Source organism: Xyrauchen texanus, chromosome 15 (genome assembly GCF_025860055.1).
Source record: "Xyrauchen texanus isolate HMW12.3.18 chromosome 15, RBS_HiC_50CHRs, whole genome shotgun sequence".
NCBI classification, from domain to species: domain Eukaryota; kingdom Metazoa; phylum Chordata; class Actinopteri; order Cypriniformes; family Catostomidae; genus Xyrauchen; species Xyrauchen texanus.
The window spans coordinates 17,108,671-17,180,759 of record NC_068290.1 but is presented as its reverse complement, the minus strand read 5'-3'; the positions used below and the strand labels follow the sequence as shown (position 1 = coordinate 17,180,759).

The following is a 72,089-nucleotide window of genomic DNA, read 5'->3' as shown; positions in this document are numbered from 1 at the left end:
TTGGGGAGCATTTATTATTTACAAACACCCTGTTTTTTTTTTAACACATTTTACACTCAAACAGATAACACCTATTTTTGCAGCAGAATTTTTTTCAATTTGTTTGTCTGAGTTTTGCAGCCTTCAGTACCTATAGTACCTCTTTGGAGCTCAGGACCAGGGCAGGCTGCATGTGTTTGTGTGTGTTAAGGGTGTTTGTGTTACAAAGGAGGGGAGATGTCTGCTGTCCTTGATACAGGCTACCTGCTGCTGCTGGCTGATTTTTACCATGCTTATCTCCCTCTCCATGGGTCACAGGCTTTAGGGAGCTTTCAAGGTATCAACAAATTGGAAATGGCCTAATGTCTAAATTAAAGTTTATTTATTATGATTTTTGGGGAAATAAAAATTCTAAAACTGACCAAGAATTTTAAAGAACATATGATGTCACAAATTATGTCTGACACCAGATTTTGCGCTGTACCCATTGTGCCTGCCCCCCGCCCCCAATATTATGCAGACGGGACTCATGAATATGCATGACTATTTTGGGATGAATAAATACATAACATTTGAGTTTTCTCCCCACAAATAATTCAGCACTTGCAACTCTTTGAAATTCAAAGCATTCACAGCATGCACACACAATTGATTTAAAAAAAAAAAAAAATCTTTCAGGAAAACAAAATGAAGTGATAAAAAAAAAGTAATGATTCAAGAACTGGTGGGTGCACGAGACACTGTAAAATTCAGTAATTTTATATTTATGCCGAAAACTACAGTAGGTGTGCTGACTTTGCCACTATTCACAATAATAATCTTGTCCCTTATCTCTTCATTTAGTCTTTTTTCTGCCACTGCACATTATTATTTCCCTCTCCCCTCTGCTAATACTTCCCTGAAAAGCTCCCAAATAACCCTGAAGTACCTATTCACAATCTTAATGCTGTGCTAGAGCAACAAAGGAGAGAGAGGAGCAAAGGAAGGTGGGAGTGAAGGGAGGGGGGTGCATATATGCTCAGTGACAAAAGAGCCTGGCTGGTTTGAAAGCAGTCTGGACCATCACACAAAAACAGGCAAAGTAAACTCATCGCTTCACTTCTAACGTGCCTTACGGCCAACACAAGCAAAACATACAGCAGAACATGGGTTGCCCTGGCTGATCATCCGCATGTTGGAGGAAGTATTACAGTTTGAGGTCGCTAACTGGGACAGTTCTTGGCAACATAACAGGAATATTTTGGTGGAGTTTCTAGATTTAATTTAGTTGCTATCAGTACAAAACAACCTGGCAGCCCCAGACTAGAGGTCTGACATTGTCTGATAAGAACCCTGCCACCAGCTAGGCCTGATCAGAGTGCACACTTAAACACACACACACATACAACCTCACCCAGACACTAGTTCCTATAAATGGTGAATTCATCCATCATTAGAAACAGAAAGTCTAAATAATTATTAAAAAAATTTTATCACAGCATACCTTTTCATTGTATTTGTGGCCATTCAAAACTGGCTGACTAGCTGACTACACAGACAAAAGAGTGAGAATTGTGTGTGCATAAGAACAAGGCAGCACATGACAGGCCGCAAATGCAAGCAATCTTACAATGCAACTGTATAATAAACAAGCATGCAAACAAACAAAGGAGGTGTCTATTGTCCAGAAAAGTGTCTTATCGGTCCACTCAATACTGATTAGGCGGAACACTGATAGGAGAGATTGAGAAATGAGATCATCAAGAATTCAGTGCTCATTATCAGAGGACTAAGTGTGTGGGACTAAGTGTGTGTGTGCATATGTGTGAAGCCTAATGTATTCCAGCAACCATATGTAGGCTGTGTGTGTACCCTAATGTATTCCTACAGCCATGTGGAGGGCTGGGCCACTTAGCATGCGCTACAGGTTTCCTTTGTCCCCTGAGACAGTGATGAACGAGTACTTCTCTCACATAAAACCTGGGAGTTACAACCAGCAAACACAAACACTCACACACACTCTCCACAAGTGAAGTGACACATTCCAGTGAGCTATAATTAAAATAGCCCTGAAATAAACATATTAAACTGACAAATGGGTTAGAATTCTTCCTGTAGAGGCGTGTAGGATTGTGTGCAGAGACACTAATACATGGCACATTCCTTCAGGTACATGCGGTTTCTCACCATGTTAGCCGCCATACATATGTATGAAGTTGTGTTACATATGTGCTTGTGCCTACAAGATTAGCTACACCTGACTAATGTACAGTAAAACAGCACTCCGATGTAATTGCTCAATAATACATCATACAAAACATGTAAGAGTAATGTAAATACTAAGCGGCTGAATGCATGAGGGGAATGTACAGGAATACTGTAGCTTCGATATATTCATAAATAGGTCATTAATATTGTGTCAGTAATCAATTTCTCCAATACCACATTCCTACATTTGCAGAACAAAAAGGAATCTGGATATACAGTTCTTGATGTTTTTCTTGGAGAGAAGTGGCTTCTTTGCTGCCCATCTTGACACCAGGCCATTGTCCAAAAGTATTCACCTCACTGTGTGTGCAGATTCACTCACACCAACCTGCTGCCTATGTTGAGAAAGCTCTGCACTGGTGCTGACACGACTCCAGAGCTGACTCCTCAGGAGGAGACAGTCCTGGCGCTTGCTGGACATTCTGGGACATCATGAAGCCTTCTTCACTGCAGTTGAACCTCTCTCCTTAAAGTTCTTGATGATCCGGTAAATGGTTCTTTCAGGTGCAATATTCTTTGTAGCAATTTCCTTGCATGCGAGGCCATTTTGATGCAAAGCAATGATGGCTGCACGTCTTTCTTTACAGGTAAACATTGTTAACAAGAACACAATGATTGGAAGCACTTCTTCCGTCCTTTTATAGCAAACAGTCTGCTCTTAATCCAATCAGAATGATAGAGTGATTTCCCCTGACTAGTACTCATTCACATTTTCCCAGGTGCTGCTGATATGATTAGTAAAATTATGTTGGCTGGTCATTTTGTGCCAGGACCAAAAAACTATGAAATTTGTTTTTTTGTGATAAAGTACATTTTTTTGGCCAATTAAGCTTTTTGCAATTATTTAAAGTACGTGCAAATTTGTGAAACACAAAATTTGTCACTGCCAATACTTTTGGCCACGGCTGTATAGTTAATGTGATGAACTGCACCAGTGGTTCCTCTGTTAGGTCACCTGTGAGAACTTTAGGGCAACTTACTGACAATTGACATACATTCCCTAAAGATTATCTTAGAGCCAGTTGATTTAAAGTATGCAAAAAATCGCTATGAAAAGTAAAGGAGGTTTCTAGCATTATTTGTAAGTGTGACTTACAGAGTTTTTAAACCACAAGCCTTTGAATGTGCAGAATACGCATGCGCCTGGAATTATTTTCACTAATTAGTGGGTCCACAAGGTGGCAACACTCACATTGAGCTGTTGCAGTCACGAAGAAGCGCTAGAAGATGATGTAATCATCGGTAAACTAGACGAATGTGGAAACAACAACATTTGCACGTCAAGAGCGAATGAGTGAGGAGGTATGGAGATACTTGCACTTGTATAACTTGAGTTAGGAGAATATGAAGACATTTTAATGTGTCTAAACACCTGAGGAGAAATAGTTAAAAATATCGTAGTAGTCATGGCGCACAGTAAAATGGAGTGTTCTTTGACAGGTTCGCGTACGACTGTACACAGACGTTAAGTGTTTGTATCAAAACTAAGTTGTGCCTCAAGCCAGGTCTCCTGAGCAAACAAATTGGCCCAGATGCTAGGGAGGGTAGAGTCACATGGGATAACCTCCTCGTGGTCACGATTAGTGGTTGTCGCTCTCAGTGGGATTTGTGGTAATTTGTGTGTGGATTGCGAAGTGTAGCATGAGCCTCCAAATGCTGGGAGTCTCTGTGGTGTCATGCACAATGAGCCACGTGATAAGATGCGTGGATTGGCTGTCTCAAAATCTGAGGCAACTGAGACTTGTCCTTCACAACCCGGATTGAGGTGAGTAACAGCGCCACCACCACGAGGACCTTCTAAGTAGTGGGAATTGGGCATGCCAAATTGGGAGAAATGGGGATAAAAAATGTAAATTAAAAATAAAAACTTTCACAGGCTCGCGCTCGACTGCATGCAGACAATAAGTGTTTGTATCAAAATCAAAGTATGCTTTTGAGCTACTTCTTGATTGTCTTGAGTCACAATCAGACAAAAAAGCAAGCAAAGGCAGCAAATGTAAGACTTGGATTTCCAATCCAAATATCAGTCAGTTTAAATTCAAACTTAATCAAATTTAAACTTATCGATTCAGCTACCTTCACATACTTCTCTCTCTGTCTTTCTCCCTGTGTGATAAGAAGTGTGAAAATGTGTGTTTTTATAATTAGTCTCTGTTGTGGACATTATTGCAGATCTCTGGGACGTTTTAGCACCTGAGGTGCAGCATCACACACTTAGGTGTGTTAATAAGCTATCCACAAGCACAACATCTGGACCCGTTCTGTTATTTTTAACTGTCTGTCTCTCTGTTCTCAACAGAAAAACTTTGATGTCTCACTTTCTTCCCTGAAAGCACAGTTTACTGTAATCAAAATCCAGTTTGAGTTTTTATATATACTAGAGCTGCCTAAAATGTAACTCTGTGCACATTCTTCTGTATGGTTGCCACTGTAAAAATGAAAGATACTTGAGGCACCATTTGGGAACCTTTTAGAGAGCCTTTAGGTTATCCTTTCAAAAGGGAACCCATAGTTCCCTCAGTAAATTTAAAGACCCTCGATGGTTCCTCCAGTTACCCCATCATAAAGGAACAATTTCAAGGCACTTGAAATATATATATTAAAGCTCTCTAATATAAAACAGGATATTTGAGGCACCTTCAAAATGGTACCTTGAGGTTCTCTAAAGTGTTCTGCCATTGTGACAATCTTAATGTTAGGTGCCATTTCATTTTTACAGTTTATTCTGTATATCGTGTTCAGCATCATCTAGATTGATACATCTTCAACAATCCCTCTTGTTATTAGACAGTCATAATGTAAAGATTAGCATAGTATGCATTTTGTAAATAATGTGATATGTTTTCAAAGCTGTAATTTTCTTGGTGAATAACTGAACTGATGGGGCCTTTGCAAGATTCTCCATTAACCAAGCGATAATGCCCAGGCATAGAGTCCTTAGAATTTGCAGTTTAGAGCACTGGTAAAAGGTAGCACCCTCTGCTGCATAGGGGAGAATGAGCTTACCTCTCGCTGTAGGATCAGTGGTTTATCACTGATGACAGATCACAGCCACAGACCACAGAAAATATGCATGAACAATGGCTCGGTTATTAGTGTAAAGACACTCAGTGAGGGATGATCTGAAAACCAAACCCCATTATTAAACACAGTGAAGACATTGATGGTATTCACTGTATTTGAATTTTTTTTTATTTTTTATTATTTAGTCTAGTTCTTTTTAAGATGACTTAAATGTGAACCTCTTGAACAGCTTTTCTATTGTCAGTAGAGAATTTTAATAATCATATCATAGTTCAAATCGTATTCTTTTATATATATATATATATATATATATATATATATATATATATATATATATATATATATATATATATAATTTTTTGTCCATATCGTTCAGCATTAATATCTCAGTATAGCAAAATAATTAGGCTTATCAGCTTTTAAAAGACAGTAGAAAACATTTCCCATATCTTTTGTTGTTTGCATCAAAGGCCACGCATCCAGGAAATCTCTACAGTAATTTGACACAAATTCATCTGTCACTAGGTAGAAGTTATCCAAATTAAGCAGATGCCAATATGGACAGGCTGAAAATAATTCCTTCTTCCTTAAAACCATGAACAGAACCATGGAAGTTTAAAGAAAATATAGAGTGGTGGTGGTGTAGTGGTCTAAGCACATAACTGGTAATCTGGTAATCAGAAGGACACTGGTTCGAACCCCACAGCCACCACCATTGTGTCCTTGAGCAAGGCACTTAACTCCAGGTTGCTCCGGGGGGATTGTCCCTGTAATAAGTGCACTGTAAGTCGCTTTGGACGCTTTGGCGTCTGCCAAATGCATAAATGTAAATGTAAAAGTGATAAACATGGTTTGTGCAAAGACCACAGTTTGTTTTGTGTGATCAATTACTGTTCATCAAAATTCAAGAGACGTTTAGAAACCAAACATGTCATTTATTTTGTATGTTGTTGGGCCTATGCAATTGTCAATTTCAATGAGCATGATTACATTATGGATAGGCATTTAGAGTCGAGTTTCGAATTTCAGTTCAACCATCAACCTTTCAACATGTTTTTCTAATGAAAAAATATGCACAATGTATAAACAACATCTAGATTAAAACAATGCACTCACACATAGAGACATACTCCATTCCAAGTGTTCTGAAGCAATATAATCACTTTAAGCCATTTAGATGTTCTTTATAGGTGAATTAGTTCTTTAACAATGAGCCCCTTTACATGCACACCAATATGCTGATTTCTCAGTAAAATCAGCTTAGTTAAAAAATCTGACATTTGAAATAATCGCATTATTCTCTACATTAGACGTCAAACTGTGAAGAGGCAACATGTGCACACATTGGATGAGCCGGTAAGAACATCGGGCAAGGTGTGTACTTGACACGCAAGATCGGCGTAATGGGCAAAAATCTACCCATGTCGACCGGTTTATTCTTACGCCGTTTATGGCCTTTAAGATGAAAAAGGAACATGGTTTATTGCATTTTCATGACCACATACGTTGTCAGCATAATCGGTGTAAGAACATGCATGTAAACGCGTTCAGTCATGCATCCTCAGCACCAACCAATGCATTGAGTTGTAATGGCAAGATTTAGGTTAGTGAAGCCGTTTCTTTGTTGCCCATGGCAGGCAAAGGCACAAAGGAAATTCAAGTTGCAATATTCAAGTAGTGTTTTTACTAGTCAAATATTTAAAGCTGAATGAGTACTCGAATAAACAATTACTGTGTACATCCCTAGTTTAAATGCACATCAATATGTTGATAACTATACCAAAAATTCACAACAACGCAAGAAACCTGCAAGAATTGATATCATTGGGTCATTAGCTTTTATGTCAAAATGTAAACAGGCATTTTTCATCAGGGTAATTGCAAAAATATCTACATGTGTTAATCGGATATGCTTAAATGTGTATGGCCTTACTCTGATAGAGAAACACAGTTTAAGGCATTTACATGACCAGCTTATTAGGTGTAATCAGTGTGTTAGAAATGTATTATTTTAATGCGATAAACAATTATTTTACAGCTAAATCTGTTAAATCTGGATCCTAAAGCAAAACCAGTGATCTATATGTTCTGAGCACATGTTGACTGAAACAGGTAAAGTTTTTGCACATGCCACAGTCTTTGCCTCCTCTCTCCTTAGGGCATGCCACACTCATTTTATCCAAGAGCATTCTGTGCAATTCTTCCAATTAACTATAGAGCAATGTTATTAAGCATATGCACAGAACACTAAGGGAGAATTTCACCAGGTGTTCTCTCTCACATTAGCTACCTCTGGGCCTTTTCCACCATTTAGTGGGGGGAAAGAGAAACAGAGTGTGGAAATACTCCGTCCTGCTCGTGTCAGACTCTATCGTTCGTCTCTCCGGGACAGCAGATGCTCGCTCGGTAATTATTTTCAGTGTGGAAGCTGGCGGCTGACAGAGTAGATGTACATCACTCTAAATTGGCTAGATGTACATCACTCTAAATTGGCATCACTCTAATGGGAGTGACCCCTGGCCATGCAGGGCCAGCGGAGGGGGTGGGGGGTGGACAGAGGTCCTGGCGTACTAACAAGCAGCAAATTCAGGACACGGAAGGCAGCGAGCATCAGTCTGACCTGCACAAACTTTATTCTTTCTCTATTTCTGCCTTTACTTCTTTCACTCTTTTCAATGGTTCTGTCTTCCTCAGACTAACAAGCAACCAAATGTATATGTGGATAATCACTGGCAAGAAACAGCATCGCTCAGCAATCCTACCAACAACCTAACGAGGATGCATTAGACCAGTGGTTCCCAATCTGGGGTCCAGAGGTTATAAGGGGGGTGCAGAACCTCATATGCTTTGAGATAGTATAAGATACATAAAATGTGCTGTAAGACAGCATGTCAGCGTCCTTGTCTAACTCAACATGATATAAACAAAATCTTAACATAAACATTAAAAAAACTGTCTAAAAACCTTGTCACCGTGGCATTTGTAGCAACAGAGAATCTTTGCACAACCACATGAGGATGAAGTTCACCAAGTGCTTCTAAGTTTCTTTTTATTTGATCTTAAAAATGCATGGAATTTCTGTAAATTCATAACCACGCACTGCAAAAGACATATCTGAATATATGCGAACATTAATGAGATTTGTGAGCTACGGCGGCGGTGAAGATTATCAGTGAATAATGACTTGTATTGCATTCTTTTCCTTACACACGGCTATCATATGTCTTCAAATGACTTGGAATATAAAGCATAAGTCATACGGACAACTTTTATGATGCTTGTTGTCATTTTTGGAGCTTCACAACCCCTGTTAACGTCTAGCTAAACTCCTTTTGTATTCCACCGAAAAATGGCTTGGAATGACACAAGGGTGAGTAAATGATGACAGTCTCTTTCAGTTTTGGTTGAACTAACCCTATAATCTCTTTCTCTGTCTCTCCAAATGCCTTCTTTTTTAGATTGCCAACCCAAAGAGAGGCTAACTGCACTGTGTGACCCTGGGTCAGAGTTAGGGTTAGGAGTCAGAACATGCAGACATCACAGCAGCATACAATTATTACCTCTTAGTAAGAGAAGTTTCCAAACTGGCTGTCCTCTCCTTAAACACTAATTTCGGAACCATTATGAATCATTGTAACATGTTTAAAGTTTGCCCTCAGAAGATCTTGACATCATTAGCATTAATATTAGACAACACTGCAGAACTGTGATGAGTTTAACCATCTGAGAGTTGAATTCATTAATTGACAGTTATTAATACACAAAGGTAGCTTGTCCTCTAACAGAACGTCACTTTAAATTGATTCTGAGTGGCTCTACCAGACATTTAATTTGGAGAGGCAGAGTAATTCTGTGAATGTCCTTTTGACAAAATAATTCTCCATTCTCCCTGAAGGACGTTTGTCCTCCTCAACCACTGAAAACAATTTAAGAGTTCTTCTGATAAAATGGATCAAATGCTCTTTAATTAGTTTAAAGAAGTGAATGATTTCTGGTTAATTAAAACTCTATTAACAGCGGTGATTCATAATTTAAAATGGAACATTGTTAACCAAATAATGCCCAGTACAAATCAATTAGGTGTATTAGAATGCAGAATCGCTTACAACAGATCTAGCCAATAAAATCCAGTCAAAAAAATGACTAAATAAATGAAAGCACCATATTTACATTCTAAGGGTTATGTCGCACACCGTAACACAATTGATCTGATTCTATTTAAATCCAAAATCAAGACACAAATAAGAAATTACTGTATAATTTAAATATAGTAAATGTATAATATTTTTGGGCCATTAAGATTTTTTCATTGTGGCATTATTTTCATGAGTTACACACATTTTAAAAAACCTTAAAGGATAGTTCACACAAAAATCCTCTCATCATTTTCTCACCTTCCCAGATGTGTGACTTTCTTTCTTCTGCAATAAACAAAGATTTTTAGAAGAATATTTCAGCTCTGTAGGTCCTCACAAGTGAATGGGTACCAACATTTTGAAGCTCCAAAAAGTACATAAAGGCAGCAAAAGTGGTTAAATCTATACCTTCAGAAGCTATATGATAAGTGTGGGTGAGAAACAGATCAATATTTAAGCCAGTTTTTACCATAAATTCTCCTCACTGCCCAGTAGGTGATATATGCACAACGAATGCAAAAGAACAAAATAAGAGGAATGTGAAAGTGAATGTGATTTATAGTAAAATAAACGTAAATATCGCTTCTGAAGATCCGGATTTAACCACTGGAGTCTATATATTACTTTTATGGTTCTTTTATGTCCTTTTGGAGCTTAACAATTTTGGTCACCATTCACTTGCATTGTATGTAGCTACAGAGCTGATATATTCTTCTAAGACTCTTTGTGTTCTGCAGAGGATAGAAAGTCAATCACATCTGGGAGTCAATCCTGAGAGAATATTCATTTTTGGGTGAACTAATCCTTTAATGGTCATAAATGTAGGGTTAATTTTCTTTATGCAAAAGATAATTTCATTTTAAGTTAAATATGGCCAGGACATTTTCTTGATAGGTTTTATGAGAATCGCCCAAATGTTAACAAGCAACTAATGATCATTGCCGTCTTGGGGAGAAAAATTTCCATACAGGTTTCTATTTACGTCAGGCCAAAAATCCATGTAAAAGCAAATATAGCAATCCTAACAGAAATTTTTTAACATCCACAAGAGGCCACGGTCTATTTTTCCCTGGTCTGAAATATAATACCCTCTGAACTCTGGAAGGATTTTCTCCCATTGCATCGCAGGGTATGAATTGATGGGCACTATCACATGTGAGCCAAGCAATCGAGTCTTAGATTAGATCCATATGTTCTCAGAGAGCCAGGTCAACTGCAGAAACGTACTGACACAGGGGAATGAATGAGTGTAATTTCAGAGAGAGAGAGAGAAAGAGAGAAAGAGAGAGAGAGAGAGAGAGAGAGAGAGAGAGAGCGAGAGAGAGAAAGAGAGAAGGTTGGATAGAAAGTGGAAATGAGAAAGACATAGAAACTTTCCCTTTGAAGTGTGTAGAAATCTAAATATGTATATAGAATAACAAATCTGAGTTCTGTAAAATAATTCAAACAAAAAACAACTATTGGAAAATGGTTATGAAAACAGAGTTGATAAATTCAGTAGAATAAACAACAGTTTACTCCTCTTGCTTTGTGGGTACAAAGAAATGTTGTGAGTTATCACATGCTTACTCTTTATAAGACCAGAATAAGACACATTCAAGAGCATATATAAATGAGTATATTTTTAAATATTACACACATTGTGCTGTGTAAAGCACATATCCGTGGGTTAACAGCAGGGATACAGTACAGCATGTGCTGATTATATCACTTGAACATCAGAACTTGGCTGCTCTGGCAGATTTTAATGAAGCCTTGAGGAGCTTTCTGATGCTTCAGCTTGTTTTTAATGCAGAAGGCCCTGTCGTAAAAATTGCTATCATGATGAAAGAAGCTGAATTCATATCGGAAGAGAGCTTTTCCCCACCTTACTCTTTTCAACCTGAATATTTGTCATTTTGACAGGGAAGTTTGAGGACACTTATCACATAGAACATGTTCTCGCATTCTGTATGTGCATTTTTTAATTGTTAGTTTATGTACAGGTGTCAGATGGATGTCTTTCACCGTTGCGTTGCATCTAATTTTTCAGTATCTCGCAACATGAGTGCTGCGTTTGTTTTCCCAAACCTATAAGACATTCTGTCTTCCGTGGAGCACAAAAGGAGATTTTAGACAGATACAGATAAAGCCTCAGTCACCATTCACTTTCATTCAACGGCATAGCCAGATAATTACTTTAAGGTGGGCCACAATAAAAAATGGATAGGCCAAGTTTTTGTCTTTAACCAAATTTTCCTTAAATACAGAGAAGCCGCGGATCCAAACAGTCCTTGCACACTTACAGAAATCAGAATTGATGATTTTTTTAAAACTGTTTTATATATTTGAAGTCAAAGAATAATCTCTAATGTTCTGGGTGGGCCTGGGTCTATGCCACTGCTTACATTGCATGAAAAATAGAAGCAATGAAAGTGAATTGTGACTGAGACTAATACTGACGGAGAATCTTGTATCACTTTGTGTGTTTCATGTAAGAAAGAAAATCATGACAACAATCCACTTAAAAGTCATTTGGAAATGCATCTCCGGGCCATAGTTTCTCTTGCACTCCATCAAGCCCTCTGAACGAACGTGTTGTAAAACAACCCCCTGAAGTTCAAAAGTTCATATATCCTATGTGCCCAACCTCCATCTGTCTCTCACACACATACACACAAACCTTTGCCAATCTTGCATTTTTAAATGAGTGTACTTAAGTGATGTGCACAATCAAAACATTATCAAACTGCAAACAAATGAAGCCTAATCTTGCAGCTTTGTTGAGCAGAAGAGGTTGAGAGAGTCAACAGACGTGAGCTGAAAGGTAAGATGAGCTTGATTAGGGAGAAGGACGGCCAGTGCATCCAACAGAGAAAATTACCCTCAGGTACGGTGTGTCCACAGTTGCAATCTCATGTAGTCCTATACCGCTAATCTTTCAAACACCTTCATTTAGGATTAAAAGGCCTTTCTATTTGCTTGCAAATGTAATGTGATTTTGAAAATCAGAATTTAATCAAGGTAGATTTGACCTTTTGGTCCAGAAGTATTATTGTTGGATGAGCAATCTCATTCACTTAATCTGGTCATTTATGTTGTTAGTCAGCTTTTAATGCTGTTAGTGTCAAGAAGCTTCTTTAACATACATTGTGGCGCTCTCTTGTGTTTAAACCTGGAAGTGAAAGATGCATAGTAGGATGCGCAGATTCCTTAAAGACCCCACGAAATCAAAGTTAATGTTTTGCTGCTTTTAGTCAATATCTATTAACTTCAAGGCCATCTATATGCAAGAGCATCTAAACGTTGACAAAACGTGTTTTCATAAGATAGAAGCATTTTAAATCTGCAGTCTCTCTCTTCAAAAGACTCAACATCCATGTGAGTCTATTGACTCACATGGATGACTCACATATCGGTTCAGAAACATTGTCCAATCAAATGGTGCAGTTGGAGGTGTCTTGGGATGTACAGCTCGAGTAAGTGTTCTTTATGCTTAATGTATTGTAATACAAAACATGGATATATTATATTTTACTCGCTTGTTTCTCAATCATCTGCATTGGACTTGCACAACGGCTCCAGTCTCATCATAAGCAAAGACCTTGATGTGCTGTGTGCGCTTGTGGGATTGTTATGGATTAATTTCGTCAGTTAGATCATTGTTCGTTTTTCAAGTCTTTGGAAAAGCTGGTTGGTATTTAGATTGCTTTAAATGTTTGCCCGTAAGTGGCTCTGACATGAGCAGCATGGCGGAAAGAGGTACTCTGCGTGTGTGTAAAACTATATTGGCAATTTTTTAAAATGGAACGAATCGTTTGACATGTCCCTCCCCCACTTCCTGTTTAAGTAGTAAATACATCAAAACCCCAAATCGAACTGCGCTCGTCAAGGCACTTCATGGGGACTTTAAGTGAATTAATAATTCTCATTCACTTCTTTTGATGCAGTCATGAATGACTCTGTGTTTGTAATGAATCAGTTGATCATAGTGTCAAACACATAGACAGATCATTTGTCGCAGAAATGTGTAGAAATGGTGACTGAACAAATCTTTTTTGTAAACTGATTCAAAAGAATTGACTCATTGGGATGAATTTTTTATCAGTAAAAAACAGTGCTTTAACCCATATGAGGGTGCATTCACCCAGCTGAAAATTGACAGATGTCATATTTTATAATATTATTAATATGCAGTAACTAATCTCATTTCCATGACAACCAAACGCCAAGCTGATAAATTCTAAGTATAACCACAGGCTTCCACACAATTCTTGCCTATAAACTCTGCATATTTTCAGACACGCAAATTTCACATAAAATCTTCCAGCAGCATATTTTCAGTGATTCCATTATGCTCAATGCCATTATGTAAAGAGGGTCAACAGAGACTGAAAATGACTCAAATCACCATAGCCTCCTTGGCAATTCGCTGGTGCACCAACAGGGAAGAGTAGCGACAGCAGTTGACATGCAAAGGAGACCTAAGGAGTGACTACTGGCTTGGATTTAATAGGTTGAGAACTATGGCACTTATCATGCAGTCCTGACACCTACAGCAGCACTGATTTTCAGCTCTGTAGGTCCTCACAATGTAAGTGACTGGTACCAAAATTTTGAAGCTCCAAAATGCACAAATAGATGGCATAAAAGTAATTCATTAGACTCCAGTGGTTAAACCTATATTTTCCGAAGTGTTATGATAAGTGTGGGTGAGAAACAGATCAATATTTAAGCCTGTTTTTCCCCAAAATTCTTCTCCCTACCCAGTAGGTGGTGATATGTAGAAGATTGTGACTTGTCAAAAACAAAAGAAGTGAAAGTGAAGATTTATTGTTAGAAATGACTTAAATATCCTTTAAGTCTCGCTCGGTTTCTCACCAAAATCTTCAACATTTTGGTACCCATTCCCTTGCATTGTATGGACATGCAGAGCTGAAATATTCTTCTAAAAATAAAAAAGGAAAGGGGCAGGAAGCACTGGAGCAATGTTTCTGAAAATAACATTGATCGCACATTAAAGTTCATTTTCTTTCCAAACGTACTTCAAAAAGGATGGTGTCATCATCTTATTGTGGAAAGAGGTCCAGCAGGGTGTGAGACTGCACTGAAGCACAAAGGGTATGATTTTTATTTTATGATACCCATTATATATATTTTAGTAGTGTCTCAAGTCTGAATTTTGTTTAGAGGCTTCTCTGCAGAACCCTTAACAATCAACATGGCAGTTCCAATTTTTCATGTATAACAACTTTAATGATTCATATCGTACATATTCTCATCTCCATCATCCAGAGATGAGCTCTATTACATGTAACAAAACCATTATGTCTAAATAGAAACAAAATACATATTAAACAAATTTTCAATTTGGCAGACCTGTGAAACTTCCAGTGGAAGTTTGTCTTGCTCAATCACATCTCAGTCAATCAGTCCAACCCAGGAATTAATGCCAATTTTATTACAGCATAGGGTTCCTACCTTTAATTGCTAATCTCTGGATAAAGCATTTAGATTAATGTTATGTGTACATAGTAAGCACGTAAATTTGATTGACTTGTTCTAATATCTTTTCAACACCCTGTGCATAAAGGAATCTGAATTTTTGTCTAAATCTTTAAATCTAGAACTTTAGTGGCTAGAATCTTCCTCAAACTGAAACTGGTTGCACATAACAAATAATTTATACATGTATAATAAGACCATATAATTACACAGAGTGAGGGAAAAAAGTATTTGATCCCCTGCTGATATTGTACGTTTGCCCACTGACAAACAAATGATCAGTCTATAATTTTAATGGTAGGTTAATTTGAACAGTGAGAGACAGAATAACAACAATAAAATCCAGAAAAACACATGTCAATTTCTTTTTAAATTGAATTGCATTTTAATGAGGGAAATAAGTATTCGACCCCTCTGCAAAACATGATTTAGTACTTGGTGGCAAAACCCTTGTTGACAATCACAGAGTTCAGATGTTTGTTGTAGTTGACCACCAGGTTTGCACACATCTCAGGAGGGATTTTGTCCAACTTCTCTTTACAGATCTTCTCCAAGTCATTAAGGTTTCAATGCTGACTTTGGCAACTCGAACCTTCAGCTCCCTCCACAGATTTTCTATGGGATTAATGCTGTGTGTTTTAGGTCATTGTCTTGCTGTAATACCCATCTACGACCCATTTTCAATGGCCTGGCTGAGGGAAGGAGGTTCTCACCCAAGATTTAAATGGTACATGGCCCCGTCCATCGTCCCTTTGATGCGGATGTCCTGTCCCCTTAGCAGAAAAACACCTGCAAAGCATAATGTTTCCACCTCCACGTTTGACGGTGGGGATGGTGTTCTTGGGGGTCATAGGCAGCATTCCTCCTCCTCCAAACACGGCAAGTTGAGTTGATGCCAAAGAGCTCGATTTTGGTCTCATCTGACCACAACACTTTCAACCAGTTCTCCTCGGAATCATTCAGATGTTCATTGACAAACTTCAGACGGGCCTGTACATGTGCTTTCTTGAGCAGGGGGACTTGCGGGTGCTGCAGGATTTCAGTCCTTCACGCCATAGTGTGTTACCAATTGTTTTCTTGGTGACTATGGTCCCAGCTGCCTTGAGATCATTGACAAGATCCTCCTGTGTAGTTCTGAGCTGATTCCTCACCGTTCTCATGATCATTGCACTCCACGTGGTGAGATCTTGCATGGAGCCCTAGGCCGAGGGAGATTGACAGTTCTTTTGTGTTTCTTCCATTTGCGAATAATCGTACCAACTGTTGTCACCTTCTCACCAAGCTGCTTGGCGATGGTCTTGTAGCCCATTCCAGCCTTGTGTAGATCTACAATCTTGTCCCTGACATCCTTGGACAGCTCTTTGGTCTTGGCCATGGTGGAGAGTTTGGAATCTGATTGATTGATTGCTTCTGTGAATAGGTGTCTTTTATACAGGTAACAAACTGTGATTAGGAGCACTCTCTTTAGGAGTGTGCTCCTAATCTCAGCTAGTCATCTGTATAAAAGACACCTGGGAGCCAGAACTCTTTGATTGAGAGGGGGTCGAATACTTATTTCCCTCATTAAAATGCAATTCAATTTATAACATTTTTGACATGCGTTTTTCTGGATTTTTTTGTTGTTATTCTGTCTCTCACTTTTCAAATTAACCTACCATTACAATTATAGACTGATCATTTCTTCGTCAGTGGGCAAACTTACAAAATCAGCAGGGGATCAAATACTTTTTTCACTCACTGTATTTAACTTATGATATATTTCATTCTCTAAAATCTTATCCTAAACAGACTGGAATAAAGCATGTGTTGTTCTTGTGAGGTTGAGAATCACACCAATGCAGTTTAAGAGTTTGTTACCCAATTAATTTATGCCAAGTTCACTAAAATATGAATTAGCTAAAGAATAAAGACATTATTAGCCCACTTACATTGTAAAGCTGACCCAGACAATCCACTATAGCTACTGTGATGAATATGTGGTATCATCTTATAGGACAGGTCAGGTATTCCATGTACCAAACTTCTTAGCATACCTAAATTCTCAAACATCTTTGTCCAATTCATCAAGACAAAAACATCCAATATTCTGAGAAGTTTAATATATTCAGTCTTATTCATGCTAAAACTCTAAAACATTGCACTTATCCTGAAAAACATTGAACTTTACTAATTAACTTACTAACAATCTATAATTTACAAAACGGAACAGGACTGGTGATTCAGCTACACATAAGGATCACAAAAGGAGTATGAAACATAGTCACAAATCTTTTAATAACTAATCTACAAAGATTTATCAGATACAAATCCATGTTTTTGGCACTGTAGTGAATGATATAATCAAAAGACACTCAAGCAAGTTTTTACAAGGGTGTCAATACAAGATTTCAATTTTAGTTAGTGGCTCAACATTTTACGCTAAAGCACGGATTATAATCTATAGGATTTGATAGGATTAAAATCTAAAGCCTCAAAATCAACTCTAAGGCAATGTTCACACCGGCAGAAAAAAAATCAGATTTTTTGGACACTGTCACTCAAATCCATTCAGGTTTATGTAGTCTAAACAGGACAAAAACACATTAAACAGGGTTGCAGGGCACGCAACGCACTGCAAATATCTTATAATAATACAGATACTGGCTTAACTTACCCAAAGAGATGCGCTAAGGTGCAGTTACCCATACTGGTTGTGAGAAACCACAACACGACAAAGTATTGAATGTCACGTGAATACAGGACTCTTGAGAATTTTGAGCATTTCATCACGGGACGCGGGTCCTCGTCTCACCATACAAATTTTTTATGATTTTATACAGGACATAAAGCCTTCAATAAAGGATGTTTCACTCTCTGTTAAAATACAGGACCCAAAAGATAAAAGGCGTCCTGTATGAGACATTGTATTTTTGGCCAAAATGCAGGATGTCCCCACTAAATGGGCAGCAGCAAAATTAGCAGCAACAAACATTGTATATGCCACCTCTCCCATTTTTAAGCCGTTTGTGAACAATGTTCATATTTGGATACTGCCCTCATTAAAAGCATAATAAATGGTAAAATATCATCGCTAAAATCTCATGCATGGTGAATATGCAAGTTTGCTGCATTACATGACAACTAATGTGGAAGTGATTACAAAAGTGACTGTAGTCTGAACAGAAAAAATCTGATCTGGCCACATATTACTTGTATTTTGAACAGTCACTCAAAAAACTGGATTTGAGGAAAAATCTGATTTTTCCTGCAGTGTAAACAAACTGAGCAGCACATAAGCTGTACATGTAATTTTATTTTCAGGAAAACCTTGTTGAAAAACAGTGTTGATTTTGGTTTAAAGTATACTAATTCATACTAAATAAATTTGTAATGCCTTCATGTGTTGATATTCATTTAGCATGCTTCACTAGTGGTCAAGGAAATTTGTGTATTTCTTTTGTAAGTATAAGGTTTAAAGGGTGGCCAGGTACCTACTGTACCTCTATAACACATTACAAACCCATCGATAGTGACAAGAGCCAAGGATGGAATCACACACTACACATCTGAGAGAGCTTACAGTAAAATTGCTGTAACATGACACACATCTTCACCATTTTATTTTGTATCTTTTCTTACAGAACTAGTGTACAGTCTTTGGTCAATAATAAAAACATTTAAAGGATTATTAAAGAGCAACAATTCAAGGCTTTCTCCTTATTTAACATATTTAAAATAGTAGATTGATGGCTGTAGAGTAGAGACAACTTCAGTGAAAATTACCCATGGCTTCAGCAGCTTTCACTCGCACAAGAGGATCTGGATCCTGTAGCAAAATCACCAGGCCTGAAGGAGTGGAAAAAGAGAGAGAGAGAGACAAAGAGCATCATTACAAGTCAGACAATTGCTGAACATGCAAGTCAACTGGCAACCAACAAATAGCAGGGTGCATTTTGTGATAAAATAGAAAATAAAAAGACTACTTCATCAGCAGTACATATTCCAATGTATTTTTCAATACAAAATCTCCATTAAAATAGACATACAATGGAGTTTGAGAGTGTAACATCATATATGCCACAAAACAACAAATGAATCACAATAACAAGAAAGTGCTGTCCTTCCGGAGATATCACACTACAGATATTATTACTAAAGGACTTCAGTACCCACCGTTGGTCACAGACCCCATATTCATATGGGAAAAATGCTCATCAGGAAGGTTCCCAAGCAGAAACCCTACAAATACACACATACAAATGCTTGTTAGGAGCATTGTGCCAATTGAATGTAATACTAAAAAGTGTGCTAATGTTTCAAAAGAGTGTAAGCAAGCAACAGTAACTATTCTGTGGCACATTTAGGCTGTTTTCACACTAGATTTTGATTCGAACCAGAGTATACAGCATTTAACAACACAATAGTTGATTTGGTTGGAATGAAAGGGGTTTGATGGTACAACTCCGATGTGAACCGCTATTGATGACATAATTTGCATCATTGTATCCTCAACACATACTACGGTATAATACATTTTTCATAGCTGCTTGTTTCCGAATAAACTGCCTTTGGAGAGCAGCACATATTCTTCATATCTCTTGCAATGCATCCACGGCAGACAAACTGAAGTTCCATTCTGTCTGTGTAAAGGTTGGTAATAAACCAAAGGGACAAAAAGATGAATAAATCTGGCATCCTGTCATTTTTGGGTCAGTTAGAATGGTAAACGGTTGTCACTAGTACTAACAATGGAACTCATGTTAATGACGCTAGTGTACCATTGCATCCAAAAGTACAATGTGAAAAGAGATCAGCCTGTGCAGGGGGTAAATAGAACTCTGGTTTAGACCAAGCAATAGAACTAAGTGAGAAAACAGCCTTAGTGACTTGAAAAATCAGTTTTTTCAAACAATCATAACATGCCATTTTGAACATATTGAAATTTTTTTTTTTACCAATGAACATGGCAGCACTGGCTCTAATCTCTGCCCAGTTACTCTTGAAGAACTGAATGACTGTGATGTGGTAGAAGTTCAGCATGCCTGGGAAATCCTGGATCTTTAGTTAAAATAAAGGATAAAAAAAGTGTAATGTCTATTTTACCAAGAGATGTTTTCATTAACATTTGAGTCATGGCATTACAGCATTTTACTGATATCATGTCTGCCTGCTTGTCCGTCTGTCTAGATAGACAGACAGACAGGCAGACAGACAGAAAACAAAGCAGATTAAAGGCCTTTTGTGGGTTTGTTTACAGTTAAGAGTTATGAGCATTCCGTTGGCCCATTTGAACATTCCATCAATATAAGTCTATGGGTAAGATTATTGATCCTCCACTGTGTAAAATCCGCAAGTCTGATCAGAAAAGACATAGCACACTATTCAGGAACAGTCTTAAGGTCTGTACCAAGTTTGGTGGATGTAGCTTGAAAGCTCTAGGTAGGAGTTAGTGTTAGATATTTTGGTCTTGGTTTAGTGATTTTTAAAACACCTAAACCAACTTTGTAGAATAACAGTATGATTTCAAGCAAACATAACTATAATTGCTAAAGACATTGATTAGTATATAACAGAAGAAAACAATGACATATTCAAATTCTGGCTTAAAAATGTTTTTGAATAATCTTTGTACAAGCCAATATATCTACTCATAGGTATGCCGCGTTGTATCAGATGAACAGAATGTCCTATGTAGTTATTCTATCCCTGTTCTTATAATAAAGATTTGACTCTTGCCGTACTATGTATTTGGTGAGGTCATTAATGAACTCTCCATAATGCAGACCCTTCTCCTCGTGAAGATGGTTTTGGAACATGGCAGAGATCTGTACTGAACCTACAACTGGAGCACACACCCGCATGGCATACTTGCATGCCTAGGGGAACAAAGAGGCACACACGATCAAAACTCATGCAAGCAAGCAATCACAAACAGACTTCTTGCTTTTGGACTTTAACAGTATACATCTCATATTGCACATCATTTGACAGGAACATGTAAAACTACAACAAAATGAGAGGATCATTAATACTGTTCTGCTTTTGCATTATAGTAACTAGCTTTAAAACATTCATAAATTGCAATACAATTCTGGTACACTGATATTTACAGCCATTAAAACAAAAGCAATCTGCGTAGGAGTGTGCACAGACTAAAAACTGACCTTGACCACTTGAGGGTTGGGATCGCTGAGGTGCAACAGCAAACTGACAAGAACATTGTGGATCTGGTCCTTAAAGACGGGCTCACCCGAACCAAACTTTGACAGGTTTCCCATGAGCATGATGGAAGCACATCGGATGTCATCATTCTCCTGATTGAATATGACAAATTATCTATGAGTAAATGCTTAAAACAAAACTCCTGTACTTTGTCAATTTATGCAGAGAATAATATACAAAAGAACTGAAATGTGAGATCATTTTAAGATGGTAGTAGGGGTGGCCGCTATGACCAAAATATAGTATCACGGTAGGAGTAATTTTATATCATTGTAATGGTATACAACACAAATTTAGTTATTTTTACTGGAAACTCAACAAAAGATGATATATACAATCCTGTGCAAAAGTTTCAAGCACTGAATTTTTTTTGTGAGGATTTCTTCAAAAATAATGCCATAAATAGTTTTCATTTATCAATTAATGTCATCCAAAGTCCAGTAAACACACAAAAAAAGCTAAATCAATATTTGGTGACCACCTTTGCCTTTAAAACAGCCCCAATTCTTCTGGGTACACCTGGACACAATTTTTCTTGGCAGATGTTCCAAGCTTCTTGGAGATTTGTAAATTAAACAAAAAACAAATAAAGGTGCTTTATCTCATCTGACTATTTTCTCTTTTTATTTGGAACTTGATGGATGCAAACAAAAAGCTAAGATTAATAATAACACATGAATGTTACATGTTGTTTTTGAAGCCATTTTAATTTCTGCCCACTGATAAATAAATCTACCACAGTATAAACAGTATAGCAAAATCTCTACCGGTTGACACATTTTTACTGGTCGCATAATACATACAAAGTTAAACTGCCCAGCCTTAGATGGTAGCATAACTAAGACATTTGCTGCTTAATGATTAGGATTTTAAAAATTTGCACTTTCGCTCTACACACTCACATTCTCTAGAAAGGGTTTAATCTTCATAAAGATGTACACCACAAGCAGCTGGACGTTCTTTTGGTCCAGATAAAGCAGTATCTTGGACATGCCTGACATGGCCTCCAGTGTGATATGTTTCTCTGGATCATCCTTCTCCTCCATACCTGAACTCATGGCTGCTAAAAGCTCCTTTGCGTACTTATTTACCTGATCGAGAACAAACAGAAGCAGGGAGATAACTGAATAACAGCATATAATAACATCCTTAACAGACTGCTTTTGTAGGTAATGATGTTCAACTACACTTGACTGCAGAGGGAACACACAAAAATGCAAAGAACAAAATAATAACAGAGCAGAACAAGTGCACAGAGTTTTCCCATTTCTCTTTTAGGGAAACAACAGGGGATAACTTTTAGGCAGCAGTTGCTAGGTAACATTTTAGACATTAGGGTGAAACAATTTTGTGCATGAGACAACTTCCATACTGATTGATGCAAAAACAAGTCTCACACAGTTTCCAAGAAACTATTAGCTGGACTCTTTATCCAAGGTGTGTTTACTTTCAGATGTCAAGCAATGGGTCTGTACCTTCTCAGGTGAGCCCACAGCGATGTTCCCCAGGCCTCGGACAGCCAGCATGCGGACAGTGCCGCAGGAGTCAGTTATCCTCTCCATCATGTTGTTCATTAACATGTCCAGAATCATCAGTTCAGTCGCCACATGGTGGTTAAGTAGCTAAAAGAAAAAAGAAAAAAATCTCAACATGTACAACGGCTAATAGAAAACCTTAAACAAGAAATGAAACAGTTCAAATAAAAAAAGATGAAAAAATGAACCGGCTGATTTGCCACATTTGTACCGTGCTTCATCTCAAGTCTAACGATGCGTATGCATGTGAATTAATTGTAAGGTGTCCATTTTCAATAGTTTTGCTGATGTGCAGAACTGACAGAGAGAAAAATTGCAAACTAATAAAAAAAAAAAAAAACAGAAATGAAATGGCAATGTAATTGCATACCCATACCCATATTAAAAGCTTTATTCAAGTAAAACCAGTGAACAATCTGTGAGTTTTCAAGATAGTTAGCAATCATTTGCTGTTCATAGATAGTTTTTTTGAATTCTGAATAGATATCTGTCACTTCATATTCACACTACTTTATGTCCTTATTCTGCAGAAGGACAATTTACAAACTGTTAGATGATAAATGTTTGATAGCCTATTCCAAGACACAATAAACTCGTCTTACCTCAGAGAAGAACGCTGTGATTGTTATCCTCTGGCACTCATAAATATTACTGAGAGAAGGACAGAGACTCTCCACAATGGCAGGAAGTCTTGGACCAGCATGCTTGGCCATTGCTCTGATACAAAAGAAAAGAAAAAGCACCTTCAAAACTTGCACTTCAGAAAAACTTCACAAACACATTGCATGAGACAATATGTCTGCTACAATAGCATGAAATCTTTGCAAAAGCTACAAAAGCTCTCAATATATGCAAGAACAACATCAAGGACAATACAACTTTTACACACCTTTAAAGTCAATTTTACTTGTATAGCACTTTTCACAATACATCATTTCAAAGCAGCTTTACAGGAGGTCATGCCTTAATGTCTCAAGTGAACTGCTTTATAGAAAATCATGCCTTATTATCTTTACAGTGAGCAAGCCAAAGGCGACTGTGGCAAGGAATAAGACTCCATTAGATGTTAGTTACCAAAGGGAAAACTCCACAAGATGTTTAGTTAGTGGAGAGAATTAACCTTAAGAGAAACCCGAATCAGCTGGGGGAGCCAGGTTTCAATTAGATTTGAAGACATCTATAGAAGTGTAGTCCTTAAAATCGACAAACTTGTAGTGCAAAAAATGTACAGCCAAGAAACCGACCAAAAATAATTATGATTAATTTTGCACTACACAGATGTTTGTCTAATCAAATGCTCTATAGAGTGAAAATAGGGGTTTTTACACTTGGTCACTTCATGCGTATTTACTAATCGGATAGCTACTGGTTGAATAAGCACATTCCATTTACACTTGGCCACATCAATGTGTCTCCAGTATGAATCCAATACCCATGCTATATGCAAATAAAACTTCTGTTTTAAGTAAACTTCTGTGATTATTTTAATTTGATTTCAAGTGATTTTGCTCAGTGAGCATGCTGTGTATTTCTGACTCTCCTACAACGTTCGCCTGTTTCTTAATTTGGTATTATTTACTGCTCGACACAAGCCCAGAAGCAAATACTTATGCTGATGTAGCACTGTTTGGGTGGAGTAAAGTTTACATATGTGCCTTGAACAGCCAGATGCATTTAAACTTGACCGAGTTTCATCTGGAATGCTCTGGAGGTGGTTTGAGTGATCAGATTTATATTCATCCGAATCCGTCTTGGAGGGCATTTACAGTTGGTCTTTTCATGATCAGCTAGCTATCCGATCAGCAAAAATGCATGAAGTGACCAAGCGTAAATACCCCCAATGACTCTTCACCAGTTACAAACTAATTACAGAGTAGCCAGTCATGGTTCATGGCTGTGAAATAAACAATAGTATGTTGGATATTTATAAAGAAAAAAGGCAACATGCCCCTCAATGTTTCCTGCCCAAATGTCCTGTCTAAATAAACAACAGATGGACAGGGAATATAACATTGTATATAATAACATAATAATAAGAACATTGAATTCATGTTTATGATTGGGCCAGTGAACATAATGTAAATGAAAAAAGTTTGGTTTGCAAACAATGAACAGTCTGAGTGAGTTTATGTATGGGAGGGGAAAGATTAAGTGTCTGTACCTGGAGAGCATTGTGACTCCTGTAGTGTGCTGCTGTGGGTTCTTCATCTTGTCCCAAGCTCCCTCCTCATCTAATGATTTCACCACAGCGTCCAGCTGAGCTCGAGCCAGCAGGATCCGCAGGGCCTCCACGGCCACCCTGAACAACACAGAAAAGAGAAACAGATGTCTCATTAGTCCTCTTCCAAATCCTGAGCTGCCTTGCTGTCTTCTGTCTGCATGTGCATTTACCTTCGAATTCAACAAAATGGAAACTCAAATGTGATTGATTTGAAACACTGGCAGCAATTCTGTTAACAGTCACACACGTGTACCATACAAACAGTGCTCCTCATAAGCACCACATGAGAGACATGAAATGTAAATGTGGATTACTACAGAGGTTGATGTTAGCATATTGCTAAGCTAAAGACTTTATCCTCTAATAAGAACAAAACTACATAGTGCACACAAATAATGGGTGAAAGAATATTTTGAATTACATGGAACTATTTTATATTGATTCTTCAGTACTGAATAAAATACAATGTTGACTTTATAGTCTACCATCCCTTGATTATCATGGATTACTTTATAGACAAAGGAAATCCAATAATGTATTAGATTTTGTCCTAAACAAGGTATTTTAGAAATACTTTATACATACTTTATCTTTTAAAAAAAGATAATGTTATAGCTGAAGTGTGTGTGACTTTTTCTGTGTTAAACTACTTTCTCCTATCCCAGCGTATATGCACAGACAACTAAGTAATCCATTTGTAGTTTCATTTTCTCAAAAAACTGTAAACACTGTGTCTCTGTGGCACTATAAAAATTGCTCTGTCGTTTTGAGAGGCCATCCAGCCCAACAAAACAACATTGACACAACCAATGGCATAAGTTTGGAATGTTAGAGACAGTTAGAAACAGACAGGGGGCGTATTCGGAAAGCTGTTTGAAACTATCTTTATTTTTGCAATTCTGTTCGGTGGCGCAGAAATTACACACTTCAGCTTGTCTGAATTTAATGCAAAAATGTCATTTATTTGTCTAAACTTGGAATTAGCATGACAGCGCATTTTATATTTATGGCACTCACCCACACACATCACAGTTGGCCACATTGTTTTTGTTGGATGTTTTACGTTCTGAAATTTTGCTGTTGCTGTTGAGATCTTTTGGCAGCTGAACTCCCACGCTGGAGCCCAAACGTACCAGCAGAGCACTGAAGAGCTTTGGAAACACAGCGGCCACGGCGTCAGCAGACTGACCATTAAGCATCATCTCACGCAGGGCACATGTCATCTATATAGAAATAAATACACACAAATACAGAAAAGAGTTGATTGTGTCATTATTTTGTTCCTCATAATTACTTTTTGATGGCTTAAATAAGCATCTAATGATAGTAAAAGTCGATAGATGCACAACAGTCACTGGACTTTTCTGCACATAGCTAAACTGAACCAGCAGTAGTACAGTAAAAGTATACAGTAACTTTATATTAGGTAAAGCTAAAATATACTGCATAAAAGGTTAAGTTTCTAGACTAACGTGTCGCAGGATCTAACCCTCTAAACAAAAGCTGTCCAAAGGCCTGGATTTATATATATATATATATATATATATATAAATTACTTGTATAATTAACTGCTTTAGATCATTTACAAACAAGTGGACAATTTACCTTACATCAGCTTAATGCAGGTCGAGCAGGTATAAATTAGGGAGATTCATATGAAGGGCTATTAACAAGTTATTGTCATTATTAGAATTTAAATAATTATCAATTTGGCTTAAATTTTGCTGACGTTTCATTGGGGTTTTGTGAAGGGTAAATATTTAAAGATATACCTAAATGCAATTCACACAGCAAGTTATTTTTGTACAATTTAAAATATATACATAATTCCCACTCAAAATGAAAGCAACATATAGAAAAGATGAAAATGTCTATTTTAAAACCAAACTAAAAACACTGAATACATTTGCCGGATATGATTTATCATTATAAATTATTAATTTTAACAATTTTCACAATCTTTTAAAAATGGTTTTAACACATTTATAATAGCGTAAATACAGGGAGACTTGTTTTTATTGATACTACTTAATTTGATCCATAGAAGGTTGTTTCCTACAACTCTAGCATCAAAAGATTTAAAATGGTTTTAATTTCTCTGCTTTGAATATTTAACTTTATGACAGGCATCTGTAAAATAGCATATAGCTATTCTCAATTTTTAATAAACTGATTCTTCTTGTAACCTACTGTTGTTATTGATTGGAACACAACCGCCATTTGTCCGTCTATTTGATTTACATTTTGTTATTATAATGTGCCTTCTAAAAAAAATATATATAATAATATTTTGGAATCTTGGCAAATCAACTGAGCTTCTAAAAGTAAAAGAAAGCGCTAAAAACTGGCACACATTTTCTATTAATTATAACTGCATTTAACTGAAGCACAAACATTAATTTATGAGCAGAGTTCTGAATATATTAGTAGAATACATGTAATAACTGAGAAGAACTAAAAGTAAAAGAAAAGGTACTAAAGACCAGCGCACAGTTTCTTTTAATTATACTTGCATTTAACTGCTGAAATGTAACCATGTTGTATAATGTAAACATAAATTTTGTTGACAGCTGTTGTAAGACTCACAGCCAATGGGTGACTGGTTGCAACTTTGGTCAAACCGGGCCTCATCATGGACTCCTTCTTATCCACATAGGGAACCATAACATACAGCTTCTCAATAATCATCTCCATGATTTGAAGGGCCAGAGTACTATCTGCTCCCAGAGCCAACCACATCTCACAGCTCCAGCTGGTGAAATCACACACACATATGGATATCAATGAAAAAAAACAAACACTCAAGCACACCATTATTATGCATCATGGAGCACATGACAGACAATGAATGCCATGCACATACTGACAACACACACACACACACACACACACTGTAATTACCTGTCATAAGGCAGTGGGTAGGCGACAAGTGTGTTGACAACGGTCTGCAGATGCTGTGTAGCGAGGATGAGAATGGACTGACCAACAGCTACCTTTACCTGCTCTTCAGTTATCGCCTGCAGCCGATTGTGTAACACCTCCAACATCTCTGGTACCTGACGAAGAACAACACAAACAGAGTTGAGATGAGAAGTTAAAATATCATTAGAATTTCTTCGATTGTGAAACAAGAATAGAGCATTTGCACGTGTGTGTGTGTGTGAGAACATCAACGACATCCTCAATTGGAAAAACAATTTGACCAACAAAAAAAAAAGGGGTTTTAGGGTTAGCCTAAATTAGGTATAATTAACATTATATTAAAACAATAGAAGCCTATAAATGTGCATGCTGGTCATGGTTTCCCAACATTTTGGGGGCCAGACAACAATCCCCATGATGAAAACAGCTTAAGAAACAAATTAATGTGTATGTGTGTGTGAGAGAGTGAGAGTGAGAGTGAGAGAGAGAGAGAGAGAGAGAGAGAGAGAGAGAGAGAGAGAGATGCAAAGATATTGTGGACAATGGTTATGTAAGACACAATTCATATTTTATTTGTGGTGTAATGTACCAGATCCTGCAGGCCAGCACCTCTGTTCTTCAGCAGAGTGTTGAGGATCACACTGGAAGCTCTAGAGCAGTTGGACTGCGAATCCACCAAACCATCAAACAACATAAACAACAGCGAGCTCATCTGCTGCTGTGGCAGACGCTTACTGATGACCTAAATCATGAGAGATGGGGGATGAGAGGGAGAGGACAAGAGTGAGTTAGTTCAGTATAGCAATCTCGATAGGAAAATAAGTCTTTTTAGGCTTCTCATGGCTTTGGAAGCATCAATTAGGAGAACTTTACATTAAGATATTTTACCTTGGTCAGCTCAGAGCAGGTTTTGTACAAGACTGAATGGTCAGGATTGCTTAGTTTCTCACGAACATCTAATAGACTCTCGACTGAATCGTCCTTATAGTCCAGCGAAAAGCCTGTCAAAAACAAGAAAAGGTATACATGTATTTTATATAAAGTTATATAAAATGTATACAGTGAAAAATGTATTTCAAAAGAAATAGAGATGGTTTGAGAGTCAACATGCATTCCTAAATATTTCAGGCATGACAACACTGTAAAATGCTAATTTCTTCAAATTTCTGCAGTGGGGTCTCATTACAGTGATAATTTCCAGATAAAAGGGACAGTGAAATGAACAGGGTAGTACCTTCATAGCGCAGCTGAATGTACATTAGGCTATAGACGCAGTCTATGGCTGCCCTTCGCACCTCAGGGTTCGGGTCTGTACACCGTGGGGCCAGGCGCCCCAAAAGAGCTCCCAGATTATGAAACGTCACCAAGTTCTAGATAGAGAGAGAAAGGAGGAGGGAGACAGAGAGAGTCAACAGCACTGAAAATGCTCTATAGATCTAATAAGATTTCCACTACATTCTTTTCCCAATGCACATATTTCATTAGTCAGTGCCTGGAGGAGACCAAAAAGATTTGTAGGAAAAAGGAAATAAATGATCCTACTTAAAGTTTCAGCTTGGGCAGGATAAAACTAATAGTTGTTGAAAGTGAATGTTTTGTATCCACAGATAAAATACCCAGAGGATACTAAAGGATTGGAGACTCCATAATGAAGAGGGCATCGCTAAGTATTACCAGATCTTTTAAGGTTTTTACTAGATCATTTTAGGTTTATACACAACATGGCCATACGTATGTGGATGAATGGGTTTGGCTATTTTAGTTACACTCATTACTTACAGCCGCATAAAATCAAGCATACTGCCATGCAATGGTCAATGGACAAAACATTTTAATAGAATGGGGACCTTTACTGTTCCAGCATGACAGTGTCATGAAACAAAATAAAACAAGCCAAAAATTTTAATAAAATACGGAAGCCCCGAACTGCACAATGAAAAAAGTCCTTTCTGTGAAAATGTTGTTCCATGTCTCTAAAATAGTTTTTCCTCTATAAAAAATAAATTATTTTTCCCTCTAAAAATATATTTTTTCTCTCTCTCAAATTATTTTTCTTTTTTTTGTTTCTTGAAAAATTAGCATGCGGTAACAACCACTATCAGCAAGCATGACATCTTATGCTTACAAGGTGACAGATGTGGTACTTGATCTGTTGATTTATAGTTGTATAATACTCTAATGCAAGTTCATATTAAATAATCTATATGGTTAAATCTATCAGACTTCAAAGACATCTATCTAGCATATTTACATGTTAAAAAAGCACAATATCAATAGCAGCATCGATATGACGGTGGTGAATGTCATTCAAATACAACCAGAAATTTGACAGTGGTCAAACTTTTTTTAGAGAGAAAAAGTAGTACATAGGCTCAGGAAGGCACTAAGACGCCTAAAAAAAAAATATTCACCTAGTGAAATTCTTTTTCACAGTGCAGTTCAGGGCTTCCGTACAAAAAAAAACTAACAAAAAAAAAAGCAAACAAAAACAAAAAGCAAAGCGAAGCATAAACAAAACAAACAAAAAAAATGAATAAAAACATAGCAAAGCAAACAAACCCCCAAAAAAAGCAAAACAAAGAATAAACAAAACCACAAAAATAAAACAAAACAAACTAATAAACAAAGCCATGTATCTATTCAAATCTATATAACTTCAAACTGAAGAACTGGCCTTGTCATTGAAGTCCCTTACCTTCACACTGAGATTGTCCAAGTAAAACTGCAGTAATTCTGCTGTGGACTTCACTGCCCTTTCCCGCTCATGTTCTTGCCCTGAGCTCAACCAGCTCTCTATATGCTATGAAAATTTAAAGCATTAAATAAATGGGGTTCATACAAAGGAACTACAAAGTGGCAAGTAACATTTACAGCTTCTTTACCTTGAACAAAGATTGAAGACCATCAGGATTCAAATCTCTTGCTAACACATTTCTCAGCAATTCATGAAGAGCTTTAAAGGTATCTGAATATAAGGCCTAGGGGGAAAGCATGGTTCGTGAAAAAAAAGAGAGAAGAAAAACACTACATTCATAATGCGTATTGCTTGCATACATCAATGCCTTTAAGATCCTAAATATGGATTTTCTCTCAAGTCTCTTATCAAAAATGTAATCCAATAAAACAAAGTATATAGTACAGAAGATAAAGAGAGATCAATTTGCTGGGGGTGTGTATATTTCATTCATACCTCTCTCTGCTTGGGATCCAGGGCTTCTTCATCTTTACCTTTGTCTGGTGTATCTGCGGTAGGAAGCCCATAAACTCCATTCAAACACGTTTTTAATAAGTCAAAATTCTCGTTTTCTGTTAAAGGGGGATCCAAGTTTCTGTAGGCTTGAGTCAAGTACTTAAACATTCATTTTGTGAAATCTACTGATTAAGTCTGACCATTATACTATATAAATGCAATTTAATTGGGAAAAGCAAGGCTTAAAAGTGTGTTAAAGTGAAATGCAGTCATACTATGTCAAATTTAAAATAACATGACAGGATACACAAGGTTGGCACATGTGGTCAAAACATGATGGCGAACAGGGGTCCGCATAACATCCGCTGGTTCAGCTTTGATGAAATCCTGCAGAAAAAAAAAAAAGAAACATGAATCCAACAGCCCTAATGGTACTTGTGAACTTGTTTTTGTGGTGATCTCTGCATCTGCATTAGGGCAGGGAAAACTATAAGGCCTGGTAGAACATTTTTAAACTGAATGGTCTTCAAATCAAATGTCCCACCATCATAACACCCATCAGCTCTTGTTTGCGGGAGAACAGGAAGCCCTGTTTACGAACACAGGTGCTGATCGCTTTGGCAATGAGTCCAACACTATGAATCAGACTGAGCTTCATTGTCAGGTCCTATGAAGTGTCCATATGAACATACACAAAAACAAAGATTAAAAGAGACAAACACGCACTCAAACAGTGGTTTATAGAACACTAAAAATGTAAATCAAAAATCACAGGCAAATCTTAAATGATTTAATGTGTGACGCATCTTAAAATTTACTCAGAACATGTGCTGAAAATAAAAAATTGATTCAGTGGAAAGAGGTTTGAAGAAACCTGTTGGTGTAAATCAGGAATGATTCAGAATAAAATATAGAACAAACCTGAAATATAGAAAAGCCAGAAAACCAAGTATATACAAATACAACAGTGATGCTTTAGTAAGACAATGGTTATCAGGTTAGTGAGCATCTTTTGACTTTCTCAAAAAAACACAACGTTCACTTTAGTAAAAAAGGTCCTAAAAAGTGAGCCTTAAATATCCTCTTCATCTTAAAATCGAATATAACAACAGAGTTTGGACTCAACAGGAAGGGCTTTATACAGTAAATATATATATCTTTTTTAAACTAATAACAATCTCAGTGTCATTAAGAGATAGATGAGATTTGCATATGCCTTTTTGAGAAGCTCAAAAAAGAAATACTATAAAAGTTTCATTGTAGCATCAAGACTGAAGATAAAGAATTGAGTTAAAATGTAAAGGTCAGAGGTCAGAGAAGGTCCCTATGGCAGCTTCCCTTCACGTTACCTTGGTCTCTACTTTAATTCCCAGAACCTGTACAACAATAAAATTAGTGATCTAGTTTAATTCTCAAATATAAAACAATATATTTTATTTAAAAATAATCAGAATCTATACCTCTGTTTTGACTGGACACAATATGGACTATAAGAATTATGAGAGTCTTCAGAGGTGAGAGATATAAATTGAAATGCCTTTAAACCGGATCTGTGATCATTATTTATATATATAGACAAACATTTTAAACAAAATTTGTTACACGGTCCCATAACAGTGAAATTATTTTTAAACAGCCAAATTCTTCACTAATTTGGATCAAAATCTCAAATAACTGCAGACTCTAAACCAGGGGTCGGCAATCTATGACACATGTGCCAACATTGGCATGCAGACTGGCATGCCAGCAATGGTGAGAGGAGTAGACTATTTTATTCATATGAAATTCTGCACCTGCATTCTTTGTTTCTTTTTGCTTTCAGAACAACACATCATGTAATAAGGAAAAGCCACTATTAATCCTTGAGATTTCCAACCCAGCATACAAGTACACCCTCCTTAAAGCATAGTCACACTCAAAAATACATTAAAAAATTAAAAGAGAATGAATGAATAAAAAATAAAGGTTTAGGATTCTGCATGCACGATTCACCGAAAAGGGCTGAATAGTTGAGCGGCTTATGATGCACGAATGGCTTGTATAAGCAATGGGAGTCTTGTCACACTTTGTGCTTAGCCTCCCATTCAGCTGATGAAAACACATTGCTGTGTCACCATGAGGAAGGACTACATCAAGATGTATATTGGAATGCAGGTGCGAAAAACGTAATTTAAATAAAAAAGTCTGCTCCACACTCGCTGTTGCTTGCGTGCTAGTGATTACATGATTAAAATGACATAATATAAGAAATATTTAAGATTCCACACAATGGGTGTTTTTAAAAAATAACATATTTAAAAATACTGTTGACTATGAATATCCACTAACAGTATACATTTTCCCTGTCATTTTATAATCACTACACTTTTTATCTGCTGACAAACAATATTGTGTTTTTAAGTTACATCCAAATACGACTGCTGACATCCAGTTAGCTTTTACTTATCTTTTCTGTTCAATGTCTAGATCCAGAGTGTTGAATGCAGCCCAGTGTGATTTACCTTGGTGTTGAAGTGCTTGGAGATGTTTAGGAGAATGACGCTATCGATGCGAGTGAGGAGTTGATCTTCTGGTGCGTGTATCGCAACATAACCATAACACAAAATCAGTGTGCTTTTCATTTTCTCCAGATCAACGTCATTTTTATCCTGGATGACAAGGAAAGCAACCAATAGCACATAGGTGAATACATCAATACAAACTAATTCAATCAACAATATGCACATTTTCATAACGTTTCCATGACTTTTCATGAATCATATTTTGATTCAGATGGTTTAAAAATGAATAATTCAAAATGATTTGTGAATCGCTTCAACCGATTAGACCGACATCACTATGGGTTGCGAGAACGTTTTACTCTACCCAAGAGCAATATCTAGCCATTGAAATATTTTAGAGCAGAGCATAACTAAAACAATGTATATTTGCAATAAAACATTTCAGGCCTGGAAAACAAACTTTTAAAATTGATATTTCCATGGTTTCCATGACAGTGGGACCCTGGAAATATAGTTTTTGAAACCATTTACAAAGCCTAATATAATTAGCTTTCTTATATTTTAGCCTTTCAACTATGAACCACAATGTACTTATAAATTAGTGTTAAACGATTATTAAAGCAACATAATATGGTAAAACATAAATTAGTTTATAACATTGGATTTGAAAAACAAAAGCAGATATTTTGGATCTGTTATGTGTGTGAAGCACAATAAAACTCATCCTACTTTGAGTAGACCAAATATCCCTGAGGCTTTCCTGAAGACCTCAGACTTCCCAAACTCCACCAGTTTTTCCAGAGTGCCATCTAGATGACTGCTGGCACACAGCCCAATTCCCATGGCAACACCCTGCAAAACAGATTATTGCCTGTTACTTCAATCATTCTCAATTAGCGACTTTTAACTGACTGTTAAAGCCTCAGATTCATCATTATCATACCAGTCTATGATTAGCATATTTGTCCTATATTTTGTACCTCACTGACCAACTTTGTTCATAGTTCACAAACAAATAATATTCTGTCATTATGCGTTCACCCTCATGTCATTCCAAACCTGTATACTGTTATTTTTTCTTAAGGAAAAATGTTGAAGAATCTACATGCAGCACTTCAATTCATTGACAGTTCATAGTGGGGGAAAAAGGCCCCACTGAAATAGTCACATTTTTGCACTATATTCCAAGTCTTCTTAAGTCATACAATAGCTTTATATGAGAAATAGACTGAAATTTAAGTCTGCAGTGGAGGGGAGGATTTTCCGTGACAAACAACCATTTTGGTCTGTTGTTTGGTCTCACAAAGCTATCGTATGACAAAACTCAAGGTGTTTTTGTGTCTTTTTGCAGCACATTTTGTGCTCTACAGTAAAAAGAAAATAGTAGAAGGACATAAAAGGACATGAGGGTGAGTAAATAATGACAGAATTTACATTTTTGGGTGAACTGTTCCTTTAAATATCCCTTAAGAAATTACACATTTTTCTCTATGATTATTTGGATGTTAAAAGAGAATATTACATAAAAGCTCATGATAAATATGTGAGCGGAACAGGCCGTGACTGACATGAGCTATGATATCAGCTTTGCTGCAAGCATTACCGTAACTGGTAAGTGTTCAGTGTACCAGTATCAGTTGGCATGCGTGCTTAGCAGACATTTTTACTGTACCGTTCTTTCTATTGCATCATTGTGACGAGCGTTGATCAGGATCTCCTGTAGCTGTTTCCTGACCAGCTCTTTATTGTAGCATTGCTGGAGAATCACACCAACACATCTATACAAAAAACTCTTTAGAGAGACAGAAGATTATCAGCATAAGATAAATACATGAGATTCCAGGGTACACACTAAAATAGTGATACGTGATTTACCAATATATATATATATATATGATCTGTCAGAATTAATGCGGTAATGCATGCGATTAATTAAAAACGTTTAACACGTAAATGTTTCTTAATTACAATTAAAGCATTTATCGTTTACCTTTGTATTGTGTCTGCCTGGAGTAATTACACTGACGCACACGCCACAGCCCCAGCACCCTTCTACAAAGGAGAGCCTACAAGCTTAGCATGCGCGCCGGTACCATAGACATTCTATGGGCGGAATTGTCTTAACACGCTAAAGTTGACTGTTAGGCTCTCTCCAATGATGGAGCTGCAGACGTAATCTTATCAAATAAAAGAATCTCAGACAGCTCATACCTGTCAGTGATAAAAGTATGGAGAAAGGATGTCTTTGCAATATTTTGAAGTATAAAATAATCCTGATGGGACTTGTGACATAAATAAAGTATATTTCAGCCTATGTAAGGCTAATGGTGAGTTCAAAGCGGTGCTCAACACTGGTGTTGCCACTTTGACGCAAATCATGAATGCAGCTTCACGATTGCTCTAACAAAGCGGATAGTCACGGTCTACTGGCAGATTAATATTGTGGAAGAAGACAGTTTAAGGTATTTAATGCCCATTGCAATAAATATGCAACCTATGTTGGGACTAGTTCTTTTAGTAAGTCAAACTCCTACTTAGACATTGGGAAACATCGGGAAAGTTTGATGTAACTTGAATTGGTGATATTTTACTGCATTTCTATGTTTATATTGTGGAAAGCTTTGTTTGGAAAATTTTAATAAAGCATTATATTGCTACATATTGTTTTTTTGTCCTTCCTACGATGGAAATAAATACATTTTGATCAAAAAATAAGTTGTGTCAAATTTCAGCACTTTTAAAATCTGTGATTAAATCACGAATAACTAAAACAAATTATGCGATTAAAAATTGTAATAGACTGACAGCACTAACATATATTTACATTTACATTTATGCATTTGGCAGACGCTTTTATCCAAAGCGACTTACAGTGCACTTATTACAGGGACAATCCCCCCGGAGCAACCTGGAGTTAAGTGCCTTGCTCAAGGGCCCAACAGTGGCATCTTGGTGGTGCTGGGGCTTGAACCCCCAACCTTCTGGTCAGTAACCCTGAGCCTCAACCACTGAGCCACCACTGCCCCTCAAATATATATATGATCTATATAGCAAAGCCTTCTCTGCTGACATAACATGACTAATAAATAAATATTGAACTTTTTGCCTATGTATTTTCAATCACTTTCCACTCCTAATTCATCTACAAACGAATAGCAAAAATGTATTCCTCGATGCTTACAAGCCAAGTGTGACAACTGTTTCACAAATCGCATGCCCGAATCCAAGCTCCTTAGCCTAAGCAATGCATGAGTTTGAGCTCCACCCCGTCAGGCCTTAAAAATTTCCACAGAATCCCTCAACAGTGCAAGTGAATAGGCATCTAAATTCAGATTGTCAGATTCATCAGCCAATCAGATTGACTTATTTGTTCTTGGTGGGTATGATCTTTAGGATATGTCCCATTCCAGACCTTCGTGCTGGCCCTGAGTGACGCAATCACGCTTTTTAGTGATGTACGTCATTTGAAAGTGAAGAGCGTGAGATCTTGCTGACGAGTCAGCTGTTATCACTGCTGTTATTGCCGTTGAGAAAAAACCTGAGATGTTCTGCATGATCATGCGACTGATTAATTAAACAGGAAAGGAGGACTGATTTTCACTTCAAGTAAATTGGTAAGTGCTTTTTGCACTGTTATAGCAACATCAGGAGTTTTCGAAGTGTAAATTAGACTGCTTGAGCATTTAGTGTCAGATCAACTTTTGAAAAGTAACCGTGTACCCCAACAAATAAAAATGTATTGCAAGCAAAATTTAAATCACAAATATTATTAGAGAGCTTTTTCTTGGTATTTCTTGGTTCTGGCATCATGCATGGATGTGTTTTTAAAATGTAAATTGGTATCATTAGTTGACTGCCACATAATGTATGATTATGTACATGTCTTATTCATTGTGAAACGGTGTTTCGTTAATGGCATGAATCACACTGAAGGCTTAGACTTAAAATGCATGGGCCTTGGCTGATACACACACACACACACACACCACCACTTTATTAGGAACACCTGTACACCGCCTTATTCATGCGATTATGTAATCAGCCAATCATGTGGCGGCAGTGCAATGTATAAAATCATGCAGATATGGTCAGGAGCTTCATTAATGTTCACATCAACCATCAAAATGGGGAAAAAATATTGATCTCAGTGATTTTGACCAATTTTTGGTGCCAGTCACATACAACAGTCTCTAGAGTTTACTCAGAATGTTCCTTTTATGTAGCAATAAAGCTGGTATACACTGTGAAAAGGCACAGATTGATTTCCAAACTGACCTTCTCATCCAGCGAATCATTGTAGGTAGGAAGGTATCGTGTGGCCTCTACTGCGAGCTGACCTGACCACTGGCCTTCGTTAATGGCTGTCAGAGTTTTAGACAGGAGCTTCATCACAATCAAAAGCAACATCTAATTAAATCACTGCCAACAACTTTGACAAGAAAGCTTAAAATGTCCTAATAGCAAATAGTCAAAATTCCTTTATCAATTTTGGAAAGAAAATCGTGAGCCTTTTCTTTCAATAGACATTTAAGGACACATACAGATTAATACAGACCTGAAGTAAACTCTCTTCCCATTTTTTTTGGTCCAGAGACTCTTCTGTTGATTCTTGTAGGAGGACAGAGGGAAAGAGAGCAATATTCAGGAAGAGATGCAGTCAAACAGAACACTCTGAAAAAATGTAATCAAGCAAAGATAATGGGATACGCAACATAATCATTTAGAGACACACCATTTAACTATTTTGGAAGAGTTTAGGAATGTAAAATAAGATTTTGGCTGCATCTTGGACACATCTGGCTGTCTTGTGAGATCTCGAAGTACAGGTGGTTGTAGTTTTGGATGACACTCCTCATCCTCATCTTAGCAGATGATTCAAGAAGCTATCAACTAAAAACTGACTCACTAAGTCTAAGAGAAACCTGTAAAGCAGCGGTTCACAGATGGTTTTGCTTTGAGATCCAGATTTTTACAGTGGACATGAAGTGGAGACCCAACCGTCTGGGTGGTATTTTACCTTGAATAGTTTTGGTAATGGTTTTGAGGATGAGGGTACTGCATGTCAAGCAACCTGTGCACATAGACATCTGGCCTTGCGAGATATGTGAATCAAATTGAAACTAAAAGAATGCCTAATATTGTTTATTAGAATAATTATCTAATAGTTATTTAGATAAACTTTAGATGAAAGGGATACCTTTGACAGGTGCTAAATGAATGAATATATGAGTGAATTAATTAATTCACTTATGAAAAGATGAAAGTTTACAACTTTACTCAAAAGTCAAACTACAGTGCTATTGGGTACATTGTCACAAACCTTCAAGGTAATTGAGCAGCTTTGGAATCTCTTTTTCCCACAGTTGTTCGGCATTAGGATGAATGTTAGGGCTGATGGCGTTGAGCAGACTCAGGGAGGGAGCACCATGCCCCCGACATCGGAAAGGGAACGAAGCATTCACCTGAAATGTCACATATTCATTTTAGACGTTTAAAGCCTATCCAAAACAGTGACTAAATTATATTATAAATTCAAAATGGCATATTTGGGGAAACGGTAAAAAAATATCTGACATTCTTTGGAGAAAATGCAGAAATCAGGATGAAAAAAAATTGAAATGATGAATCAATGTTGTGTTTAGACATTTCATGAAAAAAAATTAAAATTCACGGTTTATCTTACACATTTACGGTTAACTGAAATTGGAAAAAAAAAAAATAATTAATAACTTACAAAGAGCCTTATCATCAGTACATACTGTGAGGGAAGACTGGAGCCTGCGGAAAGCGAGAAAAAAAGAGAGAGGGCAGACAAGGGTTAACCCATTAGCACAGCACACGATCCAAAGTATTACAATTAACGAATAAATAATCACTGAGCCTGGGACTTATTTGTCCTACTAGAGTTCAATTTAATCATTGTCAGTGCAAGAAACAATTAACCTCTGCTCTATGAACTTTATTCACTTGATAAATACCACTTTTCATTTGACTAATTAGAACCAGATCCAACTGGCTAAGCAAATGACTTGCAAAGAAAACAAATGTCTGCAAGCGAAATTTACTTTTAGGCCAACAGTGGGAAATAAAGTTTAACGACGGCTGCTGGCTTTGCTGAGGAGACTGAGAGAGTGATTCCAGGGTGTCCTTCTGAGTCAAGGCATTATGGCACAGACTAATGGAGGTCTTGGGCTAAGATCCTGGGCGTGTGTCCATACCTTTTGCACTGAAGTCAATGGTGAAGTTGGGTTCCTGTGCTGCTTGTTTCTTATTGGCCAGCAGAATTAAACTTTTGCACAGGGGGGTGGTGGCATTTGCGTACTGGTTTGCGGTCAGGTAGCAAAGCAGCATCGGCCACAGAACCTACACACAATACAACATACACTCATTTCAGATCAACAGAAAGTCATGCAGCAAATCAAAGATATACTAAGTGAAAAGAAAGACTCTGAAAATCTATGACAAACTAAGCATTTATAAGATATTTAAGATAATTACCATAAAAATCTACAGCATAATTAAAAAACATTCCCTAAAAAGATATTTGCTCACAATGTTGTTTTAGCACCTGATTCACTAAAGGGACTATGCAAATCATGTGCCGGCAGAAACAAGGCAACAAAGTTAGCGCTAAATGCAATTAACATGCCACAATTCCAAATCTTGCAAGTTGGTTTTAAAGCGTTATAACACTCTTCTCCATTATTTGAGATGATTATTTAATGAATTACTGCTGCAATGCTCACTAGAAAACATACTGTTTAACACCTGCTTTCTGTAAAGAGAATTTGCACAAAACAAATAGCGATGAATATTGTGAATAAGGTGCAATATACTGCAATATACAAAATAAGTGTTGTATGTATACTATTAGGGTGGTCAATCTATAAACATAGTAAAACAAATACATTTTGTGATGTGCCAGTTAATGAATTAAATTACATTTCAATATTTGCTGAGAAAGGCCCCCAAATAAATGTAATTCAGTATATAATACAAAAAACTATTCTAATTATTATGATTCATATATTTCAAATACATAACATCATATACACATATTGTGGCAGCAGACAAGTAAAGCCTTTTTACAATACAAAAATAAAAAATATTCAGATATTTACAATGCATTCCTGTAGCAGAAGAGTAAATCATTGATAAGACAATATAAAAAGCGACTTTTGAATACAATGTATTGTTTACAACCATATTATTGATCATAATCCAATCATTGGCACACAGTTCACAGCAATCCATTTCACAAGTGAATTTGTTAATCAGTTTGAGATATATTATGAGGGCTATCTATTATAAGGACCCGTCAATTTACACCTACGTCAGACATGCTTGTGTAGCGTCTCGTGTGCTTGTATCATAAACATAAAATGTTTAGGTCACTGTGTCAAGTCAAATATAATTTAATACTCAATCTTTAAACACATCTTGAGATCCCTTAGTTCGGATTTGCGCTCCAAGTGTTTTGTGTTGTTCTGCCTACTGAAGGGTTTTCTTCACTGTATAAACTGCGTGTTGCTCATACAGCTCAAATTTCACTTACTGCCCTCTGGAGTAAACAGGTGGTACTACAAGCTTGCATTTCTCAGGAACCTTTATTATGGTCCGGGGGCATGCGTTTAATTGCGTTTTTGTAAAATGAATCGCACTGAATTAACGTGTTAAATCGACAGCCCTAATATATATATATATATATATAAAATAATGTTCCAATATCATTGAACATAAGCCTATTATTGGCCTACTACTGTCTCATTTTTAACCGTTGGTCTATTTAATCATGCGTTAAATTACCGTTTTGAGAGTCTCACTTGGTTTTGTTGCATTTCACTAGTTTTAAGCATCTCTAGTCATAAGCGCTGTGTTTTTAGAATGCTGTGTCAAGTTAAATATAGTTTGAAACATTGAAAACACATCTCGAGATCCCTGCATTCTGTTGTGCTCTGTCCAGCTCTCTTTGAGCGCAAAAGCACATGGGGGCTGCCATTTTAGAATCACATGACCAGCCAAATACTACTTGCAAAATCCAAGAAACCATCCTGTTATTTGACACTTTCACTCAGTGATTAAAGTAATCATGTCTGACTGTGAATACTACATTTCTACAATGGCATTTGTATCTGAAAACTATTGATCTTAAATGATGCTACATCCAAGCCACTAGGTGCCAGTGTAAGTCCAAGATGACACATAGACAAAAGTTATGGAGTGCACCTTTATATAGACAGCCCCAATATATAAATACTATACATTTATATACAATGTATATACATACATACATATAAAGGAGGATTGTTCGCACTGAAAAGAATGACAATTACATGCTGCAAAGCTGTTTTCAGCTCACACAGATTGGTGCAACTGTTTAGTGAATTTGCCCCTTTATTTGTTTTAAAACAACATTTTAAGAAAGACATAACAAAGGTCTAAAAATAGTCTGGCAAGAGGTAACAGTCTCCTGACACTTTCCTGGTTGTCATTCGAATGTGTTTTGGAGGAGAGACTGGAGACAGTCTCATCAGCACATAAACTGTTTTTCTCAGTCTGCAGTGGAGAGATCCATGTCAACAGCCTGCTGTTGATGTTGGGAAGCCCACAGGAAAAAAAATGATCTAATGTCTCTCTAGACACTCTCTTTCAAGCTGCAGTGCAGGACTGGGTCTGCTGACTTTGGCTGTGAAGATGATGTATTGTGCCGAAAGACTGCAAAGCCCATATCTCACAGCATAACAGAGTTTTTCATTGAGTTATCTCTAGAAAAGGATGCATTACAGAAGGACATGTGTCTGATTGTAAAGGCAGCTCTCCTTATTGCATTACAAATGATATTATATGACAGTTGAACATTTTTCAGGTTCACTTTTAAGGGCACAAAAAATGTAATCCTTATCCTGATGTTGTTCCTTTCTTTGTTCCATGAGTCTCAATCACTGTTTTCATTCATTTTTTGGAAAAAAGATGCAATGAAAGTGAATGATGACTGAGACTATCAATCCCTAACCTTCTGCCCAACATCTTTTGTGTTTCATGAAAAAAAATAAAGTCATTACAGGGTTGGAACAACATGAGGGTGAGTAAATGATGACACTTTTAAATTTTGGGGTGAACTATCCCTTTAAAAAGGCCATATTCTACATATTTTCCACATAGAAGTTAATCATATCATTGCTTATAAGTGATAACAACTCCATTGAAAAACACCAAAAAAAAAAAAAAATGAAAATGAGAGAAATTCGAAAATAATTAGAACTGAGGTGAGCATTGCGAAATCTGAACAAACTGTAAGAACCGTGACTCAAATGTAAAAAAATAAATAAAACACACCTTGTTTGAGGAAGGTGTATGCTTGTGTGTACTTGTCAGTGTACTCACGTCTGCCAGTCGGTCAACTGTAGTAGTGAATAGATGAAGAGTGTTGTCACACATGCTCCGCAAAGCCTCATTGGTCACTTCCTCTGGGTCTGGGGGTCGCTGACCTCGCTGTACAAATATCATCACAATTTATCACCAACTGTATCACACAAGTATTCAGTATAACTCAGGCTGGGCCAAAGCCAACATCAGATCAACCAACAGAGGGTTCAATTCAATTAATTAACCTATTGGGTCATGTTTAACAGATTTGAATCCATTGTGTGTGGTGTGAATGCAGCATCATTCAAGATCAATGGTTTTCAGTTACAGGTGCCATTATATCACAAATGGCATCCCCCATGGTGGGGGATTGGGCTCTCCATGTAGAATAAAATAGTTTTCATAAGGTTGCTGATATGAGTCATCATCTCATGTTTGTTTTCATGATTTTAAACATATGTTTTCAATTTCAATGTATTTCTTTATGAGTAAAGCTTTTTTAAAGAGGAAAAAAATCCTGAGTGCACCTTTAATGTTTCCTATTCTAAAACAGTTGTCATTTATTTTTCATGATCATTTTCCACCATTTCCATGACCTAACCTTAAGAATTAAAAATGCTATTTTACTGCTTTATATATAAAAGTAGAAGGAAGTTCAGTTGCATCTACACAGTCAGGTGACAGCAGCATTTGCAGTAAGACAATGACATGTTTTCTTTAGTAAAGTTTGTTCGTACATGGTAAGTGTCTGGTAGAGCACAATGCTGAATAATGAAACGGACAAGCAAGTCTCCTCCATCCAGCTCCAGGTATCCATGATGAGCCATCGCACTGATCACCTGCACCACTCTCTTTTTCACCTGGACAAGTAAACACTATTAGAAGAACTTTCTGCATGCCCAAAATAAGCTTTATACACTTAAGCACACAGATAAACTGTATATGCACAATATACACTAAATAGTCAAAAAGTATGGACAGCAAGCACATATTGCTGTGGTGTACGGGTGTCCATATTCTTTTGGCCATGTTGTGCATGTTGTCACTTGTTAAATTGAGAGGATATCTATGTACCTTATTGCTGTGGTCAGCCAAAGGCTGTCTAATGCTGGCTAGAATTAGAAACTTCTTGGTTTCCATAGTGGAGGCTTGAACAGACAGAGCACAGACATAAAACTTCCGTTCTGAACATGGCAAATCAGCAACATTCTTATACTTGCATAACCAAGCATGAGAGTCTGGATAAGGGTGCCTTGTCTAGCAAGGAATCAGTGAAGTATTTGATTACACATGTAAATCTCACTGGATGAGTTGATGAGGTGTCTGAGCACGGCCAGAGAACCCATTCTGTTCCTCTCATTACTGTTCTCCAACCTCTGCAGGACAAACACCATCAGACGGTCAAGGAAAGTGTTAGCTGTGGGCAAAATGCAACCAAACATTAAAAGTGAAAATGAATGCAATTCATCATGTTCACCCTCAGTTAAAGTTGACATTGTTCTATACCAGTAAATTAACCACCAAAACCCATGTATATAAATAAGGCAATGGTGTCTTGTTTTAATATCTTGTAAATGATCCAGTATATAAACAGTCCACAGACAATCTCTATTGGCATGTGCACGGTTACATCATCTAAACCTGTGCATTTCAGCTGGTTTTGCTTCAGATCCCAAATTTAACCCTGGGTATAAAGTGGTGACCCAACGAAGTACAATTTGCAATGTATTTTTTGAATAAAAGTAATTAAAAAAAAAGTCCTTAAATCAAATATTTATTAATATGACCATGATATGCATGAAAATGTGAAAAGACTATTTAACTTGCCTAACTGTGCACAATTACAAAGTTAGTTAGGAACACCTTATGTACTGCAGTTAATTCTGTTGGTGACTATCCCAGAAGACCTGCAAACCATTTTTGGGTCACAACCCATCAGTTGAGAAGCACTGACCTAATTGTATAGCTGTAATGGTTATTATTAAAATGGTTAAAAACCCCATTGATTAAAAACAAAAAAAACTAGGGCCCCTGTAACCACTCAAACATTTAAGGTGTCATCATTGTATTTCAGATTTTTATGTTTTAATGCTTCAGTACAGACCAAGCCCTTATACCAAAGATTAACACTATTTAAAGGGACTTTCTTTAAAATAGTTTGATTGACATGCACCAAAAAGCACTCGAAAACGTCAAGATTCCACACTTCTCTTTTAACATTTAAATGAGAGGAGAGCGGTTCAGCTGGTCTGTGTCACATAAATCAGTGCCAAACACAGAACTCGTATCATTTCACTTATTGGAGGAGTCTGCTGGTCAGACAGTTTAACTTAATCTCAGATCAGACTCCAAAAGCACATGACTGCAATAGTCATCTGACTGAGGCTACAACCTTCAGCCGAGTTAATGTCCAAGACAAAGGTACAGCTCTCAGTTGTTAATTTATAAATGGACAGTAAAACATAATTATATAATGCAATAAATATAATTAATGCAAGCTTTTTACACTCAAATGCACTCTAAATTAAATTAAGTACAGTTTATACTAGAACCCACCAAGGATACTGAAGCATCGCAAAACCTCATTGTGATTTTTCACAGTTGGAGGATTGCTGAAGTCCACAGGTGAACATATCTAAAAGAGTGGGAAACAAAAGAATTTAACTGCCTATGAACAAACAGATGAATGTGAATCTACTAGACACAGAGAGGACTTGAGGCAAAATTCTATCCACTCAATACAAATTGTGTATTTAACCTTGTGCGACCGTGCAAACATATGCATGGACGTAGTATTTTGGCTTCACTACACGCAATGCATAATTTAACTTTATTTTAATTATAACTGACTGAGATCAGTTCAGAAGGCTCTGGGCTGTCAGTAAAGCTTTAAACTTTCAACAGAGTCATGTAACAAAACAACATGGCACCGACCACAGCAGAGTTTGTTTTGGGAGACTGCATCTGGTAAGAAACCTAATTAATTGGTTAAGCATCTTATAGTAATTGGAGCGTCCTATAGCTCTCTATGCATCTGAGTGCATTCACTCCTAAAATCTGACCAAAAGTTCAGTTTCAGGCTGCAGATGATGTTTGAATTACTCAACATGTTTTGCAGACATGGGGCAATGGTAATCAGCACATAGATTCAGAATTTATAATTTACCATTTTATTTCAACATGGTTGGCAGTGATTGGATTATGCTGGCTATTACTTTGAATCAGAATTAATTATGCTAATTTCTGATGTAATGTCACAATTTTTCACAAAAAAATTCACAATTTGATTTAAAAAAAATCTGACTTTCTATAGCTTGGTATTATTTAACATTTCACAACTTAGTCACACTGTCCATATATGTTGACATCAAGTTTTAGGAAAACTATTTGCTCTATAAAATTATTATATATTTTTTTTTTGCAAGTTTATTTGGTGCTACTAGTTACAAATCAAAAAAAGTCAATGGAAAATGTGCTCACAGTCACGCTCGGGTCTCAGTAGGTTAAATAAATCACAGTTTTATACTGTATGTGCTCTATTAGTTTTAGTAACTGGTAGTTGTCCAGAAAAGAAAAACATCAAAAGACCAAAAAGAATAACAAACAGAGTATTAAATATCTGGGTTAAAAATAGCCTTTCAAAAACAAGGGAAATTGGAATTCAATTAAATTATTTGAAAATGAACAAATTGAAAACTGTTTCAAAGTACCAAACATTAATCAATGGGCAACAGTTGTAATAAGATTTAAAATCTCAATATAAATCAAAACAAATTACAAATCAACTGGTAAACTTCTGTGAACATTGACATTTCCCATTATGACCATTAAATGGTTGTGGGTTGCTCTGTGTGAAAGGCTGTGGTTAAGCATAATAAAACCTGTTGCACCAGAATGAAGACACAATTAAAAGAAGTTGTGAAAGAGAGGTAGAAGAAAAACATCCTTAAAAACACAGTGATGACACAAATAGGAAAGGCAGGACACATAATGAGACACTGACCTGCTGGTGCAGAGCAAGTAACAGACCATCAATCTGCGTCTCCAACACTCTGCTGCTCATATTCACAGAGGCCTCCATAACCTGACACAGGCTCTGAACAAATACAAACCGCATTAGGCTACATCAAAAAAATTACATATTTTCTAACGCAATCACATGATTATCAGCCAGTTTCAGGGAGTTTAAGGGGTCTTGACTTCGGCTACAGCAATGTGCAATACCTTTTTATTCAATAAAATAACCCATCTTGATATCAATAACAGGTTTTGATATGATGCCTGTTTTCTTAATATGATATCAATACTCCTGTTATTAAGATATATCATGGTGCTGTAAGTAAATTTGGTTATTTGCCCTCAATATTCCAATGCTCTTAAGTTTGCCTATTGGAGATTTGGAAATATCAAAGCAGGCATCAAGTTCATTGTACATGTCCTTTGTTGCAATGTTTTAATAAAGCAAAATTCACAGATTTTCACAGAGCCAGAAATCAAACTTATCACACATGTGCGTGTGGGTTAAAACTTCTCTTTGCATGTTATAATTTTTAGCAGCACAATGAAAGCAAAACTATCGCACTGTATGGCCCTGCTCTGAGGTGTAAATGGAAGCAGTGAGTAGGGCTCTACCTTGCTGATAATGTAGTGTTCTGCATTCTTCTTGTAAAGGCCCAGTATAGTGGGAAGTAGTTTGGGAAGCTGTTCTTCCAGTTTATCATGTGCCATCAGGTGACTCATGGACCCGAGAGCCTCTGCAACAGTCAGGCGCAGCTGCAGTGAAATGCACATGAGAACAATCACAACTCACATGGCATTCATGAATGCATGCCTACACATGATTGAAGTTACACACACTCAATAAATCACATTACAGCGTTCTCTAGAGTCCACATGAAAATGCTTATATTTTTGCATTTTTATCATTTAATTAAATTAAAAACATATTTCAGTGAAACGTTGGACTGAAAAATTAGCAATTAGCACTCCAAACTTGATGATTCATGTTATCCTAGCAAGATTTATGAATGTCCCAAAAAGCATCTTGTGTCCTTCAATGGAAGCAAGGACATCTGAGCTTTTGTACAAAGGAACAACATGGAACTAACCTGGTCAATGTCACAAATTTGCTTATTTGATTACTTACCTAGTAATAGTAAAGAATCTTGCATATTTCCTTTTCCTTTTATGGAACTAGTCTTTTGTATATTTCCAGGTTTACGCTAGATTTCCCAGATTTCTGCATGTGATTGGTGATAACTTTATAACAAGTCTAACCCTTGCTGTCGTAAACAAATTTAGTGTGAAGACAAAATATCTACACACAACCCAATCTTCTGCATTAAAAAAAAGTCCTCCTCTTTGTAAGAAGTTCACAGGCTTGTCTTTATCAGTGACGTGTTCTCCCTGCCTCTGTTCCAAAGAGAACTAAAACTGAAATTAATCCAGCTGGCACACATTCATGTCTTCTTTTCAAAAATCAGAGTCCCTCTTTAGTCTCAAAGTGAGTTAGACATAATGGGATGTGTGCTCTGTCTCATCGAGTGTACCTTGGCTTCCCTGCTCTGGATCCAGCTGCTGAACAGAATGTCGTAGGCTGAGTTAATCTCACTGGAGAAGGTGTCTTTACGAACCGTGGGGTCTGGAGCCTTGTCTAGGTTGGCCAGATATTCTAGAATGCTCTCGCTAAAGCGACAGAGAGCTGAGTGGAAAGGGAAAGGGAAAGGAAGACCACATCATAACACATTTTTAACAGTTGCACCAATGCATTTCATAAAATAAAGTGACAATATGTCTATGTATAAATGTTGAAATAAAACTTGTTAAAACAAAAAAAATCACTAATTATAGCATCACTGACAAAGGAAAACCAAAAACCATTTTACTCACTTTTAAACTACTATGCTCAAATCATTTGATTATTTTCATAATTTTGACCTCAAAGACCTGAAATTGAGCTTACCAAAGGAGAAGACCCATTTCATGTTGTCCTGTTTGGCCATACCCAGCATGGGCAACATGGTCCCCAATATAGCACTGAGAAAAGGCACCATACCATACACTGTGGACAGAGACAAGCAGTCAGATACTCAAAGATACTGTTATTTTATTGTTATGGCAGTTCCTAAATTTAGAAAAATCTGACCAGTCCTAGATGGAATGAGAAACTGACCCAATCCAATTTTCCATGTTACATAATTGTATAAAAATTATACTTAAAGCTGCACTATGTAACTTTGTGTTCTCTAGCGACATCAGTGTTTGAAATGTAAAATTGCAAGCAATTTGCAGAAGAACACTTTGCGTCCGTTGCGTTTCGACACTATTCCTCTGGCAGATGAATCTCATGATTTGAGGTTACCTGGACATCACCTGTGTGTGATCATGACTGGGAGAAATTCAGAGCCGAGAAATTTCATGTTGATATAATAGTTATACGATGAAACATTTAAAACTGAAACATTACTTGCTTTGATAAAGATAAACACTCTTTACAAATTTTGAATGAATGAATTGTACACTTTTCTGACATTACACACAAAGCACTTTTACATGGAGAACAGGGGACTCTCCCAAATCACCACCAGTTACAAGTATATGGTAATAGGATTATTCAAGCGTTTTATCGACTATTGATGTTTGTATTGTATTATATTTATCAATTTAAGAGGTGAAACTTGTGATACTGCTGATTCGAGTTCAATGTAATACTTTATTTTTACATTTACAAAATCAATGATGAAAACGTTTGTTGACGATAATGAAGACGAGACGAAAAAGGTTATTAAATGGATTTATTAAAGCATCCTGTTGAAGAAAATGTGACGATAAAAATTATACCGCAAGATATAAACAAAATAAGAAAGATCTTGAGAATCTGTAAAAAGAAGATATTATTTATGGATTCCTTTAATCCACTAATCCAGTGTGTTGGGCATTTCTCCACTTGAGCTGCATGAGTTAACTTCAACTGGCAAAATTAACCACTTTTAAACAGAATAAATAGCTCATTCTAATGCACCCTATCAACAAGATTCATCAATATATCCATAACATTTAAGGAACAGATTACATCTGCACAACGAAACGAATGAACATGTGATCTTGAATTAAATGATGCGCTAGTCAGAATAATCACAATTTGCATTGTGAAGACGCGGTTTCCATAAGAAACACGCTACACGCAATGTGTCCTTTTACAGAAAAGTCTCTAAAGCATGAAGAATTCAGAGTACAGTAGGCTAACTTCTAAAAAGTAGTTAATACTTCAGTTTATTCATTATTATTTCAGGAGCTCAGGTTTTTCACAACAGTGACAGTAGACTATGTACATTTATACTGTATGTTTTATACAGGTCCTTCTCAAACAATTAGCATATTGTGATAAAGGTAATTATTTTCCATAATGTAATGATAAAAATTAAACTTTCATATATTTTAGATTCATTGCACACCAACTGAAATATTTCAGGTCTTTTATTGTTTTAATACTGATGATTTTGGCATACAGCTCATGAAAACCCAAAATTCCTATCTCAAAAAATTAGCATATCATGAAAAGGGTCTCTAAACGAGCTATTAACCTAATCATCTGAATCAACTAATTAACTCTAAACACCTGCAAAAGATTCCTGAGGCTTTTAAAAACTACCAGCCTGTTTCATTACTCAAAACCGCAATCATGGGTAAGACTGCCGACCTGACTGCTGTCCAGAAGGCCATCATTGACACCCTCAAGCAAGAGGGTAAGACACAGAAAGAAATTTCTGAACAAATAGGCTGTTCCCAGAGTGCTGTATCAAGGCACCTCAGTGGGAAGTCTGTGGGAAGGAAAAAGTGTGGCAAAAACGCTGCACAACGAGAAGAGGTGACCGGACCCTGAGGAAGATTGTGGAGAAGGACCGATTCCAGACCTTGGGGGACCTGCGGAAGCAGTGGACTGAGTCTGGAGTAGAAACATCCAGAGCCACTGTGCACAGGCACCAGAAACAGCGGCAGAAGCGCCTGACCTGGGCTACAGAGAAGCAGCACTGGACTGTTGCTCAGTGGTCCAAAGTACTTTTTCGGATGAAAGCAAATTTTGCATGTCATTCGAAATCAAGGTGCCAGAGTCTGGAGGAAGACTGGGGAGAAGGAAATGCCAAAATGCCTGAAGTCCAGTGTCAAGTACCCACAGTCAGTGATGGTCTGGGGTGCCATGTCAGCTGCTGGTGTTGGTCCACTGTGTTTTATCAAGGGCAGGGTCAATGCAGCTAGCTATCAGGAGATTTTGGAGCACTTCATGCTTCCATCTGCTGAAAAGCTTTATGGAGATGAAGATTTCATTTTTCAGCACGACCTGGCACCTGCTCACAGTGCCAAAACCACTGGTAAATGGTTTACTGACCATGGTATTACTGTGCTCAATTGGCCTGCCAACTCTCCTGACCTGAACCCCATAGAGAATCTGTGGGATATTGTGAAGAGAAAGTTGAGAGACGCAAGACCCAACACTCTGGATGAGCTTAAGGCCGCTATCGAAGCATCCTGGGCCTCCATAACACCTCAACAGTGCCACAGGCTGATTGCCTCCATGCCACGCCGACTGAAGCAGTCATTTCTGCAAAAGGATTCCCGACCAAGTATTGAGTGCATAACTGAACATAATTATTTGAAGGTTGACTTTTTTTGGTATTAAAAACACTTCTTTTATTGGTCGGATGAAATATGCTAATTTTTTGAGATAGGAATTTTGGGTTTTCATGAGCTGTATGCCAAAATCATCAGTATTAAAACAATAAAAGACCTGAAATATTTCAGTTGGTGTGCAATGAATCTAAAATATATGAAAGTTTAATTTTTATCATGACATTATGGAAAATAATGACCTTTATCACAATATGCTAATTTTTTGAGAAGGACCTGTACATGTTTACATTAGAAAATTGTTATAATTTGTTTTCTAAATATTTTATAAAAGTTTGATCTTTGTTTTTAGTTTGACACATTTTTGTCCATTTTGCACATCATCATCAAGAAAAAGATATTATTTTCATTGACAAAAATTTAGAGTAAAACTGATTAAAATTAATGAATATAACATGACGAAATAATGACTATTTTTAAAGGACATTTTCATCACAAGACTAAAACTATGACAAACTAAAAACTGAAAAAATTAACACGGCAGTTGATAAAGCAATTGAAACTGTAGGCCTAATAGCACTGTATGCTAAAAACATAAAACGACCAATAATGGGGATAAAATATACTTTAAACATGAAAATAATATGTACAAGACGTAATTTTAAGAAGTCATACGTATTAGTAAAACATGCACAGTAACGTCCCCGACAACGGCTCACAATCGGTGAACATGAGTAATGAGAATGAGTAATTGTTTAATTCATAAAAGCATTACCCCTACCAGACAACTTACTGTAACCAATTCCAAGCATTATAGCAGGTAAACAACTTCGGCAATGCCATCCTGAACTGTGTGATTGTGACTGACTGAACAGCGTCCGAAGCCAGAACACGAGACAGCTGGTAATTCTTTCCTGTGTTTATGGACGCAATGACGCAAGGATGAGCGACATAGGCTAGCGACTTAATGCCAAATTCGACCCGACAGCTCAAAATACAAATTATTTTTATAGGCTCACCGAAATGAATCTGGGTAAGATAAAGACATTTTCAACACTGATTGTTTATGTACTTAATCAATTATGGCAATTTGTTAATTTTTAACCAAAAAAATCTTACATAGTGCAGCTTTAATTTGATATTTACAAATGGTGGAGTGCTTTAGACTGTAACAAAACACAAATAAATTAAAGTTTTAAATGTTCATGTTAGCTCTAAGTGATAAACAAGGTTCTCTAAAATGAGGAACTGAAACAATAATGATCAACTGACAAACACACAAAGCATGACTGAAAATTTCAGGACTTCCTGACACAATCAAGGTCAAATTGATATCTTTCTAGTTGAAAACCAGTAGACAAGCGAAGGAATCAGAAATAAACAAAAATCCATCTCCACTAAAAATTTTTTTTTAAATCTGTCTGTGAAGTTTTATAGATACAGAACAAAAATATATGACTGAAGAAATATTTTTTTGAGCTGTTCAGGAATGCAAGGTAAGGGTCCAAAGTTTTGAACATAGATGTACATACGCACCATTTGAGTCTGAGAGATTGGCTAATGTTTGGACTACGAAGAAGTGAGGTAAAACTCCAGGCTGAAACTTGCAGAGTATCTCCTCCATGATGTCATTGATATATTTATTGCCCACAGCAACCAGAATATTACTGGCTGCTTGCTGCCATTCCAGGACAACATCCTATTCGGAAGAGGATATACAGTATTTTTATATGCATACAATGTAAAATAATTGTATAATGTCAGTTAGCCTACAGTATAGAGATCAAGTTAATTTAATAACATGTACTAAATACTAAAATCCTGAAATATTAAAAGCATTGCCAGGTTTAGGAGTTACTAGCCACATTACTATTTTGCAGCTGAGTGAGACTTAATCAAGGGACTCGTCATTTTTAGTCACAGGTCTTCATTCTCAGAGAGCAAATCCTCACCTTTGATTTTGTCATTTCATCTGATGCCAGCTTTATGACATTCTTGATCTTAGGGTAACTGATGTCATCAATCTTGCTCTTTACCACCAACTCAATGGTTTGCAAGACCACCACTCTGTACCCAACCACCAGCTATACAGGACACAAAGATGACAGGTTGGCTAAATTCACACCATTGCTGAATGTGGCCCAAATCTGATTTTCATGCAAAGTTGTTCACACAACATTTTAAATGTAGCCCAAATCGAACACTTGTCTGAACAGCAGAGACTCATTAACTGACCCACATGTGTACAACAAACTCAGACATGTTCATCATTTTAATGAATTAACTAAATTTGTATTGGCATTTTTATTTTTCTCAAGAAGAGGACACTTAATGTCTATCTAATAAATAATCTGCAAGTTATGGAAGACCAGATGGATATACCAGATAAAAAGTTATTTGCAGTCGGCTGGTAGAATGTAATTACCATTGAAGCTCAAGAATGTAATATTACGAGCAAGACATAAAGGACAGGGAAGGACAGCACGAAAAACAGCATTAGAAACAGAAACAGACTGTATTCTTAATCTTTTCCTGATTCTTATTTTGACTCATTTTGAATGAAATGTTTCAAAAGAGGTCTTGACCTCAAGTATTCCAAACAAAGAGGAATCACAACTTTGCATGAAATAAAAACAGGGCATGAGACTGCTTTAATTACAACACTGAATTACAATGCAAACATCTGTCACATCATTAGAGACATCATGTGCTTGGGGAAGATAGCATGAAATGATGACACGTCCTACAGAGACTCTCTTCTTTCATAATTTACTCACACCGTTCCAAATCCTTATGATTTTCATTCTTCCGTGGAACACAAGTTAATGTTAGTCAGAATGTTTGCCTTAATTACCATTTTCTTTCACCAAATTATTATTTATTAAATACATTTTCTTAAGATGATATTTTTAGTGTCTAAACAGAGACCAAATGATGATTTATGGTTTATGACAAAATAACACCAATGAGGAGACCGGTGATAAAATAAAATGAACACACATTTACTTATATATATATATATATATATACACATATACATACAATGAAAGTGAATGTTGACAGACTATAATTCCACCAAATATTTTTGGGTGAACTATCCCATAAAATTTATATTGGTCATCTCAAATACAAAGAACTGGATAAAAATAGGACCAGCTTTAAAGACGGCATTGTAACTTTGTATTTAAAAAACACTAAGCTAATGTTAATCTATTGACAATTTTCATAGTAAAATGTGCATAATGTGATGATATTTACAGTCGTTCATGAATTGAGAGAAAATGCAGATGCAAAAGTCTGCTTTTCTTTACAGTTAAATCATTTGATGAATGTAGTGTGGAACAGAACTGTCATATTTTTATCCAGTTCAGCGAACGCCGCGACGGCCGCCACATACACTTTGAGCGTGGATGGGGATCTGCCCTTATCCAGCAGCTCTTGTAAAAACACGAGCAGCGACGACACCCCACATGTCCGTGGGTCCAGGTCTCTGTCGGTGCACCATTTTGAAAACACAGACCATTTTGACGCATAGAGTCTTCTCGTGGAAGGGGCTCTAGCGTGTATGATGGTGTTTATTACCCCTTCTGGCAGAGCGACGGGTAGTCGTTGATCACCCACGCGTGCAGCGCCCAGCGCTCTGGGTGGGAATGCCAGATCGTGCCGCGAGCTTGAAAGAGGAGATCTGCTCTCACTGGGATGGGCCACGGCGCTGTCAGTTGACAGCTGCGTAAGCTCCGGGAACCATGTCTGATTCTCCCAACGCGGGGCTATGAGGAGCACCGAGTGACGCGTTTCCCTGATCCTCTGCATTACCTGTGGCAATAGCGAGACGGGAGGGAAGGCGTAAAGCGGGCGGTTGGGCCAGTCCTGGGCCAGCGCGTCCTCGCTTTTCGAGAAAAATATTGGGCAGTGAGAGTTCTCTTCTGACGTAAAGAGGTCTATCTCTGCTCTGCCGAATATGCGCCATAACTTCTGGACTGTTTGAGCGTGCAGGGACCATTCCCCTGGAGGAATATTGTCTCTGGACAGTCTGTCTGGGCCGTCGTTCAGCGAGCGCAGGTGGCACTGGGACCAACTCAGTATGCGTTTCGTCAGATGGAAGAGGTTCCTGGATCTGACACCGCCATGACGGTTTAGGTAGGATACGACAGATCTGTTGTCCGAACGGACCAGGACGTGGTGACCCTGAATGACCGGAGAAAGCGCATAGCGCGTGCATCGACCGCTATCATTTCCAGACAATTTATGTGAAGGAGCTTTTCCTGAACTGACCATAGGCCAAAAACCGGAGAGCCCTCGCAGACCGCGCCCCAACCCGTGTCGGACGCGTCTGTCAAGATGACTTTTCGGCGAGATACAGCTCCCATCATCACTCCCCGCTGATACCATTCGGCCACTGTCCAGGGCTGCAGAGCTGAAATACAGGTCTGAGTCACCTTGATCGGCTGGCGGCCTGTGGCCCAAGCCCGGCGAGACGCACGGGTGTTTAGCCAATGCTGAAGCGGGCGCATGCGCAGTAAACCCAGCTGAAGTACTGCTGTGGCTGAGGCCATGTAACCTAGCACTCTCTGAAATTTTTTCAGAGGCGTGAGGCTGTTCATCTGAAAGGACGCGGCTAGTCGCTGAACACGGCGCGCACGCTGTGTAGATAAGCGAGCCGTCACACGGAGTCTAGTTCTATTCCAAGGAAGGAAATTGCCTGACTGGGCTGTAGTGAGCTCTTGGTCCAATTGACTGCAAGACCCAAACTGTTCAGATGGCTGAGGAGAACTGTTCTGTGAGACAGAAGCTCCGTATGTGACTGTGGCATAATCAGCCAGTCGTCCAAATAGTTCAGAATTCGCAAGCCCTGACTCCGCAGGGGTGCGACAGCATCCATGCACTTAGTAAGACAGGCGCTAAGACAGGCAAGGGACGGTGTATTGATAAACCTGGCCGTCGGGCGAATCTCAAGAATGGCCTGTGACGGGGATTTATCTGAATCTGAAAGTAGGCATCTTTCAGATCGAGAGAGATAAACCAGTCCCCCTGGCGCGTATGCGCGAGGAGTTTCCTGATTGCAAGCATCACCGGCTTGTTGGCTGCTGAATCCACCACTGTAGTAGCCTGAGAGAGGGGGACTGACAGGGGGCGAAGCTTTGACGGTGGTCCGGCCGCGGCGGGACTGAGCCGTCGTTTTTTCAACAAGGCTAGGAGGACTTCGGTTGCTCAGGTTTCAGCGCAACCTTAGACCGAGGCCCGCAGGGGGGCGGCGGTCTGCGGCGGCTGTCTGAGTGCGATCGAGGGCGACCGCCCTGTCGACGCTGAGAAGTCTGACTTTGTTGAGCTGGGCGCTGTGAAGAGGCTCGTGCAGGAGGCTGGTCACGTGGGCGGCCTGCAGAGGAGCTAGCGCGACGCGGCAGGAAGAGGTTCATGGCTTGGGTGGCTTTCTGGACTTCTGAGAAGCGGTCAACAATGCCACTCACCGCGGAGCCGAAGAGACCGGTCGGAGAGAGCGGTGCGTTGAGGAACGTGGAGCGCTCTGCTTCTCCCATGTCGGCTAGCATTAGCCACAGGTGTCTCTCGGTCACAGTCAGCGAGGCCATGCACTTCCCTAGAGCTTGGACTGCAGCTTTGGTGGCGCGAAGGGCGAGGTCCGTCGCGCTTCTTAGATCTGCAACAGCCTCTGGGTGCCTGCCTTTCTCATCCCACTCCCGAAGAAGGTCCGCTTGGAGGATCTGTAAGATGGCCATGGAGTGCAGAGCAGATGCAGCTTGGCCGGCGGCGGAATAGGCGCGGCCAACATAGGCGGAAGTCGCTCTGCAGGCCTTAGACGGGAGCACTGGCTTAGACCGCCATCTCGCGGAGGGCGGGCAAAGGTGTGATGCTACCAAATCCTCGACCAGGGGGATGGAGGAGTAGCCCTTCTCGGTGGCGCCGTCCACCGAAGCGAGAGGAGTGGAGACATGCCAACGGATCCTGGCCGAGAAAGGCGCGTTCCACGACTTTGCAAGCTCAGTGTGGAGTTCCGGCAGGAAGGGAGCGGCCCGGGCCGCGGGTGTTGCACGGCGACGGCTCTGAAGAAAGCAGCCATCGAGTCTGTTGGGAGCCTGCTCAGGGGGCGGTGACCACTCGAGCCCGAGGCGGTCGACGGCCTGTGTGAGGAGGCGTGTTAGTTCCCCTTCGACTCGGCGCGGGTCCTGCTGGATTCCTGGGCCAAGGAGGAGGCGTGGGAGCCTGACCACTCCTCGCTGTCCGAAGCCATGATGGAACAGCCCTTATCCTCCGCCTCGTCCTCCGAGATGGCCGCAGTGCGGCAACTGCGCGTCCCGGGGCGGGAGGGTGAGAGCTGTCGAGGAGAGGCTCGCGAGACAGTGCTTATCACGGATCTGGCAGCCTTTGGGAACGGTGATTTTTCCTGCGTGGCGGAACGGAAGGCCGCGCGGCGGCTTCGGTTCTGAGCGCTTCGAGTCGAGCCCACAGGGTCGACATCGGAAGCTCCTCGCAGAGGTCGCATCCGCCTTCAGCGAGGGCGAGCTCTGCATGCCCCAGTCCCAGGCAGAGAGCGCAGATGATGTGGCGGTCTCCGCCGCTGAGAGGGGCGCGGCATGAAGCGCAAGTGGTGCGAGGCATCTTAAAAAAGACGCTCGTTACTCTTTTGTGAAGTTCGTTAAGAACTAGCTTGCTCTAAAAAAGGATACGTCGCCGGATGGCGTAGCTCGCAGGATGGCTGAAGGTGGCGGAGACGGCCGGCTTCTTCGAGATGAAAATCAGGGTTCCAGCCTACGAACTACGCTTATATGCACTCTAGCCACGCCCATTTTGGCGGGCTTTGATGCAGTAAGCGCGCGGACGCCTCTCATTGGACGCGAGTTCGCCCAAGTTCGTCTATAGGCTGCAGCAGTTGCCGCAGAGCAACCAATGAGCTCGCTAGCTAGCCCGCTCAAGGTCTGCAGTTGCTGCACTGCGTTGACAAATGATACAAAATTAAGGATACATTTTTGGCTTCAATATCTCAGAAAAGATTAATCTTTCCCGTAGCGTAAGCTAGCTTACGCAATACGAGAGAACCTCTCGTAAGAGAACACTGGTCATATATCCAGGAATTGTGGATATCCAGATGGATTTTGGGCTTTTTGAGATCCCATGGGGGGATTTCGCCAAAAATGTGTCTGCTCCAGAATGTTTAAATCCACTTTCAGAGTAGGTTTTTATACGTAGGCCAAATGGATGAATGTGACTTTGTTTTCTGTCATATAGTATTGAACGTTGAGTTGAGAAAACTGCTGGATAGGAAGGATTTTCTTTTTGTTTTCAGTTTGGTTTTGTCCTTGTAATACGTCACTTTGGATAAGCATCTACTAAACTATTACTTACTAATCTAAAGTCATAGTGAGATGACAGTGAATGATTCCATGATAACTTGTGAAACTTATCACAATTAAAGTATATGGCTTAAGGGCCATATACAGTAAAACCCATGATATTAAGCATGGCATCAAGCATTAATGCATATAGTCCATGACAATCACACATCTTCACATAGGAAAGGAAAAACAAATACAAAAGACACATATGCAAACTTTATGGGAGACATGGTCTTTAAAAGTGACCAAAAACATGGATTTAGTGGAGACCTGAACTTGAGATTCTCTGCAGTAAATAAATTTTTACTGCAGACTAATCTTAATAACTATCTGTAATACTTCATGAAAACTGGTTCAAATGTTCTACGGGTGCTCTCTGGCTGACCTTGGGGTGTTTGAGCAGGTAGTCCTGGCACATGGACAGGACCTTATCGGGCTGCTGGTTCCCCAGTGTCAAGATGGACTTCCTGACCTGCTCCTGCACAACTGGGTCCTTGTCATTGGCAGCATCCAAAAGGGCCAGGGTCACCTCTATTTGGATAAAAACATACACATAAATACATGCGCATAATGTGATTGAGATGTGTAGTAATACACAAATACACACACACACATGCATACATACATACATACATACATACATACATACACACACACACACACACATACACATATACACTTGTATATCCTGATATATATATATATATATATATATATATACGCACACACGGTTGGGGTGTAACGGAAAACGTGTAACAATGTTACATTTATAATTGAAATAGTTGGTAATCAGAATACAGTTACTTTCTAGAAGTATTTGGATTACTGAAGAGATTACTTTGCATTTTTTTGTAATTTGTTTAATTTAATATTTAGTCTATTCAGTTGGAAAACATTTATCTACATAAACTATGCGATCCGAGGAGCGGTTCAACAGCGGTGAAACACTTTCTAATGACGTTACATTTGTATGTTCAGACAGAGGGCGCTCTCACACTGTTTTGTTAAAAGATGGATCTGACGCCATTGAAGATCTTTCCCTAGACAGCTTATTTGAGAGAATCCCCATTCGATCAGAAAAAGATGCCGATGTGTACACTATGGGGATTTGAAGTTTCAATGCATGTATTTTTAAGTGTATTTTGGCTCACTGTATTTTTTGAACGTTATTCATTTTTTATTGTCAAAAACAAGTAAAACAATCTTCAAGTGCTGAAGAAGTAATCCAAAGTATTTATTTTACTGTACTGATGAGGAGTAATCTAACGGAATATGTTACAAATTACATTTTAAAGCATGTATTTTGTAATCTGTAGTGGAATAAATTTTTTAAGTAACTCTTCTAACCCTGTATATACAGTATAATAACAAATAAGAGTGTGAGTGTATATATATATATATATTTTATTATTATTTTTTATTTTGTTGTCTTAATGAGCAAACAGATCTTAAAATCAACATGAAACCCAGCTTGCAAGCCATTTGTAATTTGAATTATTTCAGAGTGAAACAAGATATTCAACAAGAAAAATGTAGGGAGGGATTTAAATGTATCCATTGGGAACTGATTGGATGAAATGTGGGCATTTTATATTACTGTGGAACCAGACCAGAATGCAAGTTTGGTTAGCTTTTTGGCTATAAGTTAACATTATCCAGTAGCCTGCACATCCTAAGTGACATCAGCATAATAATTTGTATGACTATTAGTATATAAAGCTAACATAATACATATTTTATACATTGTTAAATAAAGATATTCTAATCAGGAATACTTTTTACATTTCATCGTTCACAATAAGACCAGGAAGAAAGCATTAAGGATTTAAACTGCATTCATTTTGATTTCATGTTGCGTGGACCTCAAAATACTTTTTTCAAGTATCTCAATCTATGTAGGAAATCCAGATATGATACTCCTAACAAATGCTTTTTCAACTAGGGCTGAAACGATTAGTCAACATTATCGACAACAAACAATTGTCGACAAACATTTTCATTGTTGAATAGAAGTTTGATCTCATTTACATTTACATTTATGCATTTGGCAGACGCTTTTATCCAAAGCGACTTACAGTGCACTTATTACAGGGACAATACCCCTGGAGCAACCTGGAGTTAAGTGCCTTGCTCAAGGACACAATGGTGGTGGCTGTGGGGATCGAACCAGCGTCCTTCTGATTACCAGATTACCAGTTATGTGCTTTAGACCACTACACCACCACCACTCATTTAACATAACATGAGATCACATTTATTTCATAACCACATAAACTCTAATGATGACAGGTGATAGCAGCACTGCAGCTCACGCCTGACTGAGAAGAGGAAGAATTACACAGCTCACAGTCCAGATGCACTCCAAACAGCTTCAGGTGATGTAGATCACAAAGTATGAGGGGATTATACAAAATTACAAAAAAGTAAATGCAGAAGCAATCTTGTTGTGGAATAAGCAGAGCTGGAGCAAATTTTTTAAGGAAACAGCGTTACATCTTTAATGCATTTATATTAATGAGTTATAGCTTTATTTAAGTTTAAATAATATGGAAGCAGATCATGTATATTACAACAAACTCCGAAACTGGCATGTCTCTGTGTGGTCAGTACCTCTTCTATTAGTTGTGCGAATGTCCCGATCTAAGGGTGAGAGATTGAAACTGCACCCGGCTGAGGCACACTCTGTCACGGGGATGCTCATCCCTCGAGCGTGCACACTTAATGAGAGTGCGTGCATGCTTAAGAGAGTTTGTTTTTTTGAGAGTTAAAGATGGATTGAAGTGAACAGAAAGGTGAGAGAGGTAGTCTTCGCTATACACTGCAACAAAATATGTTTTTGACTTGTTTTGGCTTGTTTTCCAATAGAAATAACTAAAAAAAAATTGTTATATGAGAATGTTGAATATAATATTTTATAATATCTAATAATCCTTTAAAAAAAAAATAAAAAAATTAATGGGCCCATACTAGATTTTAGAGAACTGATCTTGAATAGAATTATATTTTGTCTTTACTGCACTCACAGAACTCAGCATTCTCTTAAAGCAAGTTTAAATATCTTATATGTTGCTTCTCAAGTAAATGTTTTCCATTTAAAATAGTCTAAAAAATCCTTAAAACAAGATAAAAGGCAAAAATAGGATTTCTTTACTGAATTAAACTTTTAAAAAAAGTATATTTTCCCTTTAATTCAGTGAATGTCATTTAGAGGATTTTTTTAAAAGATTATTTTGTCCTCTTTATTGTTAGTAAGCACGTTTAATACAGTAATAATTTAACAAGCTGAATAATCAATTAAGAGCTAATGATTAATCGTTGCAATAAACGCTGAATAGTCGAATATTCGTTCTAATAATCGATTATCAAAATAATCATTAGTTGAAGCCCTACTTTCAACAATACAAATTAATGTCACTACAACACAACTCTTGAAGGGCTGTGAGCTTAAGTGAGTGATTGATCAATTAATAATTGGGATTACTGTAATTGACTCTGAGACTATCACTGGTTCAATGTAAAAAAATGTCCATAATTTTAACAGTAAAAGACTGTAAAAATTCTAGAGTAAAAAAATTGGTTGAGTAGTTACTGTAAAATATTAATATAGTAACAAATTTATTTCTAAAGTCAATACATGTAGTTTTATGGTAAAACGTTGGAAAAATATTTTTTTATGTAAAAAGTATGATTTTCCTGTATAACTAACAGTTAAAAATTATATTATGTTTAATGAGAGTTCATGTACATTTTACGGTAAATTATTGTAAAATTACGGTAAAAAAAAACTGTAATCGGGCATTCCCAGAATTCCCTGCGTGACCCTTTACATTTCATTAGATTTTATGGGAACAGTTATGTTTCTTCTTATTTTTAATATCAGTTATGTACTTTAGGGTGTTCGGTGTTATATTTGATGTAGTATAATTAATATTTATGTGACGAGGAGGAGGGCGTGGCCACTGTGTTGTGTGTGTGTGTGTGTGTGTGTGTGTGTGTGCGTGTCTGAATGTTTTAAGTTATGATTAAGTTCCTTTGAGTTTACGTTGATTGCTCAGCTGGTTCCTGCCTCCTAGCTGTTTTCGTAGGCCAGGGAACAGAGGACACGTTGCCATCTGCCAAGGGACGGAGGAGCCGCTGAGGACTGCGTGTGCCCATGGGAGCCGAAGAGTGTTTTCTCTTCCCTCTCTCCCCCCTTGTCAATCTCAGATTCACAGGTGACAGAATGGCCGGAAGGGCATTGTCTCCCCTCCAGAGATGGGGGGAGGAGTAAGCCAGTCCGGATGGTGCAATGGAGGAGTGTGACGTGGAGGAGGACATGGCCGGCCATGAGTATGTACGCCCAGTGTTGAGTAGCCAAATTAGCAGGAGAAAGATTAAGGAGGACCCAGGGATGCCAGAGGGAGAGAGAGATGCACGTGGCCACCGTGTATGAGCATGTCTGTGTTTTTTATGTTACGTTTAAGTTCCTTTGAGTCATTAAAAATCTACGTTGATTGCTCATCCGGTTCCTGCCGCCTCCTTTCCCATCCTTGAACCGTGTTACAGTTTATTACATAATTTTAATTTCACATATGTTACCCTGATGGTGTTTAGTGTTTGTGTGAGTGACACTGAGCACCGTCTCTACATGTTTATTGGTCATTGTTCCTGGAAGGGCCACTATTGATGAACTTCATGTCATCATGTGCCCTTCTGTAATTACTACGGTGATTATCAATACGTTATAAAGTGAAAACAATATGTTATATAGTTTCAGAAGGTTAATATATTAAGTTAATCATTTAATAATATAAACGACGGTACTGCACCATAAAATCTACCATAAAAATAACGTTTCAGACTGTATAATTGACAGGTCGTTCAGTAAAGTTGTTTACATTTTTACTGAATTTTTAACATAATTATTCTTGCAACCACAGCTGCTAGCTGTTGAATTAATTTATTTTTTGGGGTAAAAACAACAGTGTAGGTCACAAGCACTGCACTGAGAACATGACTAATCGATATGACTCACTCCTGCTAATTCAGAGAGAATAAGAATTCTGCAATGCAGAATATCTTGAGACCTCTCAACCTCTGGCCACTTTTACCGTAATCTGTTGTAGGATCTTCATATACAGTCTCTTCTAATTAGATTATTCTAATCTACCTACAGCACACACAGTATCCACAGTGTACAAAGTTGCGTAAACATAATTAGAAGAAAGTCAGTCCAAAAGAATTCAGTGTTGAAAGACAGTAATGGGATGAGAGAATTCTGTGTGTTCATGTTCAAGGTCATTCGGATAAATTTTAATTAGTGTAATCAGCTGCTACTTTGCACCTAAAGTGCCCATCCTGTCATATACAGCTGAGATCAAAATGTAAAGGCAATGTTAAACATAAAACACCTTCAGCATATCATAAACTCTAGGTTTTCGTATTCAAGATTATCTTCACAGGTGTTTGTGTATTAATTTGAATAAGCTGAAACCAGCTGTTTACCTAGCCTGGTCAGTTAGCTGGTTTTGGGCACTTTTTAGCTGGTCGGGCTAAGAGACCATCAGAGCACCAGTTTAGCCTGTCTGGGTGACCACCTTAAACCAGCTAAATACACCCAACCAGCTTAGGCTGGTTTCAGCAGGTTTTTGTTTCATCAGGGATAGAGAGGGCAAAGTGAATTAGTGTTACTCACGCTCTACATTGGTCTCCTCTATAACACCCATCACGAGGCTAGCAGCAGAGATTTAGGAACGCATCTGTGGTCCAGTCAAGTCCAGTCCCTCAAGAGCCCACTCTGCAGATACAAACAAACAAGAGGGAAGCTACATCTTAAAACCTAGCATTTTTTGAGCGTCAAATGCGCATGCACCATTTTTGGGATCATAGGCGCACCATATGAAACCCAAAATGCTGTCCATTTAGACAGCTCACTAGGTTTTGATATACAGCCAGAGACAACGTACATGTCTATGGTAAGGTGGCACAAAAAACGCAGATATCTGGTACATCTATGGAAAACGGTAGGTTTTTAAAGGTTTTGTCACGTCTTATCATACAACTGACATAGTAGGTCATTTCCACAGTCGTTGGTAGACTATTTAATCATCGATGTCAACTTCCTCAAAGCCGCAACAATATATGGAACTACGACAGTTTTGCATTTAACACTTGCATTGGCTGTTATACGAGAAGCAATTGCAGTAAGAATGCTACCATTTTACATGTCTTCACAACAACATAAATATTATATAGAGACGTACAATCCGTCAATCTCATGTTACCTTTACCAAGTACGTCTGCTTGGCTCGCTCGCCACAGGATACAGACTCAGATCCCCTTTTCTCAGATGCATAGAGCAGTTATTAGTTCACGAAGATCCTGATGAAAATCCAATAAGTGATTCTGATCATGATCGTAAAAGTGTAATTGATTATTAGGCTGAGGCTGACAAACACAGGATTGATTGCACTGGCGCTACATTGTATCGTAGGTAAACACGCCTAATCACGTGCTTCAGCTCAGGAGGAAGCAATGAGCTATAAAATACCTGGAGAGAGCTATCCGTTAGCATCCCCATTCATCTCTATGACTGTGCTCAGCTAGCGCAAGGTTCCCAGAAATCTAGCGAAACGGAGGCTGCCATCTACGCTCATGGGCGCTCAGTTCCGGGATCGGGTGTCACGTGACCGATCACTCGTCAATAGGAATAGATTGTGAAAAATCAAAATAAATTTCACGCATTTAAGAGCCCTTCAAAAACAATCAGTCACTGGATTATGATGTGCTATAATGTAATTAAATTATTTACATTGAAATGGTCCTTGGAAAGTGTTTTATTTCGTCATAAAACACGGCTAGATTTGAATGGCTGTCTATAGAGAAACATGCTTTTTGCCATCAGGTGGTTTAGTACCAGCATCTACCAGCAGGTGCTAACAGAGACCTGCTAACCAGCATGTGTGGAACGCATCAGAGTGGGCGTGGCCTGTCGCGTAGTCCTCCAAACACCAACTAAAAAGACATACGCATGCAACTAAAATGTGAGTTTTTCCATATAAAATACTTTCTCATAGTTCACCCAAAAATGAAACTCCTCTAATCATTTACTCACCCTCCTGCCATCCCAGATGGGTATGACTTTCTTTCGTCTGCTGAACACAAACAAAGATTTTTAGAACAATATATCATCTCTGTAGGTCCATACACCAGAAATCTGAAGGTCCAAAAGCATAAATGTAGCCTAAAAGTAATACATACGACTCCAGTGGTTTAATCCATATCTTGAGAAGCTATATGATAGGTGTTGGTGAGAAACATAAATATTTAAGTCGCACTGGAGTAGTATGGATTACTTCTATGCTACTTAGGCTATATGCTTTTGGACCTTCAAAGTTCTTGTCACCATTCACTCGCATTGTATAGACCTACAGAGCTGAGATATTCTTATTTAAATATGTGTTTGTGTTCAGGAGAAGAAAGTCATACACATCTGGGATGGCATGAGGGTGAGTACATGATGAGAGAATTTTCAGTTTTGGGTGAACTACTCCATAATATTTACAGACAACTGTAAATATACTATAAATAACTATTAAAAACCATAAACATTATGTCACTATAAAAAATACTTGTTTGAGCAACCCAGCTGCCCAATACAGCAGCCCTGCTGAAAAAAAAAAAAAAAAAAAACAGCTAAAGCCAGCCTTAGCTGGTTGCCTTGTCTTAGATGATCAACCTCTTGGCTGGTTTTAGGGAACTTTTTTAGATAGTAGTCTACCACTTTGTATGTGCCACGTTTACAAATCTACATCTTTGAAAATGCACATTGGTTTAAAAAAACAATAAAATATCTGCTAAGTTTCGCCCACTGGAATAAGGCAAAGGTAAAATATCTGAAACTGAAAAGCTATTCCTAAAATTGAACAGCGTCAAAATAACATTTTTCATTCTCTAAATTCTTACTGTATAAGTAGATTAACCATATATCAAAGAATAGCTACTGAATATTGAATACTAGAATATTGTTTGTGACCCAAATGTATAAGGAATCACAGGTTTACAGGCATTGACCTCAGATTGTGTGAAATGCACTAGAGGGAGCTGGTGAGCTCTGCGTGTCCCGATGAAATGAATGGTGTCAGTACAATGGTGTATTCACGAGAGCTGTTTCGAACTAAAGTTGTAAGCTTTTAGGCATAAAACATTTTTCCTCAACTGATTGCTCACATTAAAGATTTTGTTGTTGTACCTGCCCTTGGTTCTTCTGGGGTGATCCAAGTTTGTGTTCCCTGATGAAATTAGGATTGCTGCATCACTTTTCCAGTATGGTGTAGGCTATTTGTATCATTCACCTGCTCAGGGATAAATACCACCTCACATTTAGGCCTATATCACTTCCATAAGTAGATCTCTTAAAAATGAAATACAAATCGTTTCAAGCCATTTTAGGGATGCACGATATCAACCACAGATACATTCGCCAATAATTTGTTACGGTTTATTTGCTTGCTGATGAGAATCTCTGACTATGGAAGCCCACCACTGCCATTTAAAAAAGAACGAAGGAATAAATTATCTATCTATTAATTAAAAAAAAAAAAAACTTGAATAAATAAGTACATTTACAAATTGACGAATAAAAAGACACATTTGAATGTGTTTATTTAATTCATGTTTAAATGTGATTTTATTTAACAATAAAACTGTGCATTAATAAATCATATTTATTTCATGTTTAAATTGTCATTAAATGTAGCCATAAATAAGTGCATTTATGAGTCACTTTTTAATGCACTTTAAAAGCACATATTAAATTGCATTTTAAAAAGGTATTTAGTAATTGCCTTTCTTAATTAATTAGCCAATTACTTTTCCTCATCCATTTTAATTTTGCTTTACCTTTTATTTTTCCTTTTCTTTCTGCAATTGAGAATCGAGTTTAAAAAATGCCACTGGATTGTTAACTCCTGGAAGTAACCAATGAACTTTCAACAAGGTTATAAGACCCTCTCTCCCATGAGCCACTCGAAGAGGATGTAAGATGGCCTGTCATTGGACGACGGTACGAGCAATTTTGGATATTACTGAATCTGTAAATCCCGTGCTGCCGTGCATAAGAAACAAGTGCAAAGCACATCAGTAGTTAATGGTGGCTCATTCACTGATGCTGTGAAATGCTGAACGCGGCACTGCCTGAGCGTGCGCAGTAATATGTGTCCAGGAAATCGTGTCAACAGAACCAGCCTCCCGAACTGAAACGCATGCAGCAACTGCCTTCATCGCTTGAGGTACCAAGCCGATTAAGAATACCACCAGATTTTCCACTAAAGCACCTCCGTGAAGTTGGCACCCCATATAAATAAATCTTAACCAAAACTATACCATTCAAAAATAACACTTATGCTGGTTTGGAATTTAAGATATTAGATGTAATTTTTTGGGCTGTGTGATGACACTTTCCACCCCATGAGGTCCAAATTGCTCCAAACAGGTGCCGTTCATTTGTGCTCGATTTGTGCCCTTAAAAGAAACACTGTAACTCCCTTCATTAGATATAGCAAGAAACTTTTCGGGAACAGTGACGTCACTCCAAATTGCTCCGAACCAGTGTCGTTCATTTGTGCTCCATTTGTGCTGTCAAAAGAAACATCATAATGTTTTCCTTTCTTTGTTTTAAGCAAGATAGCATTTGGGAGCCATGAAATTGTGCAAGCTAAACCCCATGACAATTCGCCTGTTAAATACAAAGAAAGGAAAACGTTATGATGTTTCTTTTAATGGCACAAAATGTCACAAATCGAGCACAAATGAATACCACTGGTTTGGAGCATTTTGGACCACATGGGGGTTCTTAAGAAGGGAAATATATACAAGATACATTTTAATGGCACAAATCAGCACACGGCACCGGTTCAGAACATTGTCTTGCTACTATATATGAAAGGAAGGAAAATAGTTACAGTGTCAAATCGAGCACATTCGAACGGCACCGGTTTGGAGCGAATTTGGACCACAAGGGGTGAAATGTGACACAGCACAAACATTCATTTTTGCGGCACAAATCAGCACAAATGTAGCACAAACGATTGGTATAGATTTGGTAATGATTTAATTATATAGATTATATTATATATTAATTATAATTATATAAGACAAATTTGTCTATTTATAAATTGAATTATTCAAATTTTCTAATTAATAGATTGATCATTTGGAAAAAGAAAAGGAAAAGTCAAACAATAAAGAAAAGCATTTGGCAAATGAATGAAGAAAAGCAATTGCAAATACATTTTAAAATGCAATTTTAAAAAGTGCATTTAAAATGACTTATTAATGTGCTGTTTTATTGCTAAATATATAAGTGCATTTTAAAACATGAATTAAATAAACACGTTTAAATGTGTCAATTTATTTGTCCATGTATAAATTCATTTATTTATTCACATTTATTTTAAAATTAGATTGATAATTTATTCCTTCATTCATTCTTTTGTAACGTGCACACCTGGGCTTCCATATCTGACTGCCTGTGACTTCTTTCCTTCAGGCAGGGAGTCAAAGACATGTCAACGTCTCTGTGTGAGTGAAAGACAAGCTCATGTCGCTATGCGATGAAAATTGTATATAACAATAATGTTGTATATAACGGCATGCCATTTCTCATATTTTGTTTGTTTCATTAGGCATTAAGCGAAAATGCGGCAAAAATATGCATGTTCAGAATGTTTCTGAATGTGTGAGTGAAACGAATGTGCTTGTTGTAATTTACGACTTTTATAATGTTATGACGCATGGTTATTCAATCTGTATGATGTTACCTATTCCCTATTCCCAGAATTAATTTAGGTATAGTGTAGAGAAGTTGTTATAGTAAACAGGTAATTAGTAAACAACTCTAACCCTTGGGACTTTTGTATCTGCCAACAGGCCAACAAAAAAAAGTGATTAAATCTTCTTAAGCAATATTATAGGTTTGGGTAATAAACAGATCAATATTCAACAGGGACTAAAAATGGTTCAAGGAATGAAACGTTTGTTTGTCTTTGTTTGTGTTCAGATGAAAGAAATTCATACACATCTGTGATGGCATGAGGGTGAGTAAATGATGAGAAACTTTTAGTTTTTGGGTGAACTATCTCTGAAAGCTTTACTGCAACTGACAAGACACAACAGGCATTTCCATTCTTATTAAACATTAAACAAAATCCAAAGTCCACAAGACTGTGTGGCTCTTTCATCATTTTAATTAGTACTACAAAACTAGACATTTTCTTCTCTGCTAATTCATGGAGAGGATTGGCAGCCAGTCTGTTTCACCCCAGTTAGAATTTCCAGGTCTGACAGACAATTACAAAGTCAGTCTAATAAACAGTTTTTTATTTTTTTGCTGCTTTTGCTGCTTTTACTGAGAGGCACCTGATGGGTGACAGACACATGTGTGCACCATGCAGCCAAATAAACACTTTAAATATATTTCACCCATGAACAATGTGACATTTAGAATGGCTTTGAATACGTTTTGTAATATGTGCTTGCTTGAACGTTAGAAGTGGAAAGGATTCTTTTTTTGGTTTTCATGTGGAAATGAAAGGCTTCGCTGCTATCCAAATATGCAAAACCATCTTGATTTGCTTTAATATAGATCAATAATTAATATAACATTTACACACTTAATCAAACCATTAGAATCATATACAGGTCTGACTTTAAATCAGCACAAGAATTTCAAAATTTGAATTGTACATAAAGAACAGTGGGTAACAAAATTCCCTCACACTGCATAAAGGAGTGTCTGTAATGCACTCAATCCCTTTAATGGCATGACAAATTTCAGAGCCCCTGCGGCTCTGTCATTACCCCTAGAATTAATATTTTCATATTCAGTCAAATGAGAGGTGAATCGCAGTAATAGAAAGGTTAGGCACACGCCAAATCTCTAAATCTACCATTTACATTTGGCTTAAAGACAGAAAAATTAAGACCACATGTGGGGGGACGGCAGCATAAAGTCAGGGTGGTATGGACAGGAGTGTAATCGGATCTGAGACCAGATCTCTGACATGGTATTTGAGACCAGTTACAGGACTTAAGATATAAACATTCCCTTATAAATTTATATATTTTTAACCTAAAATCTTGATGTTGATTTAAAAAAAAAGTCTAAGGACACGTTCTGACAACAACCCTTGTTGATTCAGGGTCAGTTTTCAGTGTATTTGATTTTGATAAATGTGAACTCTGTGTTGAAAAATTAGCTACGGAAGGTAAACAACCTACAGCAGGAATTGGTTCCAAGTAATTTCAGCAGATTAATTTATTGACAGTAGCTTTAAAACCAGCCTTATAATGCTTTTTTTTACTAGAGAGATTTTACACATTTATTGCTGTTGTGAAGAAAATGTAAGCTCAGAGGTCTGAAAAATAGATTTCCATTTGACTGTTTTTAAGTCAAATACTGTATCTCCAGCAGGAGATTACCTGTGATGATGTCATATGGCTGTTATCACACTCACTGACGCCTAATGATTGACACAGAATTACATCTGTCTGCAAGGTTTGGAGCCAGGGTTCTCATTGGTCCTTTTATTATGGTGATCAAATTGTGTTATTTGCTGAGTGTGTGTGGCATGAACTCCGTGCTGTTGTCTGGTAAAGTGATCTGTATGGTAAGGGCCCTGTGGCTGAAGTCGATATGAAAACTGATGCGGCATCTACTGTACCTGTCAAGAGTCTGGTAACAAATGAGTCTTGGATCAAACAAGACATTATGCAAATCAGACATAAACACAAGATTTAATACAATTTTCGCAGAGTATGTGCATGTGTGTTTGTCTGCTGGGCATTTTAATGGTTTCAACCCACCTCTGAATACTTTCTTGCGGTTTATGCCTTTGGATTGATGTCCAAGAGTGTCTTAACTTTTAAAATTTGGCTCTTGTGTTCTTGACATTAATACAGTCCACAACATAGGAGAGAGATCTGAAAGATTCTGGTTGGCTCAAATATTCGGTTCCACAGCCCAGATTTATCACATAAAACCTGCCCCAAACAACACGCTCTCCAAGATCCAATTGTGTTGTCACTGTAATTTATTTAAAATATGTGAATCAATGTGCGTGTATAATATCCCAATGTGGAATCTTCAGGTGGAATGTGGCTATAATGAGGTCATATAAGTGACATGAGGGATGAGTGTCTACAATTTTTTCATTTCCCCATTGAGTTCTCTTTCTCTCTTCCTCTATCTCACTTTAATATACAGGTCTCTCTAACTAAAAAGTGTCTATAAGTGACTGTTTTCACCTAGTCTGTCTTAGCCAGACCTTTG

General features: G+C 37.8%; 1 protein-coding gene across 4 annotated transcripts; it reads right to left on the bottom strand.

The window, feature by feature from the left end:
* Positions 1-16,681: 16,681 nt before the first annotated feature.
* Positions 16,682-65,266, bottom strand: LOC127655930 (maestro heat-like repeat-containing protein family member 1). Of its 4 annotated transcripts, none has more exons than XM_052144014.1 (43): positions 65,044-65,266; positions 64,455-64,556; positions 59,166-59,311; positions 53,384-53,515; positions 52,968-53,130; positions 48,769-48,867; positions 48,356-48,507; positions 47,439-47,579; positions 46,810-46,902; positions 45,363-45,441; positions 44,110-44,223; positions 43,881-43,954; positions 43,544-43,666; positions 42,825-42,932; positions 39,659-39,803; positions 39,175-39,218; positions 38,761-38,902; positions 37,996-38,048; positions 37,716-37,823; positions 35,113-35,232; positions 34,170-34,292; positions 33,441-33,587; positions 32,289-32,315; positions 31,484-31,606; positions 31,247-31,326; positions 30,940-31,078; positions 30,632-30,727; positions 30,445-30,549; positions 28,984-29,119; positions 28,638-28,750; positions 28,339-28,491; positions 27,729-27,883; positions 27,414-27,579; positions 25,845-26,050; positions 24,768-24,905; positions 23,209-23,323; positions 22,547-22,693; positions 21,974-22,162; positions 21,014-21,163; positions 20,591-20,725; positions 19,805-19,907; positions 19,023-19,088; positions 16,682-18,695 (listed from the first exon to the last, which is right to left on the bottom strand). In XM_052144014.1, exons 2-43 carry the CDS (start codon positions 64,483-64,485, stop codon positions 18,619-18,621), a joined length of 4,956 nt encoding a protein of 1,651 aa, XP_051999974.1. In that variant the 5' UTR covers positions 64,486-64,556; positions 65,044-65,266; the 3' UTR covers positions 16,682-18,618. The 4 variants fall into 4 exon arrangements, with proteins under 4 accessions (XP_051999974.1, XP_051999975.1, XP_051999976.1 ...); XM_052144015.1 differs by having other exon boundaries at positions 65,050-65,266; XM_052144016.1 differs by lacking the exon at positions 32,289-32,315.
* Positions 65,267-72,089: the final 6,823 nt, after the last annotated feature.

What these genes read in the sequence shown, in the direction of transcription:
- LOC127655930 (XM_052144014.1), bottom strand. Translation starts at nt 64,485, where the DNA reads ATGGGTGTTATAGAGGAGACCAATGTAGAGC. An exon ending in TACCCACTGCCTTATGACAG is followed by an intron (nt 27,580 to 27,728) that starts GTAATTACAGTG and finishes TGATTTCACCAG; the next exon opens with CTGGAGCTGTGAGATGTGGT. An exon ending in CAGTGCTGCCATGTTCATTG is followed by an intron (nt 19,089 to 19,804) that starts GTAAAAAAAAAA and finishes GTGTATTTGTAG; the next exon opens with GGTTTCTGCTTGGGAACCTT.